Source organism: Musca domestica, unplaced genomic scaffold, assembly GCF_030504385.1.
Source record: "Musca domestica strain aabys unplaced genomic scaffold, Musca_domestica.polishedcontigs.V.1.1 31, whole genome shotgun sequence".
In the NCBI taxonomy this organism is placed as follows: Eukaryota; Metazoa; Arthropoda; class Insecta; order Diptera; family Muscidae; genus Musca; species Musca domestica.
Window position 1 is genome coordinate 2701646 of NW_026712309.1, and position 72089 is coordinate 2773734.

General features: G+C 35.4%; 2 protein-coding genes across 3 annotated transcripts; both read left to right on the forward strand.

The window, feature by feature from the left end:
- The first annotated feature begins 18077 nt into the window (after positions 1–18077).
- LOC101889884 (protein twist) lies at positions 18078–20817 on the forward strand. The gene is made up of 2 exons (XM_005187908.4): positions 18078–19641; positions 19980–20817. Exons 1-2 carry the CDS (start codon positions 18341–18343, stop codon positions 20218–20220), a joined length of 1542 nt encoding a protein of 513 aa, XP_005187965.2. The 5' UTR covers positions 18078–18340; the 3' UTR covers positions 20221–20817.
- Positions 20818–31590: 10773 nt separating this feature from the next.
- Positions 31591–57651, forward strand: LOC101890050 (odorant receptor 42a-like). Of its 2 annotated transcripts, none has more exons than XM_059125049.1 (5): positions 31591–31650; positions 50470–50707; positions 53510–54271; positions 56342–56699; positions 56790–57651. In XM_059125049.1, exons 2-5 carry the CDS (start codon positions 50658–50660, stop codon positions 56877–56879), a joined length of 1260 nt encoding a protein of 419 aa, XP_058981032.1. In that variant the 5' UTR covers positions 31591–31650; positions 50470–50657; the 3' UTR covers positions 56880–57651. The 2 variants fall into 2 exon arrangements, with proteins under 2 accessions (XP_058981032.1, XP_005187966.3); XM_005187909.3 differs by lacking the exon at positions 31591–31650 and adding an exon at positions 31684–31820.
- Positions 57652–72089: the final 14438 nt, after the last annotated feature.

Below are 72089 nucleotides of genomic sequence, written 5' to 3' on the forward strand. Positions count from 1 at the left end.
ATTTCTATATAATATTCTGTATTTTGATGATTTTTTTACAGAATTGTTTGAAATTTGGATTGGATATTTCTAATGACAGAAGTGACATACCCCCGAACTCTGGAATTTCGGCATTTACAGATACAATTTCTCTGTGATGGGAAGTAAAGGGTGTGTTTAAGTAAGAGCTTGCCGATTTGAAACTTAAACCAGTAAAGAAAGTCTTAAAGTCGGGCGGGGCCGATTTTATGATACCCTACACCACTTTGCTAATTTAGTTGAGCTCCACATAACAATTAAAAGTTTTTATGGGAGAATTCATCATACATAATTTAAAATTCAAAGGACTAAATACGCCGAAGCATTTGTATCTTTTAAATTCGGATAAAGATATATATGGGAGCTATATCCAAATCTGAACCGATCTCTATAAAATTTGGCTAAGATATTTCTGTGCTGTATTTCCCTGAATATCGTTGTTACGGAGTGCATATTACGGCTGAGGGTAACAAATACAACAAATCGGATGAACAATATATATGGGAGCTATTCCTATATCTGAACCGATCTTCACAAAATTTGGCATACTACCTTCTAGACTCAATTCGGTCGTATGTGCCAAATTCCATCCCATTTGGACAAATATTAGACGTTTGGTGCACAATAAAAGGTAAATCGGACGATGTTATATATGGGAGCTATATCTAAATTTTTACCGATTATCTCCAATTTCAATAGGGTTCGTCCTTGGGCCAAACAAATGTTGTTTGCAAAATTTCATCTCAATCGGATAATAAATGCGACCTGCATTTTGTTCACAAGAATACATGGAGAGACGGACGGACTGACATGCATAAATCAACTCTGAAAGTGATTCTATGCAGATCATCAAAAGGAACTATGGATCTATCTCCTTTCCTTTTGCCTGTTACAAACAAATGCACAAAGACATCATACCCTGACCACCTTGTGGTGTAGGGTATAATGAAACACATGCCAAATTATGAACTGGCCAAAACCAAAACTAATTTTTTATTGAAATTTGTATGGTACCAAACCTAAATCCTTACGCGATTTTTTTACTGAGTAGAGACGTCACTTTAAATTCTCGAAAAATGCTATTAACAGAAGCCTCATAAAATACATACTTCAGCACCCATTGTGAACCTACAAATCCGTGAAAAATGCAATACCTATAATTGAAATTCTGAATATCGGGGGTACAGGTATATGTGGACTAAACCTAAACTTGGATCTATGTGGACAATTCTTTCGGAGAATATTTCTTATATATAGAAAACACTGCCAATTTTCAGCAAATTCTGCGCAAAAAACGGCAAAAAAAACACCCTAAGTCTGACGGTACAGTCATATGGTGAATATAGAAAAATGTGTGCCAAAAATTCTACGGACCTAAAATGAATCTCAACAACATTTTATCAACCAACTTCATTTTATTCAGAAGCTAGAGTGATTGCCATAGACTGACACTCAGACAGACATTGCTAAATAGACACACAATATTATGCTGATAAAGAATATACTCGTATATATTTTGTGGGATATAAAATTATTATTTGGAGAAGTTACGAATACAACAACAACAATACTTGTTTTATTAAAATGTAAAAAAGGTCGAATAATGAAAAACATTAATTGAGACAAACTTTATATATAGTACATAAAAGCTAAGTATAACGTCGTTTACAATACCAACTAACAAAAACAAGTAAAAAAGTAGTAAGTTCGGCCGGGCTGAACTTTGAATACCCTCCATCATTTGTAACGAATTAGAAATTAAAAAAAAAAAAAAACAAAATCCATTAAAAATTCTGTTAAAATCTTTAAAACACCTAATATCGGCCGATAATGGGGGATATACGATATTGTGGACCAATATAGACGAATCTATGTCTAGGGGTAAAGTACTCACAAAGAACTCCTTGTGTAGAATTTCAGATAATTCTGTTGAAAAATGTTGCTAAAATCATCAAAATACCGAATATGTGGGGTACCGTTATATGGCGACCTATATAGATAATTATCTTCCAGGAGATAAAGTACTCACAAGGAACTCCTTGTGTGGATTTACAGTCAATACCATTGGAAATCATCAAAATAACGAACATCGGAGGGTGCCGTCATATCGGGGATATACGATATTGAGGACCTATGTAGACAATTCTCTCTCAGGGGGTAAAGTACTCACAAAGAACTCCTTGTGTAGAATTCCGTTGAAATATGTGGCTGAAATCATCAAAATACCAAATAATGGAGGTACAGTTATATGGGAGCTATATGATATCGTGAACCTATATAAATAATTATCTTTTAAGGGACTAAAGTGCTCACAAAGAATTCCTTGTGTAGAATTTCAGACAATTCTATTGAAAAATATGGCAGAAATCATCCAAATACCGAATATTGGGGGAACCGTTATATGGGGGATATACGATATCGTGGACATATATAGACAATTCTCTTTCAGGGGGTAAAGTACTCACAAAGGACTCCTTGTGTGGATTTTCAGACAATTCCATTGGAAAATGTGGCTAAAATTATTAAAATATCGAATATCGGTGGGTACCGTTATATGGGGGCTATACGAAGACGTGGGCCTATACAGATAATTCTCTTCCAAGGTATAAAGTACCCACAAGGAACTCCTTGTGTGGAATTTCAGACAATTCCATTGAAAAATGTAGCTAAAATCATCAAAAAAAAAAATAGTCCATCTTCGAACTTGACCTGCCTGCAGACAAAAGAGAGATTAGTGCAAAATTTTAGCTTACTATCTTAATTTGTTTTTACTGTAGCGTGATTACAACAGACGGACGGACAGGGCTAAATCGTCTTAGAATAATACGCTGATCAAGAATATATACACTTTGTTGAGTCTAAAATGATTATTTCGATGAGTTACAAATGGAATGACGAACTTAATATACCCTCCATACTATGTATGGTGGAGGGTATAAAAAAGAACCATGTCATAAAATTTCGCCTGTAATATTTTCATACATATTTCTCAATATGCTAACAAAATATTACATTGGATTAAAATGTCTTATGTTTTTCTCTTACACTTAATACTTTTATTTTGTATAATAGTCAAGCCCACACGTTGATTTTTCAAATTTTCTTGCAATAGATAATCCAGCGTGTACTGTACACACAGAACAAAGTGTAACAACTAAAATGGATTGTGTCTTAGATAAATAAGCATGTGCATTTAATGCTATTGTGTAACAGATGGCGCTGTGTCCACTGTGTAATGGTACCTCCCTATTTTCGGTATTTTGGTGATTTAAGCGGCATTATTTATTCTCCGGAATTGTTTCGAATTTGGTATGTATATATCTGTGCAGGTTCACGTATGACCGTGCTTCCTGATACTCCGTATTTTCATGATTATTGCGATTCCTTCGAAATAATAATATTATTATTATTATTATTATTATTATTATTATTATTATTATTATTATTATTATTATTATTATTATTATTATTATTATTATTATTATTATTATTATTATTATTATTATTATTATTATTATTATTATTATTATTATTATTATTATTATTATTATTATTATTATTATTATTATTATTATTATTATTATTATTATTATTATTATTATTATTATTTATTATTATTATTTTTATTAATATATGTATATATATATGTATGTATATACACTGGTGGCCAAAACTAAAGCAACTGAAATAAAAGGAGAATGAATGCCCTGTAACTTTTTCAAAAATTAAGAAAATGAGAAAGTTTTTCTTGTTTTAAATTAGGTACTTTATTCACTTTTTAAAAACCTAAAACATAAAACCAAAATTCATTTTTATATAAAAAATTATGTTTGGTAAAGTCAATTAACCCGATTTTAGCTTGGACAAAACAAAAGCAACTCTGTTGTACATTCATATAACCGCTGCAATTTCAGTGGTTTTTACTGTGATATTTATCGCTTTTTGCTTCCTTCGACAATTTCGCTTGTCATAAATCCTTTTTGAGATGTTTTTTACAAAAGTATGTGTTTTTCTTTTCGTTTTTTAAGTACTGCCAAAAAAAATTTAAAAATGGCTAGAAGCGAATACTGTACCTGAATAAAACAGCAAATTATCAGTGATTATCAAAACAACATATCACAGAAAATGATTTCCGAGAAATATTTCATAAATATTTATGTGATTTCATAATTATGTCTGTGCACTAAGTCGGTTTTTTGAAACTGGATCAGTAGTAACAGTCCATAACGGATGAAGGCCGTGAAGAACTTCAGCCCATACTGATCCACAAATTGTGAGAGAAATAAAAAACAACTATTTAAGAGTTCAACAGGATTGGTGAGAGAGCAATCATTGGATATAAGCTCGAGATCAGTGCGTAGACGAGTAGTGGCAGCTGGTCTGCGTGCCCGTAAGACATCAAAAAACCATTTATATCTGAAAAAATCAAAAAGGCTTTCGGAAACGATAATATTAAGTGGAATTAAGCTCAATGGAAAAAACATTATTTCTGGGATGAGTCTACGTTTAATATTAAAGGCTCAGACGTGAAAAATTTTACGGTGAGAAGACCAAAAAATGAAGGACTCTAGCCGCAGTGTTGCAAAGGTACAGTGAAGCATGGGGGAGGGTCAAAAATGGCGTGGCGCTATTTTTCTTTCTATGGACTTGGGTCTATCCATAAAATAATGGAAGTTGTGGATCCGTTTGTTTACAAAGATGTGTTGGACATCACGTTGTTCCCTTACGCTGAGTAAAATATTGGGCTGATTTGTGTGTTTCAGCATGACAATGATCCCAAACTTGTATCAAAACCTGTCAAATATTGGTTGCGGGAGTCAAAAATTCATGTTTTGTTATGGCCGGCACAATCACCTGACCTAAACTCCTTAGAAAGCCTTTGGAGTATCGTAGATAGGAAGATCAAGAGAGATTCGGAAATAAATAAGCACAACATTTTCTAAAGAATTCAGGGTGCCTGGGAAAGCACACCCAAGGACCAAATTGAGCGTGTTATAGATTCAATGCCTCGTAGGTGTGCAGCTGCTATCAAAAATAGTGGTTATGCTATCGACTACTAGCCAAAATTTAATTATTTTAAAATAAAAATCAAAAGTTGCTTTAGTTTTGACCAAGCAAAAATTGGGTCATTTTAGTTTTCCACATATTATTTTTCGTTCAAACTTATTTTTGTATTTTTATTTTTAGTTTCTTGAAAGTGAATTAAACCCCTCATTTAAAACTGGAAAAATAATTACGATTTGTTCATTTTTGTAAAAGTTACAGGACATTTATTGTCTTTGCGATTTAAGTTGCTTTAGTTTTGGCCACCAGTGTATATATAACATTAACATTGTAGCAGGAAACTGGTATCAACGATTTTATGCGATTTTGAATGATTTTGAATGCTGGATGGTACTTCTCGACGAAATCACAAATAAATGGAAAAACCTCTTCTCACATTTGCATTGATGTTCCTTCTTTGACATATATAAAATTTCAATTAAAAGAGGACGAAAATGTTAGACAACTGCCACGAAGTTTTGTATAACCTCGTGACTTCGGCGAAAAAATACTGAAATTAACCAAAAACATACCTAAACATATGGGGCATTTTTTCATTCTTGAATGTAGTTTCCTTGAAAATATTGTTTTCATATCAATGGGGCTAATTCGTAGGGAGGAATGACCAAATGATCTTGTATAAGAAGACTAAATAGTTTTCTTTAAGTAGAGTATGTAGTCTTCTATACGAAAATCAAGTAGTCTTCTATCATACGATAAAATCGTCTGCTATTAAAGGGCTAAATTGAGAAGTGAAGCCCATTTTTTTCCTTGACAAGTCCAAATGGTCTTATATGCAGAGACCAACTGGTATTCTTCTATCAGATAACTAACTGGCCTTCTATCGGAATACTAAAATAGGTTTCTATGGAAAGACAAAATAGTATATGGTATTCTTCTTAATTAGTTCTTAGAAGAAAAAATTCTATTAAAAGAAATTCGATAAATAACAATTTCTAGAATATGCCTTAAAATCAAATAAAATTTTGAGAAAGTAGGACATTTTCTTCTATAAAAAGATTAAGTTTTCTTTTATGAGAGATCCAATTGTTTAGTCTCCAGATCCAAGTGAGATTTCAAAAATGTATATAGTTACTTTCAGGCGATGCTATATCTGTCAAACATTTTTTATAGATATAGAAGATAGTAACTTTCATTAAGAAGAACAAACGGTATTCTAAGAAAAGCCGCAAATAGTATTATATGAACAAAGTTTAGGAGTAGGAATCTAAAAGACGGCACCGAATAAATTTGCTGAAGTTTGAATCTGTATCGAAAACAATAGCATTTATTCCTTAATTTTCGCAATCCATTTTATCGATGTTCCGTGAATTTATCATCTTTGGAGATAAAGAAGACGAAACTAGTGGTAAATTATTTTTTGCGAAAGAATTCGTCCCAATTCCAATCAGCTATAATAAAAAAACGCGAAAACCCTCTAGATATTTATTTTTTAGAATCTGTTAAATCGGAAGTTAAAAGGCTTTCAGAAAACTCTCAAAACAATGAAAAATTAGTTTAACAATTTGTATTGTCTAAGATAATTGATGATGTCGAAAATCGATCGTTAAGTTATAGCCCCTTGTATCGTCTTGAAGATTTTCCGTTCTTCTAGTAGGTGCGGATTTTTTTCTCACGAAATAATGTCAATTTAAATCCAATGTTCGTTTTAAGAATCTTACCATTTCTAAGTGCGTCTAAGAATTCAGATGCATTTTCCAACCAAATTAGCTCAAAGACAGAAGCCAGGTTCTCAAATTATATAATTTCGACCAGCGTATATTTCCAATATTTATAATATATATATATATATATATATATATATATATATATATATATATATATATATATATATATATATATATATATATATATCCATTCCATATAATGGTGTATCCTGCTTTTCAGCATTTCGTAGGAGATAGTACTAATTAACATCCGAATTGGTATTTATTTTGCATTGGATAAACCAAAGTCTATTGTTATAAGCATGATAAATAAGGGGGTAGAACATATTCGTAAAACTACTAAAAATTCCGGTCTGAATAACTCAATATTATATGCAACAATTTGTTTTCATTTATTTGATATTTTTCCTAATTTTTAAAATCAGTTAAATAGCGAGAAAAATTAAAGAAATTCCCTGACTTTCTTTCAAAAATACGACCCAATCTTGCCAAACCTTAAATTTCGTGGTCTTCCGGTGTGACGTTTCTCCCAATCATTGATTTTGAAACATTTTGTTTTAATTTTTAAAAAATTAATTAAATTAAAAGTGACAGGAGGCGGACACACTTAGTAACAAACTTTAAATACCCGGGCCAAACTTTAAATACCCTCCACCTTAGGGTAAAGGAAACATTAGAACCCATTATGACCCACATATACCAATTTTTAGACATATTTATGGGAAAATGTGACAAAAATCATCAAAATACCGAATATCGGGAATACGGCTATATGGGGCTATACAAAAACGTGGACGTATATATATATACACTGTTTTGCCAAAAGAGCTTGAACCCAATAAGACCAATAAATACCAATTTCTAGACAAATCCGCGAAGAAATGTGGATAAAACCATTAAAATGGCGAATATCGGGAGGTACCGTTATATGGGGACTATACCAAAACGTGGACCTATACATACAATGTTTCGCCACACGAACTGGGACCCACTATGACCTACAACTACCAATTTTAGATAAATCAGTGAAAAAATGTGGCATAAACCATCAAAATTCCGAATATCGGGAGGTACCGCTATATGGGGGCTATACCAAATCGTGGGACCTTACATGTAATGTTTCGCCACCGGAGCTGGAACCCATTTTGACCAACAAATACCAATTTTTAGACAAATCTGTGAAAAAATGTGGCAAAAATAATCAAAATACCGAATATCGGGAAGTACCTCTATATATGGGGGCTATACCAAAACGTATACCTATACATGGAATATTTTCCCACACGAACTGGGACCCGTTATGACCTAAAAAAATTGTTCTAAGCTTTCCAAATACAGTGTACTTAGTTCCCAGCAAAAAGCATCTCCGCAAAAACTCCTTGCAATTGTTTTTAAATTTCCCAAAACATAGTTTCAAAACAATCCTACAACACATATTCGTATTGGCAATCTATCGTCGGAATATGCTTCTTTGTTACACATCGAAATTCCCTGCCAACCAGAAAAAATCCCTAAGAATCTACACATCGTTGATGTTTTCTCCACAATCTTTGTGGGTAGATTCCCAGCCATGCAAGGGAAAACTCTAATCAAACCCACTGAAAACGGTAAACACCACTGAAAATGGTAAACATCGCCGTGGCAGGACACAGGTAGACAGGCAGACATTGAAAACAACGTCTGTCCAATGGGAAACCCGCAATTGCCTCGCCCGTTTTATAAACAACATGGCAAAAATAGAGTTTTTATATGTCGCAAATGCCATGATTACAACTACAACAAGGCAGAGCGGCGATGACGAATTTCAAACACATATACACATACAATTACAATGGAGTACTCTCTCACACATACACACGCTCGCAGACTTCTCTAGGTAATTCCATCGGAAGTTGTGAGAGAATAACCATTAGCGGTATATCCGCGAAGCGTTCACATCGCCATTTATGATTGTTTGGTTTGGGATTTTCAATGTTTTCTCTGAGTGATTGTCGTAATTACATCCGGAAATTTGTGACTTTTCAGCCACATAGATATATATGTGTACTTGGTGTTGTTGTTGTTTTGTGTCCATAAAACAATAACAACAACAGAAGCAACAGCATCATCCTCATGGGATTCTGTCGGCATTAGTGGTGAGCGAAGGTGTGGAATGTTAAGTAATGCATAATGCCAATAAACGAATATTAATCGAATCGGAAGGATAATGTAATTTTAATGTGTATTTTGTTGTTCTTACATTGCTCGCACTCTCACATGGACATACTTATGCTTCGTGAGCGTATGCCACTGCATACAATGTAGATTAATGAGAGAATCTATTGATCAAAAGATCAACGAAGATTATAATTAACCAAGAGGGTGTTAGGAAAATACAAAGATTATAAAGTCATCTCAGAAATTCTAGGAGTAGTACTTCAGTGATTAAAAAGTCATCTCAAAAATGTCGGGAGTAGTTTAGTATCCATACGAAATTTTTATATGTTCTTAAAATATCGATTTGTTTTCTTAATTCAATTTTGTCCTTTGGTATAATCCAATTGGGATTTTTATAATTTCGACGTAAAGACGCTTAATTATAGATTCCTCTGCCAAATATTGCAATACATTTTTAAGAGATTCTCTTGAAAATTGGTTATTAGCTATATGGCCGTGTTTATTAACAGATCATCATGAATGGTTATAACCTACAATAAAAAAGTCTAATGGGGTCAATGGCGATCGGGTAAAAATTTGCAATCTTATCGAGAAAACAACTATTTTGATTGTTTTCTAAAATATTGTCTAACTGGATGAAATGTCGATCTATCTTGCAATTGCTGAAAATACACCTTAATTTAAAATCCAAACCTGCATTCCAAGACTAAATATAATCATCAACAATTGAAATATATTCATCAATAATTAATGTAGGTAATTAAAATCTATGAATTTATTTCATGGCTCTCTACAACTCTCCTGCTTATGCTGTAAAGTCGGAGAATGTTATATGTATACGGAAATTTAATCTGAAATATTTTCAACAGAGTCATATTGTTTCTGGTACTCAGTATCATTGACATTGGGAGCATATTACGGCTATCTTAAAATCAAATTGGTTTATATCTGTATCGAATCCAATTATTCCGAATCACTGATAGATCGATTTCTCTCTTATGTGTAAGAATCCATATTATTTGGGCGGATAATACGAATTTAGTGCAAGATAAGTCATATCTAAACAAGTAAAAAAGCTGTAAGTTCGGCCGGGCCGATATTTGAATACCCTCCACCATTTGGAACGAATTTGGCAATTCTCAAAAACCATAAAATCCGTTAAAAATTCTATTAAAATATTAAAAATGCCAAATGTAGCTGTTATATTAGAGTAAATACGTTTACATGGACCTGCATAGGTAAATTTTTAAAAAAATCGGTGAATAATGTAGCTAAAATCATCAAAATACCGAATATCGGGAGGTACCGTTATATGGGAGCTATAACAAAACGTGGACCGGCACAGACAACTTTCTCCCATTACGAACTTCAAATACCAAATTTGAAACAATTCCGTCAAATCAATATCATCAAAATCATCAAAATACCGAATACCGGGAGGTACAATAATATGGGGGCTATACGAAGACGTGGACCTGCACAGACAGCTTTCTCGCATAGGCTGTAGTATCCATTACGACTTCAAATAACAAATTTGAAACAATTCCGGTGAACACTGTCGCTAAAATCATCAAAGTGCCGAATATCGGGAGGTACCGTTATATGGAGGCTATACCAAAACGTGGACTACATAGCCCAAAAGTCCTGCAGACATAATATACATTTGAGTAAAATTTTGTCAACCTACTTCATTTCGTTCGGAAGCTAGAGTGATTTTTACAGACGGACGGACATCTCCAAATCGACATAGAATTTTATGCTGATCAAGAATACCGATATTCGGTATTTTGATGATTTTAGTGACATTATTTACCTAATTATTTCAAATTTTGTATTTGAAGTTCGTAATGGATATTACAGCCTATACCAGAAAATTATCTGTGCAGGTTCACGTTTTAAAGCCCTAATGGTATCTCCCTATAATCGGTATTTTTATGATTTTATCTACATTATAAACAGATTTGTTTCAAGTTTCAATTTGAATATTGCAATACCTTATGACAAAAGTCGCCTATGCAGGTCCACGTCATCGTAGAGACCCTCATATACGGCTACATTCGGTATTTTTTAAATTTTAACACAATTTTTGACGGATTTTATTTTTTTGAAAATTGCCAAATTTTTATTCAAAGTTCGGCCCGGCCGAACTTACAGCTGTTTTACTTGTTTTTATACCCTCCACCAAAAAAGGTATGGAGGGTATATTAACTTTGTCATTCCGTTTGTAACTCATCGAAATAATCATTTTAGACCCAACAAAGTATATATATTCTTGATCAGCGTAAAATTCTAAGGCGATTTAGCCCTGTCCGTCCGTCTGTCCGTCTGTTGTAATCACGCTACAGTCTAAACGAATTAAGATAGGAAGCTAAAATTTTGCACAGATCTCTCTTTTGTCTGCAGGCAGGTCAAGTTCGAAGATGGGCTATATCGGTCCACGATATCGTATAGCCCCCATATAACGGTACCCCCCGATATTCGATATTTTGATGATTTTACCCACATTTTTGAACGGAATTGTCTGAAAATCCACACAAGGAGTTCCTTGTGGGTACTTTATACCTCAGCAGAGAATTATCTATATAGGTCCACAATATCGTATAGCCCCCATATAACGGTACCCCCCGATATTCGGTATTTTGATGGTTTTACCCACATTTTTGAACGGAATTGTCTGAAAATCCACACAAGGAGTTCCTTGTGGGTACTTTATACCTCAGCAGAGAATTATCTATATAGGTCCACAATATCGTATAGCCCCCATATAACGGTGCCCCCCGATATTCGATATTTTGATGATTTTACCCACACTTTTCAACGGAATTGTCTGAAAATTCACACAAGGAGTTCCTTGTGGGTACTTTATACCTCGTCAGAGAATTATCTATATAGGTCCACGATATCGTATAGCCCCCATGTAACGGTACCCCCCCGATATTCGGTATTTTGATGATTTTAGCCACATTTTTCAACGGAATTGTCTGAAAATCCACACAAGGAGTTCCTTGTGGATACTTTATACCTCGGCAGAGAATTGTTTATATAGGTCCAGAATATCGTATAGCCCCCATATAACGGTACCCCTCGATGTTCGGTATTTTGATGATTTTACCCACATTTTTGAACGGAATTGTCTGAAAATCCACACAAGGAGTTCCTTGTGGGTACTTTATACCTCGGCAGAGAATTATCTATATAGGTCCACAATATCGTATAGCCCCCATATAACGGTACCCCCCGATATTCGGTATTTTGATGATTTTACCCACATTTTTCAACGGAATTGTCTGAAAATCCACACAAGGAGTTCCTTGTGGGTACTTTATACCTCGGCAGAGAATTATCTATATAGGTCCACAATATCGTATAGCCACATATAACGGTACCCCCACGGTATTCGGTATTTTCATGATTTTAGCCACATTTTTCAAACGGAATTGAAAATCCACAAAAGGAGTTCCCTGTGGGTACTTTATACCTCGGCAGAGAATTATTTATATAGGTCCACAATATCGTATAGCCCCCATATAACGGTACCCCCCGCTATTTGGTATTTTGAAGATTTTACCCACATTTTTGAACGGAATTTTCTGAAAATCCACACAAGGAGTTCCTTGTGGGTACTTTATACCTCGGCAGAGAATTATCTATATAGGTCCACAGTATCGTATAGCCCCCATATAACGGTACCCCCCCCCCCCCGATATTCGGTATTTTGATGATTTTACCCACATTTGTCAACGGAATTGTCTGAAAATCCACACAAGGAGTTCCTTGTGGGTACTTTATACCTCGGCAGAGAATTATCTATATAGGTCCACAATATCGTATAGCCCCCATATAACGGTACCCCCACGGTATTCGGTATTTTCATGATTTTAGCCACATTTTTCAAACGGAATTGTCTGAAAATCCACAAAAGGAGTCCATTGTGGGCATTTTACCTCCTCAAAATGAAATGTCTATGTAGGTCCACGATATCGTATATCCCCCATATAACTGTAACCTCCGATATTCGGTATTTTGATGATGTTAGCCGCGCTTTTCGATGGAATTGTCTTAAAATCAACATAAGTAGTTCCTTGTGAGTACTTCACCCCCTGAGAGAGAATTGTCTATACAGGTCCACGATATCGTATATCCCCCATATAACGATACCTCCCGATATTCGGTATTATATGATTTGACCCACATTTTTCTTCGGAATTGTCTGAAAATCCACACAAGGAGTTCCTTGTGGGTACTTTATACCTCGGCAGAGAATAATCTATATAGATCCACGATATTGTATAGCCCCCCCGATATTCGGTATTTTGATGTTTTTAGCCATATGTTTCAACGGAATGGTCACAAGGGGTTCTTTGTACACAAGGGGTTCTTTATGAGCACTTTACCCACCGAAAGAGAATTCTCTATATAGGTTAACGATAACGTATAGCTCCCATATAACGGTACCCCGCGATATTCGGTATTTTGATGATTTTAGTCACATTTTCCAATCGTATTGTTTGAAAATCCACACACGAAGTTCCTTGTGAGTACTTTACACGCAGACACAGATTTGTCTTTATAGGTCCACAATATCGTATATCCCCCCATATATCGGCACCTTCCTATATTAGATATTTTAAAGATTTTAAAAGAATTTTTATTGGATTTTATTTTTTTGAAAATTTTCTAATTCGTTCCAAATGGTGGAGGGTATTCAAAGTTCGGCCCGGCCGAACTTACAGCTGTTTTACTTGTTTTTTTTTTTTTAATATCCTACAAAAAATCTCTGAAATTTATTTCAATCTTGTTATCAACCAAAACGCTTTGAAAAAATAAACTTTGGCCCATTCTTGTTCGAGAACCCAGCGTATGGATTAACCCAACATAAATTGTTTTATTATACTTTCCACCATAGTATGGAGAGTATACTAAGTTTGTCATTCCGTTTGTAACACCTCGAAATATACATTTTAGACGCTAATCGGATATCGGGTGTTCCGTTATATGGGAGCTAAACGAAGACGTGGACCTGCTCAGACAATTTTCTGTCATACGCTGTAGTATCCATTACGAACTTCAAATGCCAAATTTCAAACAATCCCGGTAAATAATGCCGCCAAAATCATCAAAATACCAAATTTTTAGGGAGCTATATGATAGGATTAGGATTAAAGTACTTACAAGGAACTAATTGTGTGGATTTCAGACATGTGGCTAAAATCATCAAAATCCCGAATATCGGTGGTTACCGTTATATGGGGGATATACGACATTGTAGACTTATATAGATAATTCTCTTTCAAGAGATAAAGTCCTTACAAGGAACTCCTTGTGTGGAATTTCAGACAATTCCATTGAAAAATGTGGCTGAGATCATCAAAATACCGAATATCGGGGGCTACCGTTATATGGGGGAAATACGTTATCGTGGACCGAATCGTCTTAGAATTTTAGGCTGATCAAGAATATATATACTTTGTTGGGTCTAAAATGATAATTTCGATGAGTTACAAACGGAATGACGAACTTAATATACCCTCCATACTGTGTATGGTGGAGGGTATAAAAACAGTAAGGAAAGGTCAACATCGGAAGGGGCCGACTTTATGATAGCCTACACCTACACTACAATTGTACCAATATGACGTACCATAAAATTGCAATAGGACGAAAATATATATGAGAGCAATATCTATATCTGAATCAATATTCAATAAAATTGGCAGACATACTTCTTGACTGAACTCTGCTGTGTGTGCTAAAATCTCAAGAGTGTAACTTTCAGATGTTCAGAGAAATCTTCTCATAAAGCTAATATTTTGGAGTGTACATTTTTCTAAAAAACCCGTTTTTGGTTTAAAAATTTACAACACCTATACCATTGTCGTGAAACCCAAGGTAAATTCAATTCAATCAATTTGATCAGGGGATATTGAACCCTTGAAATTTAAAATATATCTAAAGCATTATGTGCATAAGCCGCGTGCTATACATTGTTTTGGATATATTTTTTTTAATATTTTCAGAAAAAAATTGGGCATGATTCTACTACGTTTCCTGTAGGATCATATTGATTTATGGACCTTTCAGCGTTTTTTGCAACCGATGCTACGTCGTCGTTGCCAAATTGAGTTTCACAAAACGCATAATGTTTGAAATTGATAGATTCGCTGTATTGGAAAATCGTATTCGCATAATGCGATTTTAACGATTCGAGGTTTATATGGACTTTCAAAATGAGTGGCCGTTGGTTTATCGGGCCATGTTCAATGAATATTTCTTTACACAAATTTAAGAGGAGGCTATTGGCAACATTTTGTTTTAATATAACACTATGTGTTGCATGATCGTAACTACACTTCATGTTTTGGGCTCTGCTTTTGGGCACCTCGGAGCTGGGATTTGGGGTGCCGTCAATATTCGTGAAGTTATTGGTGAAATGCAGCTGCACACAATCAATAGTGCTTAAAAATCGAAGCGATCGTTTAGGATACTACCTTGCCAGTTAAGGAATCCATGCAAAAATTCGTATCAATTTTTGCTGTATTTACGCTCTCTGCCGTTGAAAAAGAAAAATTTAGTTTTAGTTTACCCCCCACCATACATTGTATTGAAGGTATGTTAAGTTCGTCATTCCGTTTGTAACTCATCGAAATAAAAATTTTCGTCCCAACAAAGTGTGTATATTTTTGATCGGCGATAAATTCTAAAACCACGTTAGAGTCAAACCTAATTAAGATAGAAAGCCTAAATTTTGCACAGAACAGTCTTTGGCCTGCAGACAAGTCAGGTTCGAAGATGGGCTACATCGATCCACGATATCGTATATCTCCCATATAACGGAACCTCCAGATGTTCTGTACTTTGATAATTGTTGCCAAAATTTTCAATGGAATTGTGTGAAAACCCATGCAAGGAGTTCCTCTGTGTGTTGAACCCTCTGGAAGAGGATTGTCTGTATAGGTCCACGTTGTCGTATCGTACCCATACACGGTACCCTCCGATATTCTGCATTTTGATGATTTTAGGGACATTATTTACCAGAATGGTTTCAAATTTCGTATTTGAAGTTCGTAATGGATACTACAGCCTATGACGAAAATTGCCTATGTAGGTCCTCGTCTTCATTTAGTCCACATATAACGGCATCTCCCTTTATTCGGCATTTTGATGTTATTACCAAAATATTTTACGGGAATTGTTTCAAATTTATTTAAATTTCGTAATGGGTACTATATTTTATGACATACAAATACTTTCGTAAATCCTTTGTATAACGGTTTTCCCTTGAACAATATTTTCGGATTTCTTTTTTAGAAATTTGTCAACTTCCTTCAAAATGGTGTATTAAAAGTTCGGCCAGGCCGAACTTACCTGTTTTTTTACTTGTTTTATTTGAAGCTCGTAATGGGTACTACAGCCTATTTTTATTCCCCATACAACGGTACCCTCGATATTCAGCGGAATTGTTTGAAAATCCACACAGGAAATTCTCCTGAGTATTTTACCCTCTTGAGGAGAATTGTCTGCGATGACAGTTTTTACCGGAATCGTTTCAAATTTTGTTACTACAGCATATGACGTCTTCGTATAGCCCCCATATAACTGGTTTCCTTTGATCGGTATTTTTCAACGGAATTTTTTGAATTGCCTTCAAAATGATGGAGGGTAATGAAAGTTCGTTCCGTCCAAACTCATCTGATTTTTACTTGTTTATTTTAAATCAGCATAAATGTTAATGGTAGAAGCGTTTTCAAGTATTATTTATTTCGTCAGTAAATTACGTTCAGCATTAAAATTATTCGCGGTAGAATCGAAATTTGGTTATTTTTTAACAAAAAAGTAATGGCCCATTTGACATGCTAAATATTATCCGATGACTACCCAAAATGGTAGACTTTTGCCCTGCGCTAAACTCTAGCCCCATGTAAAGATAGGCTTCTATTCTGACTCTAACACCATGTATAATCGAGGAACGAGCCATCATTTCGACCTGTAGCGTAATTTCCAACTAGCATGGACTCAGATAGATCGAGATAGGAAGATCTTGGGTGTATGGCCAATATTTCGAGTTGTTACAAATGTTCTTGTCCCGATCAAAAATAATTTAGAAAAACAATATTTGAAAATTCAGACTCCTTTTTACATTTGGTTACATATCCGACATCTGATTATATATGTAAACGAAATTCGCAGGAAACGCTTTCAACTATTAATGGAAATTTCGGTATTTTTCACATAACCATCGAAAATGTCAAACATTGGCACTAAACTTGCACCCATGACGTGTTAGTTGATCCGCATAGACGGATACGGATCCAGACCAACTCAGCTGCTCCATATATGTTGATCAGTAAACTATATGTTGAGTCTAGAATCTATATTTTTGGACGTTAAATTGTTCCATCCAACACTCTTTCCATAGAGTGGAAAGATGTGTCCATTTGGTTTCAAATATTCGATTTATTTTATTGGAGTTTGTTCGATTTTCTCAGCTTCGGTACTTTGTCATACATTTTAAGCAAACATCCATCAGAAAACTTCGAAAACTTCAACTTGTGGACCCTTCATTTTTAGCTGCTTTAAACGCTCGATAAATTTTGCTTAAATGTTTTCCTTGACTGAATTTTATTCACACAACATCAAACATTTTCCAAAACATTGAAATTTCCTCCAAAGGTTTGACAAAAAATCCGTGGGAAAATAAGTTTAAGGAAAATCCACAAAATTCCAATCCAAAAGGATAATTTAATTGCCAGTCAGACGGCGGACAGACATACACTTTTTAATTGCAATTAAAAATCATCTGCAAACAATGAAGATCGGCTGAAGACTAACAGAAATTGGCTACCTGTAGCGAAGACGAAACAACAACACCACTGGCACGCCATTATGATTCGCCACCATGGCTATTTGTGTGAGTTTTTGTTTGTGTGCGTGCTTGATGTAAACAAAAGAGAGCCATTCACACATATTGAAGAGAACCATAATGGTATTGGTGTGGCTATGATGTCATTGGGAGAGGGTGTAGCATAAACGTAAACGCACACATATGTATGTGTGTGTTCCTCTCTCTTTCTTTGGCTATGGAAAACACTGCCCTTGGTTTGTGTGACAGAGACAGCCTCTGTGATCTGTTGTAGACGAATGACAGCATTTGTTTGCTTCCTACTTTGCGTAGTACGGCAAGGATTTTAACATCAGTTGAGTTTGAGTCTTTCATACGATCGGATAACATTTTATGAGCGTTCCTATTGAAATACGTCCAAAAAGAAGAAGAATTTAAAACATATTGAAACAATTAATTAATTGGATTGCAAAACATAAATACAATTTTTGGTTGTGACGAGTGAGAGACATTGAATTCGAAAAGAACACGTGTTGGAAATATAAACAAACCGTTGTATTGATAACTTGCGTGTGTGCGAATTTTGCAAAAAACCATGTCCGTGCGACCCGTTTCCCCAAAAGTTCTATTGGACATAAGCTATAAACCATTGCCAAATATAATGGATCTACAACACAATGTCATCAAATTGATATCCGTGGACCAGCAGGCCTATATGCATAATCAGAATTTGTCACAAAATATGGATCCCCAACAGATGTATGGCCAACAGCCCACAGCGGGCCAATTGCCACACATGATACTAAATGGTGGCGGCGGGGGCCGTCAGCATCATGCCAATGAATTTATGTGCTATGGTGGTCCAACTGGTGCGCCAGATCATGAAGATAATGATTACAATATTCCAAGCAGTGAAATTTTGAGTACCACCAGCAGCCACAGTGCCAGTTCCACCCCGAATAGCCATAATTTAGGTTCCCCAGAAATGAACAACAATCACAGCTATGGCCATCCGGACTCTGCCCCACATCAACAACAATATCAGTTAAATGAAAATGGTAAACGCAGCCGGGAGTTTGATTGTGGCCCCAACGACATTTTGCAGGATAACAAAAAGTTACACATTAGCCCCTTGGGTCATCCCGCCCAGCAGCAGCAGCAACATAATATCACCGGTCATTATGTTCAACATAATGAACAGAAATTTTTTGTTGAATACCTACCGACCACAGTTAATGAAGTGAATTCAACGTTGAACGGAAATGGTAATCCCTCATCAGGGGCGAATGGCGCCCAAATGGAGACACAAAATTGCAGTGGATCGCCACATTTTGAGTTTACCGACGAAGAAATGGCCGAGAATAGCCAAGATAATTTTAAGCATATTTTCCGGCAACAACAACAAATGCATCAACAGGATCAGCTGCAACAGCAGCAGACACAAAGAGTGAATGGCATGTTACTACAAACAAACGGCGCCAGCAATATTCCTCCAAATGCCATACATTCCAGTGGCGGGCATCAGGTCACAGGTGGTTATGAACAATTCGAGCAGGCGGGTTCCTTAAATGGCAGTACCTATTCCAGTTCAGATCGGGATGAAATGGCCTCGTCCAGCAGCTATATGTTTCCCAATGAAGATGAACTCAGTGCCGGCGGTGGTTGTGATACCAATGATGGCTCCAAGGAGTTTCGCAAGCCCAGACGTCGCACCAAACGTAAGGCCAGTAAATCGGAAGACACCGAAGATTTCCATACGCAGCGCATAATGGCCAATGTGCGGGAACGCCAGAGAACCCAGAGCTTAAACGATGCCTTCAAATCCCTGCAACAGATCATACCCACATTACCCAGTGATAAGCTCAGCAAAATCCAGACACTTAAATTGGCAACAAGGTAAGCACATAGTTTCTCTTGCACTCTTCGTCTCTCTTACTCTCTCTGTGATTATGTGGCAATTGGATTTGCTCCAATCCGAAGAGAAAGAAAATTCCATGGGAATTTCTTTTGGCCAGGGCATTTCCGCTTTGGCCAGTCAATAAAAACCCGCAAAAATTACGCAGCTTAGCTACCTGGGCTTTGGCATTTTTGTGGGTTTTATAAAACACCAGAGAATTTTCCGGCTTCAAATTTGAAATTTTACCATGCCATTGATTAGCAGATTTCTTTGCTACCTGACATGCAAGCGAAGCTTAATACTAATTTCCATTTCCTTTCTTCTTTCCCATTTACAGATACATTGACTTCCTGTGTCGCGTGCTGTCCACAAGTGAAATTGGCTTGCTCAAGGCCTTGGATAATAATGCCGGTAATGGTGGCTATGCCATGGGTGCTGCATCCATACTCAATGATGCCGAGGCAGATCTTAAAAATCTACGACGGGCAGCAGTGGCTCCCATGATACCGCCAGAGAAATTGAGCTATCTCTTTGGGGTTTGGCGAATGGAGGGCGATGCCCAGAATAGTAAATCATAATTTCCATAATGCAGCAGCAATAACACAAATTTGATCCTTCCAAGCCTTCCAGCGCGTTAAGCAACTATTGTGTGGTGCACAGTGCAACACTTGTTATCATTTCCATTTAGTATTAATAAAAAAACACTCTCTATCTTCCCTCTGATCCCTTTCTAAGTAACAAAAACAAAAAATCGTTCTACCATGATGTACATAGACATCTCCCCGCTCCCCCTTCTCATGAAAACTCATTAGGCTTAAGATTATGTTTAAGCAAAAATTACCATGTAATTCCTAGTATTTATAGTTAATAAGCAAATTTTTATTTTTTATATATATCTATTTATGTTTATAGTAAAAACAACAACAACAAAAAAGAAAGAAAGAAATATAGGCTGCTCTATGTGTTATTACCACTTAAGCAAGTTGAGGTTGTTACAGGGTTTACAATGGCCAAAGTTTTACCATGTGAAACGTATAGGTACATATTTTCTAGACCCCTATATTGTTAGTTTAAACTTTTTTATGAACTCAAAAGGAAGATGAAAAAAATCCAACAAATAAACACAAAAGAAACTGAATTGTTAAAATCCTACAAAAAAAAAAAAAAAAAGAAAACTTTGCCTTTTATTTCTCAAACGCCATTTTGAAAAGAAGAAAAAAAAACGGAACAACAATAAAAAACAAATATAGGTTTCTACCAAACAAAAACATCAAGTCATAAAAAATTAAAAAAAAAAAACATCTCATAAAAAAGAAGCAGCTACATAAAGATCATCATTATAATGATCTCTGTAATGATGATCACCCAAAAGAAACGAAAACGAAAAAAACAACACACACAGAGGAAACAAAGAAATCTTTGGCTGGGATCCGCCCGTAATACAAATTCACATGAAATAATAAATATTTCTACAACTGAACATATTCACACAGAAGCGTACATACACACAAGCACACGCACACATAGTTCGCTTCGAACAAACATTCATTCCTCCATTTTAAAATGGTTGTTGCTAAAATCAACAGCAACAGCAACAACAACTTTGAAACTTATTTCCCATTAAATTAGCCGCAAAAGGAAGGCATTCTTACATTCCTCTGTGATGGTGGAAGACATTTGGCCAGAAGAAGACAAAGAAGAAAAAAAATACAAAATTGAAAAAAAAACAACAACAAAAAGACAAGAGAGGGTTGATTTCATGCAACAACAACAAAAACTCACATGGGGGATCTCTGATGAATTTAAAAGGCGGCAAAGTTGGGACATCGCCCGAACTGGGGGTTCTTTAGCAAATGTGGAAAGGCCTTTAAATTTTCGATATATATATAATTGGGAAAGTATTTCACCGATATTTGTACCCTCCACCATAATACGAAGGGCATATTAAATTTGTCAATCTACTTGTAATCTGTCGAACTATTCAACAAAGTAAATATTCTTGATAAGCCGTAATATCTATGATTTCTCACAGATAAGTCAAGGTCGAAGATGGGCTATATCGTTTTACATTATCTTACAGTCGTGTAGTTCCCGCTTAATAGTGCCCTAAATATTCAGAGTTTTGGAGATTTTAGACAGACTTTGGAATGAAACTGTCTGGAATATGGTATTTGGGGCACCTAATCTATACCAATCAGTCAGAAAATTATCTATACAGGTCCGCGTTTTCAATTGACTACCAACACAATGAGAGAAAATTGTCTGAACCGGGTTTTGAACCGAATCGCTATTTCTGTAAATCAGCCGAACCGTGAACCAAACCATTGTATAAATTAACTGTTGAACAGGACAAAAACTGTATTTCAATATAAAAAAACCGAAATCTGGTTCAAAGGTTGTGTGAACCACAGGACTGAACCAACCCAAATCGATTAGTGATTTGCAGCCCTGATTTGCATACGTACCTCATCCTAGGTCTCCTTGGACCAAATCCATTTCAGGACATTCTAGAGGTCTCCGTCTATCGAAGGGAGTTTCTGATTTCGTCCAAACTTGGTACATCGTAATATTATTATCCAACTTGTATAAAGTTTGAAGATGAGCAATATCGGTCAAGTCCTTCTGTTACCTCCAACACAAAAGATAAACATTTCCAAGGAAAATACTTTACCTCACAAGAGAAAAAAATTACAGATTTTCTTTCCAACTGTCCAAGACCTAATATTTTTAAGAGTGCAGCCGGGTGCGAATTTGGACCATATCGGAAGACTCCTTCTGGTACTTCACTCAAAGAAGGTTTTGTCATGGTTATTCAAAACTTTCTTTGAGTGAAGTACCAGAATGAGTCTTCCGATATTGTCCATTTTCGCACCCGCAATGGAAAACCAGTAAGGAAAAAAGTCGGACGGGGCCGATTATATGATACTCTACACCACTATGAATATTTAGTAGAGCTCCCGTAAAAAAAGATTGTATTGGGAATTTATGTGAAATAGGTCATACCAACTACGAACTTTATTTGAATGTTTATCATGGCTTCAGAGCAGTTACAATTTGCTTTCATAGCGAACTAATATTCGGAATCGGGTATTTTTTCCTCTCGCAACAAAAACATTGCTATAGATATGACTTCGAGAGAGATTTTATTAAAAACTGTATATATCGGAGAACAGTTCCACTAAATGAAAAAAAAATGTGAAAATGTGAAGAAATCTATCCAATTTGGGCTGAAATTACATATATGGTGAACAACAACAGTGAAATCAGATGAAGATAAATATGGAAACTATATACAAATCTGAACCGATCTCGATACAATTTTGAAGAGGCATTTCTGAGCTGGTGCACAATAAAATTGAAATCTGACGAGGATAAATATGGGAGCTATATCTTAATTTCGACCGATTATCACCAATTTCAATAAGATTCGTCTTTGGGCCAAACAAATGATGCCTGGAAAATTTCATCTTAACCGCACAAAAAATGCTACCTGCATTTTGTGGATGATGAACATCCATAAACCGACTCAGAATGTGATTCTATGAAGATCCTCAGAAATAGCTATGGGTCTATCTCGTTTCCTTCTCCGTTTTACAAACAAATGCATAAATACATAATAACCTGGCCACAATGTGGTGTAGGGTTTAAAGAGCATGTGCCTCTTTTCACACTTAGCACATTTCAATATTTCTACCAACTCTAGATGCAGTGTAGTGATAGGATATATCCATCCACTCCTATTGGTACCTCCCTCACAAACATTTTACACAACTAAAACTTTCATGATATGCGAAATAAGCATCCGTTTTTTAAAGCTTCACCTATCCCAATAATTCTATCAACATAATGGGAAAATGGAAGATATAAGCAGACTTTTTCAAAACCTCACTAATAAGAGGTAAATAATCACAACGCAAGTCTGAATATATTTAAATAAACGGACATTGGCTGAGGGTATACATTTGTCTATTGGTTCTAAACAGACTATATTAAATATCGATCTTTCTATCCGGCCGAGCGGATTAGCGGGTGGAATGGACCATAATTTTTCGAATATATATTATACTGAAAGCTATATTATAATACATAAACTGAAAGCTATAAAAATTACATAAAAGTGGCACCTGATCTTTATATTGGAACTGATTTTATATACTCGGAGGTGAAGCAAAACATACACATGAATCAAAATTTTCAAATTTTGTATCGAATTACCATAAGCACGATAGGAGCGTAAATATACAGGCTGAGATGAAAAAACTGCAACCGACTTCAGACTGCTGTCATTTCTAAGTCACTCGTCCGACAGCTGTTAAAATTATTTCAGTGACAGCTCATTATATTGTTTACACGCGCACAATAGCTTTTTGGAGCGAATTTTCCAGAGTTAAAAGTTATTCGGGATAGAATTCAAGCGTGATTTCTTTATATTTGGCTGGATTTTAGCATCAACATTTTAATGTGAATTAATCTTTTGTGTCTCGTATCATCGCTCGTTACCGTGATACTGGTAGCGTAGCCCGACTCAAGGAAGTGGACGGAAGGAAACAGCAACATCAGCAGAAATGGTTCGAAAAGTAAAGAAGCGACTTGATCGAAACCCGCGTCGCAGTGGCCGAAAAATGGCTCGTGAGCTGAACATATCGCAATATTCCATTCGGCAAATATTGGAAAATGATCTCGGGGTAAAACCATTGAAATTCCAAAAAGTGCAAGAACTTACACTGCAACAAAAAGGAAATAGACGCTTGGCCGAAGGTGGCGAACTGCTGAATTTGGTTTTCTCCGATGAGAAAGCATTCGTTGTCCAGCCATTTGTAAACAAACAAAATGATTGTGTTTACTTACCAAAGAGGTCAGCAGAAAATGTTGGTTGGCCACAAGAACTCAAGCGCCGGCCATGGTAATTGTGTGGGCCGCCATAACAGCCGATGGCCACTCTCCGCTCGTATTAATCGACCGTGGCATCAGAATAATTGCCGAATATTATTGCGAAAATATTCTGGAGGGTGTATTAAAGCCTTGGGCACGCAAACATTTTGGCCGCAGACATTGGACATTCCAACACGACTCAGCATCATCGCACTCAGCACGCGCCACCCAAGAATGTTTACAAAATGAGGTTCTTTGCTTCATTTCCATCGCAAAATGGTCACCAAAATCTCCGGATACCAATCCGTTGGACTATTGCATTTGGAGTATTTTAGAAACAAGGTTGGCACTAAAAAATACCAAAGTGTCGATCACTCCAAGTAAGCACTTCGCCGGGAATGGGCCAAAATACATCAGAGCAACATTCGGGCAGCGTGTGACGGTTTCATTAGCCGTTTGAAAGCCATGATTCGTGCCAAAGGTGACCAATTCGAACAAATCTAAACCTATTCTAAAAATTGATGCTATTTCTGACATTTTTTGCTTTTATTCAATAAATTTTAAAAAAAATTTAAAAATTATGGCATTGGACTTTGTTGCAGTTCATTTTATATCTCACCCTTTATGGCAACTGTCACGAAATTTTGGATTGTCTTTTGGCTGTGGTCATGTACGAACGGAGCAATGTAATAATGACAACTATAGCCGTTAAACAGGAATATATCATATTATTTGTAACCGCTTTAGAACCAAACCATATTTTTAGAATGATCCAATTATGTCTCCCAATATCTTGATGGGTTCCTCCATTTCCATCTAAAGAGGATCAGATATACAGAAAATTTACTTAAATTATAGTGTTGGGGGTATCCCCGCTCTTTTGTCACCTGACATCCCGAAATAGTGAACTAATGCCTGGTGCTGGATTCTGGTTGTATGAAAACATGAAATGAAAAATATTTTCTTTATAAAATTTTTCATTTAACATTTCATTCCTTTTTAATAGTTTTCATTTCACATTTTCATAGAACGAGAATTGAGGCCCTGAACTTCCCCATATTTGATATTTTGATAGTTGTCTGTACACTTTTGATAAATTCGAACAAACAACAATTTCCTTTGCTATATTAGAGACTTCTTGCTTCTGAGGGTTTATTTTCCTAATGATGGAGGGCATTAAAAGTTCGGCCCACTCTAAAGATATTTTCTTCTTTTGTTAGTATCGAGACCACAAATCCACAAAACTAAGCCATATATCTATCTGCAGATCTTCAGTTACCCATATTTGAAAATATATTTTTACAAATAACCAGTCTTATCTCATCCCTAATTGCCATCAGTGACCCGATTGGAATTTACATCTCACGCCTCAGATATAAATTTAACCTAAGTTGTTTTATTAACAATGCTTCCTTTTTGATTATATCCAAAAACTTGATCGTGCAAAAGGCCCTTTCTAGGCCCCTTTATGAATACGCATTATGTATTTCCTCCAACAGCATTTATTCGAGAAAATTATTTCCGCGCGACAATTTCATGGCGTAACATCATTTATTCCAACTGTTGTGATCTGTTCCCCTTTGCACTTGCACTAACCCACAGACATACATACATGTACATAAATGCAGGCCGCGATGTGGGAACACAAAGCATCCGATGTTGTCGTCTTCATTGTGGCCATAGAATGTGACTTCTGACTTATGGACTGAAATCAATTTCTGTTTGCCTACTAACTTAGAGAAGATATTTTTGTGTGTTTTTTTTTTTTGCACTCTGTATGTAGAGACAGACCCTGCAGTAGATGAAAGGAAACAAAGTCCTTTCACGGACAAGTATTGACATATATTTAAAAAAGTGTGTATGGATTGGTATTTACAGGCGAGCATGTTTACAAGGAATATAAACATGGATTTTCATAGAAATTGTTTAATTCCTACGCATTTTCTGGCATGGCCGGCTATATGGTACCCTACACCACTATACATGTTTAGCAGAGCTCACGTAATAAAAAAGCTTATGTTTGGAATTTATTTGAAGTAGATCTGACCAACTGTTAATCATAAACAAATTTAACCTTATTTGAATGCGAATCATGACTTTAAAGTGGACACAATTTTGGAACTATATCCAACTCACAATAGATTTTTAACAAATTTGACAAATTTGTACCCCTAGTAGCAAATATCATTGTCAAATAGAGAATGATATGACTTCGGATTATATATAAAAATATTTATTGGAGCAATATATATACCGGACGGAGATCCACTAAGTGGAAAAATTCGGTTGAATCTGAAGAAATTTATTCAATTTGGGCTGATATAACATATATGGCAAACAATAACCCTAAAATCGGATGAAGATGTATATCGAAGCTATATAACAATCTGAAGCGATCGATAAAATTTGGCATATACAAGCTGAGATGAAAAAACTGAAACCAATTTCAGACTGCTGTCATTTCTAAGCCACTCATCCGATAGCTGTTAAAATTACTCCAGTGACAGCTCATTATTTTGTTTACAAGCGTACAAAAGCATTTTGTTGAGAATTTTCCAGAAAAAAAGTTATTCGTGATGATTCAAGCGTGATAGTGTGATTTCTTTATATTTGGCTGGGAAACCACAAGTGTCTATCGTTTAAATGTGAATCAATCTTTTGTGTCTCGTACCATCGTTCGTTACCGTGATGCTGGTAGCGTAGCCCGACGTCAAGGAAGTGGACGGAACATCAGCAGAAATGGTTCGAAAAGTAAAGAAGCGACTTGATCGAAACCCGCGTCTCAGTGGCTGAAAAATGGCTCGTGAGCTGAACATATCGCAATATTCCATTCGGCAGAAATTAAAAAAAGAGCTCGTGTTAAAGTCATTGAAATTCCAAAAAGTGCAAGAACTTACACCGCAACAGAAAGAAAATAGATTCAAAAGAACTAAAAAGTTGCCTCGCTTGGCCGAAAGTGGTGAACTGTTGAATTTGGTTTTCTCCGATGAGAAAACATTCGTTGCCCAGCAGTTTGTAAACAAACAAAATGATCGTGTTTCCTTGCCAAAGAGGTCAGCTGAAAATGTGCACCTTCGGTTGGCCACCAGAACTCAAGCGTCGGCCATGGTGATGGTGTGGGCTGCCTAAACTTGTCTAAACTTATTCTAAAATTTGATGCTATTTCCGACATTGTTTGCTTTCATCCAATAACATTTAAAAAAATGTAAAAATTATGGTGTTTGACTTTGTTGCAGATTTTTTATCTCACCCTGTATATAGATAATTACGAGCTGTATCTGATGTCCGGTATGAAATATAATTATTGTGGATTGCATATTACTCATGTGAGGGGCTTAAAACCCTAATTCGGTCGGAAGTGCCACAATTCACTCGATTTGTGCCGATATTAGCCATTTGGGGTATAATTAACCTGAAAGCGGATAAAGGTATACATGGGAACTATATCATAATCTGATCTGATCTTGATACAATTTCGCTTTAATAAAAAAATATTTTAATTTATCGTTGGAGAAAATGGCAATGATTATCAACGAGTAAAGCATGGAAGACAGTGGTATCGGAAAGAATATGCTTTTTTAAATTTAAAATTCTATCGATTTTAAATATTTCGTTTCTATCTTACCTTCTCTTAGAATCGTCTTAGTTTTTACCCTGATTATTAGAATCTATTTAATATTTGGATACTGTCATAGTTCAAAGTAGCCATGTTCGACTGTATATAAATTAATATAGATCTTTGAATATATTTCAAATATTTATTTATCCCTCACACACACTAATAAATACATACATATATTTTATGTATGTACATGCGGATATATATGCACATACAAATAGTTGTTGTTGTAGTTCGCCTTTTGGTGGAACATAACATCCGGTGATTTATGACGATTTGTTTCATGAAAGCGAAAACGAAAATCTTTGGAATCCAACGAAGAAATTACAGAAAATCATTGAAACGTAATAATTGTCTGAAAGGCGTCAGTCTATTCAATTTGATTAAATTTTATTTTGCGTGTGTTTTTTATTTCATAAAATTGTGAATGGAATGAAATGTGACATTAATTGAATTAAAAAGTGGCAGCAAAATTAAAACATTTCTTGGGAACTAAGTACATACTTGTTTTTATAGAAATAAATAAAGTAATTTGGTATACAGTAACTTAGTTGCATAAAATGCATTAAAAATCAGTAAAGAAAGGCCAAAGTCAGGCGGGCCGACTTTATGATACCCCACACCCCTTATGGAAAATTTGTGAGAATTAAGTCGAAAAGAACTAATATATGGAAGAAAAATATCCTCCTCTGAATCAATTTCTACTAAATTTGCGGAGGCATTTGTTTTCGAACCGATATTCATCAAAACCCATCCTATTTCAGCTGATATTACAATTTTTAGCCATAAACCAGTAAAAAAAAGTCTTAAAGTCGGGCGGGGCCAACCCCTACACCACTTTGCTAATTTAGTAGAGCTCCACATAACAATTAAAAGTTTTTATGGGAGAACTCAATCACTATGATTATAATTATAATTATAATTTAAATTTCATAGGACTAAATATGCTGAAGCATTTGTATATTTTAAAGTCGGGCTTGTTGTGTCCATTTGGTGCATAATTAATTTGAGATTGGAAAAAGATATATATGGTAGCTAAATCCAAATCTCGATAAAATTTGGCAAAAATATTTCTGCATATTACGGTTGTGGGTAACAAATATAACAAATCGGATGAACAGTATATATGGGATCTATATCTACATCTGAACCGATCTTCAAAATTTGACATACTAGCTTCTACACTCAATTCTGTTGTAAGTGCCAAATTCCATTCCATTTGGGCAAATATTGGACGTTTGGTGCACAATAAAGGTAAATCGGACGAAGTTATATATTGGATCGATAAAATTTAGCAAAGGTATTTCTGAGCTGTATCTAATATATTTCCCCAAATATTGCAGTTACAGATTGCATATTACGGATGCCGAGGACCAAAATAACAAATCGGATGAAAAATATATATGGGAGCAATAGCTATATCTGAACCGATTTCGATCAAATTTGGCATACTTGGCATATTAAATTTTCCATACTATTCGGGCTGATATTACACTTTTGGTGCACAATAAAAGGCAAATCGGACGAAGATATATATGGAAGCTATATCTAAATTGTGACCGATCGAATAGGGATCGTCCTTGGGCCAAACAAATGATTTGTGCAAAAATTCATCTGGATCTTGTAATAAATGCAAACTGTACTTTGTTTACAAAAATACATGGACAGACGGATAGACAGACAGACGGACGGACATGCATAAATCGACTTAAAATGTGATTCTATGCAGATCATCAAAAGGAACTATGGGTCTATCTTGTTTCCTTTTCCCTGTTACAAACAAATGCATAAAGACATAATATCCTGACCACCTTATGGTGTAAGGTATAAAAATGTGAAATCGGATAAAAAATATATGGGAGCTATATCCAAATCTAAACCGATCTCTAAGCACATATATTTCTATGCCTTTTCTGATTACTTGCACCAAATATCGTTGTTTTATAGTTCATATTACGACTGTGGGGAGCAAAAATAGCAAATCGGATGAACAAGATGAACATGTTGGACACACTTCCTTCCAGACTGAATTTGGTAGTATATGCCAAAATTTATTGCATTCGGAATTATATTTACCGTTTAGTGTACAAAAAAACTTAAAATCGGATAAAGATATATATGGGAGCTATACCCAAACTTGGTAAAGATTTCTGAGCTGTATTTGATATATTTCCCCAAATATCGTTACTGCGGAATACAGATGTGGAGGACGAACTGCAGACATCGGATGAACAATAGATATGGGAGCACTAGTCATATCTTAACCGATTTCCACCAAAATTGACATACGTCTTTCTAGGCCCAATTTGGTTACATGTGCCAAATTCCATCCAATATTACACATTTGGTGCCCAATAAAAAGCTAATCGAACGGAGATATGTATGGAAGCTTTACCTAATTGTTGACCGATATTTACCCAATTAAAAGAGTTTGTCCTTGGGCTAAACAAATGATTTGGTTACAAAATGCATGGACAGACAGACGGACGGACATGCATAAATCTACTCAGAATGTGATTCTATGCAGATTATCAAAAAATAAACTATGGCCACTACTGACTACAGTGTGGTGTAGGGTATAAAAACAAGCAGGCTAATATTGTGCCTTCAAAACTTGAGCTTTTTTGGAATGCTGGTGGCAGAAATTTAAAAAAATATAGAGGGAGGGCATTTGCTTTCGTGTTCTTAGGCCATACAATATTATAACAGGCATAGCTTAGGTATAAAAGCTGCGTCTTTCAAAATGAAACATATTTTAAATTATGGGGAACATTGTGTTAGTCTAAAATTTGCATTACATTATTATTACATATATTACATTATTGTCCAAGTAAGGTCCGATGCCAAGGCGGCCTTTATTGGAGAACTAAGTCTTATGCCAACCTTCAATAATAATATATTAAATGTCAAAAATACATATTTGGATAAAATCTCTTTGGGACATGTCTGTCGATGCAGTCATGTCGTGGATATCCTCTGCCTATCTAAATGGCACGCAGTGAATTGCCGATGCGGAACTGAATATACAAATGCTGATATATGAAAAAATCTCATTTTTTTATTTTACTGTTTGGATTAACAACTTTGGTTCGAAATGTGACTAGGACTTTTAACTGCATAAAATCGGAAAGTATAGATCTATGATAATTATGCTAAAACCTGCAGCTATTTTTTGAGAGACAACTTGAAACAGAAAAAATTAATTTACCGTTTATGCTTTGAATTTAAAAACTGCAGCCATGTCCACAAGTGTACGTTGCAAATATTAATTTCATTTCAATACCTGAATTTAGTGACTTATTCCATATTACCCTTAAATTAAATATTGTGCATTCATTTATTCAATCCTTTAAATAAATAAAATATTTATACATTGCACATTCATAACGCAGAAATATTAAAATAACTTTTATGAGAATAATTGCAGTTGTCAATTAACTATAAAAGCTCGGTGTTACTTGTGTGATAATAACAGTTTGACAAAGTGAGTGCTAAAAGTGTATTAGACAGCGGGAAAGTAAGAAGTTTACAAAGTTTTAACTATTGTAACAATTTGCTTAATATTGTGCAATCAAGGATTTAATCCATCAAGGCGGCCAAAAGTTTTTTTGTTTTAATTGGGAACAAAAAATATTGGCAAAACCGCGTGTGTACATTTGTAATATCGGTTTAGAAACATAAAAAAGTGTATGTGCACATACTCGTAATTGTTTGTATGTTTCGTAGCTATAAGAAGAAAGCTGAATGTACCAACCAAATTCAGCAAAAGTACAACAAAAAGGAGTGTAAAAGAATAAATATCCTCCACAAAAAAAAAAATAAAATTAAAATTCAATATTCTATTCAAACTATTGGAATTCATGCGCCTCCATTGACAATGTTCTGCAGTAGAACCACTTATTAGCTCTAAATACCTAATTTTAAATAATTGTTTTGTCCTATTATTTTAAATCGTTCGGACATCGCTAAATCGACAGATGTATACCCTCAGTCAATGTATTTGAGTTAACATTTGTGAAGAAGGTTCCGAAAGGGTTGGTCAATATTGTCAATTTTGTATCTGAGCTTTATGTGAGACATGTGATATGTGATAATTTTTGGAAAATGTTCAAATGTGAGCCATGCACCAGATACAATGGATCGAGGTATTCCACTTTATCTAATACCTAAAAAATATATTGGAAAGTGCAAAATTTAAACAAAATCCAAAACTTATTTACAATTCAATATGAACTATTGTTAGTCAAGTGCTTAACCGGAAGCAGTGGACCGAAATATCTATAGAATCTATGGTTGACAGAAATATTGAAATACTCTCTGCTTGAGAGGAATATTTAGAAAAGTTTGAAAAGTATCGTTGACTTTTTCGTATGTTATGAGCTGAGATATGGTTATTCAATTTTTTTTTTTGGGAAAAGTTTCAAAAGGAATTAGCCGATATATTCCATCTTCACATCAGATGTTGTAATAGTGGAAATATTGGAATATTTGAAGCTTAGAATGAATCGGTTGATTACTTCGCATTTTATGAGAGTTTGGCCTATACCGAATTTTGACCCGTTGTGAAGGAGTTACCAGAAGAAGTTGTCCTAGCTATTCCATCTTCACATCACACACATATTCCATCTTCCATTTTGACCCGTTGTGCCGGAGGTACCAGAGGGAGGAGACCGATATATCCCATCCTCACAAAAGATCTTGTGTTGTTAAAAAAATATTGAGATATGTTAAATCCGAAGATAACTGAAAAGTTATTTCACACTTTATAAGAGTTACAATTTTTCCAAATTTTGACCCCTTGTGGGGGAGGTACTTGTTGAAGTGGATCGATATTGTTCATTTTCGCACCTGACCTTACATGGTACCGATGTACCAAATCGGATACTCCCTTAAAGAGTTATCGTGCACACCAGTCAGACAAACATGCAGACGAGCACCCCTAGAAGGACTCCAAATTTCTTGAAATGGATTTGGTCCAAAGAGATCTAGGGTCTAAACCCGTTATTTCGATGAGTCGCGTTATGGCCGGATCAAATAACATTTACCCTCTGTAGCCATATAGCTAAGGGTATAATTAGTCAAATCGTTAGGTGTCGTTACTTATGAACTTCTTGAAAGGGAAAGTTTTCTGGCTTATATTCTTCTAATATTTTAGCATTTAATTGTTTATACTTACCCTTGCCCTAACTTCTGGGAGGATCAAATATTTCAATATATTTGTAAAAATGAATCAACACGTTATGAATCCTTAATGATACATTATAGCCTATTCAGTTAAGAATTTGTGGCAGGATCTTCAAAAAAGGGATGTATTCTTCTATTATACGAGGGTTATATCAAATAATGATCCAATGTTGGAACTTTTCTACAGTGAAAAGCAGAATAGTAAAATTAAAGTTAATTTAATTGGAAACTATTGGCCTATTTTTATACCCGCCATCATTCTATGGAGAGTATATTAACTTTGTCATTCTGTTTGTAACTCCTCGAAATACTCATGTCAGTCCCAACAATGTAAGTCGAGTTAGCGATGTCCGTATGTAATCACGAACGAATTGAGATAAAAGGCTAAAATTTTGCACACATGTTTATTTTGCCAGCAGGCAGGTTAAGTTCGTAAATGTAGGTCCACGTCTTCGTATTGGCCCCCTATTACGGTACCTCCCAATATTCAGTATTTTGATGATTTTAGCGTCATTATTCACTGGAGGAGTTTCAAATTACGTATTAAAAGTTCGTAATGGGAACTGCAGTCTGTGACACAAACTTTTTAATGCAGGTTCAGGTGTTCGTATTGGCCCCATATATTCTTCGTATTTCCGAAAATTTCCGAATTAGTTCCAAATGGTGGAGGGTATTCAAAGTTCGGCCCGGCTGAACTTACTGCTTTTTAACTTGTTTTAATGTTGACCTTTTATGCAGTATATATAGGAAGAAGTGGTTCGCTGTTGGTCATCTTCGTAATGGGAACTGCAGTCTGTGACACAAAATTTTTTATGCAGGTTCAGGTCTTCGTATAGGCCCCATATATTCTTCGTATAGGCCCCATATATTCTTCGTATAGGCCCCATATTTTTAGTTTTTAACAGAATTTTTAACGGTTCGGCCCGGCTGAACTTACTGCTTTTTAACTAGTTTTAATGTTGACCTTTTACGTGGTATATATAGGAAGAAGTGGTTCGCTATTGGTCATCTTCAGAACAATCGAAACGATATTTGACAAAAACATTAAACTATACTATGTTGAGTCGAAATAAGATACTTTAATCGAAAATGATCTCATTATGGACTCATCGAATAGTCACTCTTGGCCAAATAAGATGATACATACCCTCTGCAGCCATACGACTAAGGGTATAAAACAAAATTTATAAAATTCGCAAAGCTCTTCTTTATAATTGGCGGTCCTTAACATTTTGTCAGCTATAATCTGCAACGTAACAATGCGGTCTACCAATACTCTAACTAAAGATGAATCACATAAATTTTCCTCATTTACATTGCTTACGCCTCTCATCCACTTCCTTGCTACTGCACTTTATTCTATTAAAATAAATATTGAAAATGAATTCCTATTTCTTTGCGTGTTTAAGGCGTAAATGATTGACTGGGCAACCACCTACCTCCACCCGAGCAATGGAATTTAGATGTTAGTCAGAATTCCACGGTACCTTCAAAAAAACTCAGCTCCAATTTCTTTGTTGTTTTAGTTTTTCGTTTGTTGGAATTTTAATGATGACGGCCGAATAAATCCAATGTGGTCACGGATTTTGGATGCCCTCAAATGCAGGCGGCAACATCCCTTCAAATATAGCTATGCGAGCATTTTCTAGCTGGGTGGGAGAATTGCCATCGTTTATTATTTTGTCACTGCCAGGCAAACTGACTGTCAATGCATTTCGTTCGACATTCATTTCGTTGTTGTTTGACACGCCTCATGATGGATTTCCAGGGATATTTATGTACTTCATTTTGGTTTCATATTTCCAATAGGGCACAAAGGAGAGCTCCGCACTTGAATACCGTTTGTAATGCAGGGGAAGAGAGTGTGTGTGTGTGTGTGAGTGCGAGGGAGTGTTACGCTTCATTCAAGTGCCTTTGAAGTAGACGAAGTAGGGCTCACTGAAAGACGAGTTCTTAAATTTAGTTTTAAACTGCCAAACTAAAAATAGATTATTAATTGCTGTTCACATTTTTCCACCGAAAAAACCCCTTGAGATTTTTAACACCCTTTCGTCCTTCTCCTTTTTCATTTGAATGCCGATGCCAAAATCAAAGTGGGGTAAAGCGTTCATGTCTTATTTCATGTCTACATTGATGTTGTTTTTGTAGGAGAAAATAAAATAAAAAATCCTGCTTTGCAAACCTATAAAAATATTCAAATAGTTTTAATGCTATTAAAAATTTAAGCCTAATGCGAATGTCCTTGTCTGTCCCTGTTTATGAATACCATAGATTTGGTTTGTATTGTTGTTTCGGCAATGACCTTTCCATGCTACATACCACTCTGCAACACAGCAAGGCATGTCCTTTAGAGGAGCACTACCAGAACCTACCTACATGCAAACACTTATTGTTCATTGAATTGAAAACAAAGCGCCTTTCCATGACTGCTAGACTGCCAGACAATCGGACCTCACGCAGAAAATGGTGTGTTTTCCCTTGTCTGCCGTTTTTTTTGCGCACATATGTTGACCACCAGTTGCCAAGAAGAAAATTCCTATAGCGCAAAATGGGAAATTTAACAAAAACCAAATCTTTTAGCGCCTCGCATAGCACGAGCGTTTCAGAACGTGCTATACTTAAGTTGCATCTAAGGTTTTCACAGCTTGTTTCTAATTGACTTTTGCACAGGCGCTACATGTTATTCAAAGGAATCCAACAAGGACTTTTAGAATTAGTTGCTAATGCCATACAGACATGTCACGTACATGAAATAAACGCGAATAAGAAAGGACGAAGGATATGTTTAATTGTCTGTCCTGGATTTCGGTTGATGGCTTACAATATATAATTTCTTTTGGAAAATACATTAAATCCTATAGGAAGCATTCAGGCTTCAAATGTTTAGATTGTAAGATTAATTCTACAGATTTTTTAAAGAAAATTATCTTCAGCTTTGAATTTTCCAAAACTTTGTACGTCTCTACATTCCTATCGACAGTGAAATAATGTGATTTATAGGTTTACTTCTCCACCCCAGAAAGAGTAATATATTAAAAAAGTTCCGTATCCGATATTTGGGGAGAAGTAAATTAAGTGCAATAATGGAACATATTTGGAGTTCTGACTTTTCAAAACAACATTTGAAAATTTAGATTCATGTGTATATTTTAGTCTATATAAACACGAAATTAACATCAATGTTCCACTTTTATATACGATTTCGTACGAAATTGACTTTCAACAATAAAAGTAATTTGGTTTCAATGGAAATTTTAGAATGCTAAAATTTGGCATATTTCATGCCCTTCATATTTTGGACTGATCGATTCAGCTCGCCGAAATAAAACGTATTGGCATGACCAAACTTATAATACCTCGCAGCATATAGTGTTGTAGAGTATAAAAAATAAAAAAACTAACTTTTAATATGAACAAGTAAAAAAGCAGCTAAGTTCGACCGGGCCGAAATTTTAATACCCTCCACCATTTGAAAGGAACTTTAAAAAATTTCAATAAAAAAAAAAACGAAGACTTCCACTTAATTTAAAACCGCTACATGGGGACTATACGAAGACGTGGACCTGCATGCGAAAATTATTGTCATAAGCTGTAGCACCCAATAAGGACTTCAAATACAAAAATTGAAATAATTCCGATAAATAATGTCGCTAAAATCATGAAAATAGGGAATATCGGGAGGTACCATTATATAGCGGCTATACGAAGACATGGACCTGCATACGCAATTTTTTCCATAGGCTGTAGTACCCATTGGTATCTTCCAGTGTGAAATTTGAAACGACGCCGGTGAATAATGTTGTAGTACCCATTAGGATCTTCCAGTACGAAATTTAAAACGATTCCGGTGAATAATGTTGCTGAAATCATGAAAATACCGAATATCGGGAGTTACCGCTATACGGAAACTTGGACTACAAACATTTTTGTCATAGGCTGTAGTACCCCTTACGAACTTCAAATACGAAATTCAAAATATCGGGATGTACCGTTGTATGGTGGCTATATGAAAACGTGGGCCGACATGACCCATTTAACCTCCCTTCAAAATTTTAACATTCTATCTAAATTCGTGCCAAAGATAGTGTGACTACAACAGAGAGACGTTTATATACCGAAACCAGTAAAGAAAGGACCGACTTCATGATTCCTGTACCACGTGGCTTATATGGTAGAGCTACATATAACAAATAAAGTTTTTTATGGGGAATTTATGAGAATTAAAAAATACCAACTATTATCGTTACAGTAGTTATAATTGAAAGCCGAATATATTAGTTCTATTCTATATTTGTTCATTTTGACGAAGGCATTTGTGTCTTAATCGATATTCATCAAAATCAATCCTATTTGAGTTGATATTACACTTATTAGGCACATAAAATGTGAAATCGGATGAAAATATATGTGGGAGTTATATCTAAATTTTGACCGATTATCTTCAGTTTCAATAGGGTTCTTTCTTGGGTCAAACAAATTATTTGTGTAAAATTTCATCAGGATTGGGTTATAAATGCGACCTGTACTTTGTAGATCATCAAAACGAACTAGGGGTCTATCTCGTTTCACAACAAACAAATGCACAAAGACATAGTAACCTGACCACAGTGTGGTGTAGGGTATAACAACTTTTTTGATGCTTGGAAAATTCAGATATTTTGTTGGCAAGATAGTTCTTGCCCAAACGCTAACTACAAGTGTATGAAACATTTTCGGCGGAAACTATTGAATTAGTATGTTATTATTTTGGAAGGGGATTCTATCTTGAAGAATTCTGTGAACTGCGATTCATAGATAATGGCCTTTTACACTCTAGATGCCCATACTGCCACATATGCCTCATGAGAATATTTTCTATAGAATATTTTTACAGTGGCGAACTTCTAGTACAACAAATGCCTATAAAGAACTTCCGAATAAAATGTCTGAATATTGAATCTGAATATTGAAATTGTCTCATAAGTTCTGCAGCTTGAATTTTTTAAATACAGTCTTGACAAATTTCTGAACATATAACGCCCTCTTTGGATAACTTATTGATACCCACTTAGAACATGTACCCAATGCAGGTGCATTATTATTTAATATTTATATAATTTTAAGGCTTTCCATGTGTAGAATCCCTTCTATATGGAAAATATACATTCTAGTTCTGGTAGTATATACGCAATCGCTTTGTATATTTATAATTTTCCTCCCATATTTATTCTTGTAAAACGAAATATTTACATCTAACTTCAATGTGGGAATTACATTTTCACTTTATGAGTTGATCCGTATGAGTAACAAATAAATGCAATTCAATCAAATAGTCTTTTTTAAAACCAAAATGCCTACAATTACATATCTTATCATTTGCATATGTGTCATCACACAAATACACATGTACAATCATATATACATGAGTATGAATTTCAAAATTTATGTATAAATGTTCCATTGCCCATACATATATGCGTTAAATGGCACATTACATTATGTTTTTATTTTGTTTGTAATTGTTATTGCCAATGTTTATGGCTGCCTAGTCAAGCAAATCATTCATTTTTCTTTTTTGTGTTCCCCTTCGTGTTTTTTTCTTTGCGTTTAAGTTTTTCGTCTTCATCTTTATTACCGCCTGCACTACTAACCACCAACATCTTACGAATCGGTTGTGTCATAAATTTTTGCATGCCAACCATCTATCCAGCCAGTCATCAACTCAACAACAATGTACCCACTCGATAGTGACGAAGAGTGCTATCTGGAGCGAACAAAATGTGCAACATTAAATTTTGTCGCGAATATGAAAGGCGCAGTGCGTGGAGTAGAAAGTGGCCAGATTATTAGACAAGAGAAATAGGGCGAGATCATCGAGATATATTTTTATAGAGACATTTAGTTTGTATAAATTTTGCAACATTTTGTCCAATTTTAGTACCTAAAGTATATTTTTATATTGCAAAATCAATTGTTTGGTATTTGGTATTTGGCCTTGCATATGGCCACTATCCTCTGGCAGAGAAGTTTCTATATAGGTCCATGTTCCGTTTTTAACTCCTGGAAATTCTCATGAGATGACAAATTATATATATTCTGGGTCAGCGCAAAATTCTAAGTCGATTAAGTGATGTCCATCTCTCTGTCTGTCTATTGTAATCACGCTATCTTTCGAACTAATTGAGATAGAGGACTAAACTTTTGCACTCATGTGTATTTTACCAATAGATCTTAAATGGGCCATATCGGTCTAAGTTTTCGTATACCATTAGCGAATTTATTGACCAGAATAGTTTCAAATTTCGTATTTGAAGTTCGTAATGAGTACTTCAGCCTATGACAAAAAAATGCATATGTAAGCCCACGTTTTCGCATAGTCCCCATATAATGATACCGCCCTTTATTGGGTATTTTGATAATATTAGCGACTTTATTAACCGGAAATGTTTCAATTTTCGTATTTGAATTTCGTCCACGTCTTCATATGGCCATACGTCTTCGTATGGCCCCCACATAACGGGTTTCTTTAAAAGGTATTTCTTGAAGGAATTTTTTGAAATTTTAAAAGTTTCATTCAAGTGGTGGAGGGTATTAAAAGTTCGACCCGGCCGAACTTAGCTGCTTTTTCTACTTGTTATAATAACGGTACCTCCCGATTTTCGGTATTTTTAAGGCTTCTACCACAATTTAATATGATCTTCGCTATTTGTTTGTAACATTGAGAAGGAAGCGAGTTAGACCCATAGTTCATTTTGAAGATCAGCATAGAATAATATTCTGATGCGATTTATGCGTGTCCGTCCGTCTGTCCATATATTTTTGTGAATAATTTGCAGGTCGCATTTATTAACCCATTTAAAAGTAAAATTTGCACAAAACATTTGTTTGGCCCAAGGACGAACATTATTGAAATAGGAGATAATCGGTCAAAAATAAGATATATCTTCGCACGATTTGCCTTCAATTGTGCAACAAATGTGTAATATTATCCCGAATAGGATGGAATTGGCACATGTAACCATATCTATCCTAGAAACAAGTGTGTCAAATTTGATGGAAATCGGTTCAGATATAGCTATAGCTCTCGTAAACAGGGTGAGATGAAAATCGTGCAACAAAGTCAAACGCCATAGTTTTTACATTTTCTTTTTTTAATTTTATTGAATGAAAGCAAAAAATGACGGAAATATCATCAAATTTTAGAGTGAGTTTAGATTTGCTCAAATTGGTCACCTTTGGCACGAATGTTGCTCTGCGGTATTTTGGCCCATTCCCGGCGAAGCGCTTGCTTGAGGTGATCAACACTTTGTTATTTTTTAGTGCCAATCTTGCTTTCCAAAATACTCCAGACACAGTAATAAAACGGATTGGTATACGGTGGTCATTGTGCTCTGGAAATGAAGCGAGGAACCTCATTTTGTAACCATTCTTTGGTGGCGCGTGCTGATTGCGATTGTGCTGAGTCCTGTTGGAATGTACAAGGTCTGCGGCCAAAATGTTTACGTGCCCAAGGCTTTAATATACCCTCCAGAATATTTTCGCGATAATATTCGGCATTTATTCGATTACTACGAGCGGAGAGCGACCATCGGCTGTTATGGCGCCCACACCATCACCATGGCCGGCGCTTGAGTTCTGGTGGCCAACCGAAGATGCACATTTTCAGCTGACCTCTTTGGAAAGTAAACACGATGATTTTGTTTGTTTACAAACTGCTGGACAACGAATGTTTTCTCATCGGAGAAAACCAAATTCGGCAGTTCACCACTTTCGGCTAAGCGAAGCAACTCTTTAGGTCTTTTGAGTCTATTTTCTTTCAGTAGCTGTCTAAGTTCATACTCTTTTTGGAATTTCAATGGCTTTACCCCGAGCTAATTTTTTAATATTTGCCGATTGGAATTTTGCGATATGTTCAGCTCATGAGCCATTTTTCGGCCACTGTGATGCGGGTTTCGTTTAAGTCGCTTCTTTACTTTTCGAACCATTTCTGCTGATATTGCTGTTTTCTTCCGTCCACTTCCTTAACGTCGGGCTACGCTACCAGTATTACGGTTACGAGGGATGGTACGAGGCACAAAAGATTTATTCACATTTAAATGCTGGATAGCCACTTCTAGTTTTCCAGTCACTTCTAGTTTTCCAGCCAAATATAGAAATCACACTATCACGCTTGAACTATCACTGAAATAATTTTAACAACTGTCGGACTAGTGGCTTGAAAATAACAGCAGTCTGAAGTTGGTTGCAGTTTTTTCATCTTACCCTGTATCTTCAACCGATTTCGGGTTAATTGTGCACCAAATGGCCAATATAAGTCCAAATGACTTGTATTTCGGTACATCCCACCGAATTCAGTCTAGCAGCAAGTTCGTCAAATCGTACGTCAAAATCGGTTCAGACATAGCTATAGCTCCCATATATATGTTTCATCCGATTTGGGATTCTAAGTCCCTCACAATCGTAATATGCACTCCACAAGATTGATCTTTGGTGCCAGATAACTTATGGAGTTCAAAAAAATCACTGTCAAATTTTATCGAGATATAGCTCACATATATATCATTATTCGAGATCAGGTTTATTGTGCACAAAGTGGCTACTATCAGCCCAAATGGACTGAATTTTCGCAATTCTGATTGAATTAATCCTAGAAACAAGTGCTTCAAATTTAGTGAAAATCGGTTCAGATACTGCTATATATAGATATAGCACATATATGTTTTATCCGATTTTGGTTAAAGTTCCCCACATGCGTAATATGCACTCCACAAAAATTATATTTCTCGAGATACCTCTTCCAAATTTTGTCGAGAACGGCTCAGACTTTTATATAGCTTCGATATACGGATTTAAATTGAAAAGATTTTTTAATACTCAACCGAATTTTTCCATTTGGTGAGACTTGGTCCGGTATATCTTTTGCTCCAATAAATATTTTTTTTTTAATATAATCCTTATCGAAGTCATATCATGCACTATGGAGCAATGTTATTTGGTACGAGAGATACAAAAGCCTTGTTGAAAATCGATTCAGAGTTCGGTATCGTTCCGAAATTGCCATGATACGCATTCAAATGAGGTTCATAGTTGGTATGATCTACTTTCCATAAATTCCCAATATATAAACCTTTTTTACGGGAGCTCTTCTAAATACGCATAGTGGTTTAGGCTATCATATAGTCTGCCCCGCCCGACTTTTGAACTTTCCTTACGGATTTTTCTCTTGTACAATTAGTAAATTAGATTCATACTATTTTTGTTTAAACTTGAATATTTGGTTCTTCCACACACTAACTGCGGCCAATTTTCGTACGAAGTTCTACCTTCTGTTGTTCGTATCTCACTCCCATATATAAACATACACGATTTGAGCTTCAAAAAACTGCAAAATAAAATTTTGTTGTATTATTTATGCCTTCTTTATACCCTACACCACATAGTGGTAAGGGTATTATGTCTTTGTGCATTTGTTTGTAACATGGAGAAGGAAACGAGATAGACCCATAGTTACTTTTGAGAACCTTCATAGAATCACTTTCTGAGTCGATTTATGCATGTCAGTCCGTCTGTCCGTCCGTCCGTCCGTCTGTCCATGTATTCTTGTGAACAAAATGCAGGTCGCATTTATTATCCGATTGAGATGAAATTTTCCAAACAATATTTCTTTGGCCCAGGGACGAACCCTATTGAAATTGGTGAGAATCGGATCAAATTTAGATATAGCTCCCATATATATCTTCATCCGATTTCGGGTTAAATGTGCACCAAATATCCACTATCAGTCCAAATTACCTGAATTTTGGCACACCCAACCGAGTTCGGCCTAGAAGCAAGTATATCAAAATCGGTTCAGATATAGCTATAGCTCCCATATATATCTTTCATCCGATTTGATCTTTAAGTCCCTCACATTCCTACTATGCACTCCACAACCGTGATATTTGGTACCAGGTATTAGATGGAGCACAGAAATAGCTGTTTTAAATTTTATCGAAATCGGTTCAGATTTGGATATAGCTCCCATATATATCTTCATCCGATTTCGGGTTAATTGACACCCAAATGGCCAATATCAGCCCAAATGGCCAGCATTTTGGCACATGTGACCGGGATTAGCCCTAAAGCAAATATAACAAATTTGGAGAAAATCGGTTCAGAAACAGCTATAGCTCCCATATATATCTTCATCCGATTTCGGGTTAAATGTACACCAAATGTCCACTATCAGTCCAAATTACCTGAATTTTGGCACACCCAACCGAGTTCGGCCTAGAAGCATGTATATCAAATTTGGAGAAAATCGGTTCAGATATAGCTATAGCTCCCATATATATCTTTCATCCGATTTGGTGTTTAAGCCTCTCACATTCGTAATATGCACTCCACAAGAACCGTGATATTTGGTACCAGGTATTAGATGGAGCACAGGAATAGCTGTTTTAAATTTTATCGAAATCGGTTCAGATTTGGATATAGCTCTCATATATATCATCCGATTTCGGGTTAAATGTGCACTAAATGGTCAATATCAGCCCAAATCACCAGTCTAGAAGCTAATACGTAAAATTTGGAGAAACCCGGTTCAGAGATAGCTATAGTTCGTAAAATGCACGATAGAATTAGATAGATTTTGATTTTGTACCAAATATCTCATAGAGCTCTGAAATGCCCTGTATAAACCTTTTTACGAGAGCTCTACTAAATATGCATAGTGGTGTAGGGTATCATATAGTCGGCCCCGCCCGACTTTTGAGCTTTCCTTACTGGTTTTATGATATAGAATTCAGTACGTTTTAGTACTTATAACGGAGATCAATTAATTCGAATTTACTGATATGTAGTCTTATGCAACAGTGATATTCATTAACATAACAATTTTTTTCAGCAATTCTCAGTTTGTAGGGCTTTTATTCTCACCTACTTTCTACTCTATAGAGTACAAAAGCAAAATTACAAAATGTGAATCAACCATATCCGAAATGAATTTTGTGTTTTAATTCCTCTCAAATGACGTATCTCTTTAAACCGCCAACATGGTCACCTCATCCATAATTCTCCATGAAGTTCTTACATGTCAGCTGGCTTTATGGCCCCAGCGAAAAAATGATGTAAATTCACTGAAGCATTTTCTTCAGATGTGTGTTTTGTTGCCATTGCAAGTGGCCGTAATTAAAATCCTTTGATTTGCTTTCAATGTTGTCGTCATGCAACATTGCTTCATAGCTTGCTTGCTCGGCAACTGAGACAAGGAACGAACGTCTGATGTGGGGAACGAATGTCTGAAGATTCATAACAACGGTCATGTAGATGCGGGATAAAAGAACATTTTTTTTACAACTTTATGTAAATATTGATTCGAAATCATAAAATGATTTGTATTCCCGCCAAATGTGTTAAAGGTTTATATTACAGAAGCTGCGCAAAAAATAGAAAAAATTAACAAGAGTTCCTTGAATATTATTACAAGGTTTTAGGTTTAATTTATTGAGAATACCATTACAAAATGGAACCGAAATGATATACGTGATAGAGCACACAGATGATATGTGGAGTTGGATTGTACTACCCTAACGCAAGCACGTTTTTTTGGTATATGATGTCCCATACCAATAGGTTTCTGACCAAAGAATAGAGACAAGAATTGTTTTTCCTTTCTACACCCAACCCAATCCCTCTTTAACATTCAACATGTCTGACTCCAGATCTCATTTGAAATTCCACATCCTCCCCTCTTCCCTCTTGAAATGGATTTCATCTTTCCAACCTTTGACTAATTAACCTTACCACACAACACCCTGAGTCTGACCAACAAATTGCATTCACCCTTTCGACAAACAAACGCACTCACACAAACACATTCAGGAAAATCGAAAACCAAGAACAACAATCAAACCATTTATATTTTCTCCAAACAACAACAAAACTACACCTCCACCTTCGTCAAAGGCAGAATAAAAACAAAAAATAGAAAATGAAAATTTTTCTTTGTTTATTTGTTTTAGTTGTAGAAAAGTCTTTGGAAAAACGCATTAAGGCGAAGTTGTAATTGCATGGAGAACACCATTTTTTATTATTCCTTCCAATGATGTCTGTCCTCCGTATATTCATGTGTATGTAGGTATTGCTTTGAACACATTAGTTCTCATGTACATGTGTATGTGAATGCAATGGGGCGCATAGATCAATCAACAATCAAAGTTCATAACCATCAACATCATCTGCCAACAACTGACACTTTAGCATATTGTTGTTGTTCCTACGTCTGCACTTTAATCTCAAAATGAAAAATGCTTTGTGTGAACTGGAATTTGTGGAGCGCAATACATTTTCAGAAAATAACAACTTTTGTTGATTTCTCTGACCAGAAAATTAGTTTATTATCCTTCCAGAGGACAAAATATGGAATGGAGCAAACACTCTATGCTCACTTGAAAGGCATAGTAGTTTTATTGCAAAACAGAGAAACTGGATCAGAAGACCTTAAATATACTGAATAAGTCCTTCTAAAAATAAACAAGTACCCGATGAAAAGGCATCAATCGTTTATAACGAGAGGTATATAATCGGTCCACAAATATTGTATAAGATATGAATCACCATCGTCTTCTACTCGTATATAATGTCGATGGTATCATACGATGTTTTATATACTCACATAGGGCTACAATGAAATAAACGTTTTTAAATCCGTTTCAGGACAGTTGGAGTCAACTTAGTCATGTCTATCTGTCTGTCGCACTTGGTACATGTAATATTCTAACAAAACTTAGATTGAATTCGGTGAACATCATTGGTACACTACTTCCGGTAACTCCCCCATAAAAGCTTTTGCAAAAATATAATCTCCAATTGAACGATATATCCAACCGATATAATTCAAACTAAACACATCGCAGTATTTAGTTAAGACTCTAACCCGGTGCGTAAATGGACAATAACTGTTCAATAATAATAACGCTCTTAAGTTTTGAAACCAATGCCCGATTTTCTTAAAATTTTGTTTATCCTATTTTTATACGCTTTAGAGAGAGATAGAGAGGGTATATATCATTTGATACGGCCAAAACGTGCTGCATCGAAATAGAGGTTTTAGACCCTATGTCCTTGGACCAAATCCGTTTAAGAACATTTGGAGTCGATCTAGCGATGTCCGTCTGCCTGGCTAGTGCGTACGATTACTTTCGAAGGGAGTATCCGATATTTTACTGCATAAAAAGGGAAAGGATAATCCAATTTTTCTGCAACTTTTCAAATCCTAAAATTCGCATCAGTACTAGGTCAGGTGGGAAAATGGATAATGCCGGCCAAATCCCCCACAACGGATCCGGGCCACTCCCCTACAAAGGTTCAACATTTTGTCTTCAAATTTCGTTTGTCTTCAAATTACACACATCACAATATTTTCATTAACTAAAGGTCTGGTGTGAAGATGGAATATATCGGTCCACTCCTTCTGGTAACTCCCACACAAATGGACAAAACTTGGAATGTCCGTGAAGCTCATAAAACGTGAAATTAACATCCGATTTCATTTAGACTTGACACATCTCCATTTTTCTATCAACACAAAATCTGTTATAAAGATGGTAGAGATAGGAACATTCCTTCTGGTACCTCCCCCCACAAAGGATCAAAGTTTTGAATAAACATGAAGCAAATAAAACGCGAAATTAACATCCGATTCCATTCAGATTTGGGATATTTCTATCAATACTAGATCTGTTATAAAGAAGATAGAGATAGGACCATTCCTTCTGGTACTTCTCCCACAAAGGGTCAAAATTTTGAATAAACATGAGGCAAATAAAACGAGAAATTAATATCCGATTCCATTTAGGCTCGGTACATCTCAATATTTCTATCAACACAAGATCTGTTATGAAGATGACAGAGATCGGCTCATTCCTTCTGGTGCACACCGCCCCACGAAGGGTTCAAGATTTTGAAAAACAAGACGCTCAAAGAAAGCGAAATAAGCATCCAACTCTCTTCAAATTTCACACACACAAACATTTTTGCTAAGATGATATATATCTGCGAACTCACAATTTTCAATATTTTATCTGTCATAACTTGCGGAACAAGGAACAACGATTTTTTACAATTTTCTCTTAACCAGAAATCTTAGATGAATGTGGAATTTATGATTTCGCTTAAAATTGGATGTAAATGTTCGATTTTCTTGTAAATATTCCCATATCAAAATTTTTATCTGTATTAGATGTAGTATAAGAATAAGTAGTCTATATCTGGTACCTCACGCACATTTTAACATTTTCTAAAAATTATCACATACTTCATCTAAAGTGAAGCAAGTAACCAATACAGTCCAAACCTGGCACGTCGCAATATTTATATCATATTTATTTAGTTCCGATACGAAATAGACAATATTAGCCTATTGATTCAGTAACTTACTTCATAGAGGGTCAACAATTTGAAATCGTAATAGAAGTCGAAAAATATTTAAATAATCGAACATTGGCTGAGGGTATACACCTGTCGGCAAACCCGACTGATACTTTTTAATTTGTTTTTTACAGATTATTATATAATAGTTAATTCATTACAAAAAGTGGTCGAAACTTTCTGAGCTACAACAAAGAGCGGATACATATATTCCATTTCCAATGTCAGTTAACTTGCAAACATGATATGGTCATAGTAATCGGGGTCGATCCCTTCAAATGCCCAAAGAAATTCACAAACGACATGTGATTTTTTTCTTGGAATTCTGCGCTGTTCAACAATTTCATTGTTTCAAAATATTCTACCTTAATCTCATTTTTGTAAAAACGACATTTATTTTTTAGTGTGGAAATTTGCATTGGGTTTAATGGAATATGGCAGAAAAGACCATGGTCTAAATTCCCTCGGTTCTTGTCTGTAAATATGCTCAACCGACGTTGTTTTAAAACAATTTGTATGAAATTTTTTTTTACAGTGGAGGATTGTCATATAATTTACTGAAACAACAGAATCGTTTTTGTAATCTAACAAATACATGCAATTTGTAAACCCTCCACCTTGGAAAGGAGGGTATATTAACTTTGTCCTTCCTTTGTAACATCCCTAAATATTCGTCGTAGACCCCATATATATATATATATATATATATATATATATATATATATATATATATATATATATATATATATATATATATATATATATACATATTCATAATCAGCATAAAATTCTAAGACGATTTAACGATGTCCGTCTGTCTATCTGTCCGTCTTTGTCATGTCATTATTTGACATAGATCGTCAAAATTTAGCAGAATAATTTGTATTATGTCTAGGATGGTTGGTATTGATAATGAGATATATTGGCCCCCATATAATGGTACATCCCGATATTCGGTATTTTGATGATTTTTGCCACACTTTTTCACGGATTTGTCTGAAAATTTGTATTCGTATGTCATAATGGGTCCTAGTTCGTGCGGCGAAACATTGTATGTATATGTCCACGCTTTGGTATAGCCCCCATATAACGGTACCTCCCGATATTCGGTATTTTTATGATTTTTGCAATATTTTTTATGGATTTGTTTAAAAATTGGTATTTATTGGTCACAATGAGTTCTAGCTCCGGTGGCGAAACTTTGCATGTATAGGTCCACATTTTGGTATAGCCCCCATATAATGGTACCTCCCGATATTCGGTATTTTGATGGTTTTTGTCAGATTTTATCACAGATTTGTCTAAAAATTGGAATTTGTTTGTAATAATGAATTCAAGCTCCGATGGCGAAATATTGTATGTATAGGTCCACGCTTTGGTATAGCTTCTGTATAGCGGTTTCTCCCGATATTCGGTATTTTGATGATTTTTACCACATTTTTCACGGATTTGTCTGAAAATTGGTATTTGTAGTTCATAAAGGATCATAGTTCGTGCGCCGAAATCTTGTATGTATAGGTTCACGTTTTGTATAGCCTTATATAGCTGTACCTCCCGATATTCGGTATTTTAATGATTATTGCCATATTTTCCCACGAATATGTCTAAAAATTGGTATTTGTGGGTCATAATTGGTTCTAGTGTTTCCATTACCCTAAGGTGGAAGGTATTAAAAATTCGGCCCGGCCGAACATAATGTTTTTTTTTACTTGTTTTATATAGACCAAAATTTATATTTATGGGTTCACGCTTTCATATAATCCGCATATGACGTTAACTTACAATGTTCGATATCTTGTTGATGTTGGTATTTGAAGTTCGTACCAATCCATCTCGCAGATAATTGGGTATATATGTACATCTACGTCTTTGTATGTCTCAGCATAACAACACCTCAAGACATTTCATATTTCAGTTATATATTTCAATGAAATTGTTTGGTATTCGAAAAGTATATATACTTGATCAGCAATGGAAATCTCTCTAGCTTCCGTATAAAATTAAGAATGTCGATTTAAGTATTTTTAATCAATGGTTAAACCTATGAAGTTTTGAATATACCCTTGTGCATCTCTTTCAAATCTATATTTTATACACTGAAATTAAGAGAAATAATAAAATAAGGCAACGATTTGTTAAATCGGATTTGATTTTTTTTAATTCTGTTAGGGAATGCATGTGCTCTCTAAAATAACCCTTAACTTAAGTTGTCCTCTTTCGCTCTTCTTATTTGTTCTTAGATATAACTAAGCCCAACTAAAACGAGGTCATAACAAAAAATCATTGTTCTATTTACTTATATATAACACAAATGCATACATTTACATATATATTTATACATCATAAACAATTATATATTTTTTATTGGTTAATGGGTTGGATGATCAGCGTACGTCAGTCGGTCTTGCGTTGTCTTATAGAAAAAAAAAAAATAATGGAGTGTATTTTTTTGGGAAAATAAAAACAAAAGACCCATAAAAAATGAACTAAGAAAAATTGTTTTTAAAACAAAAACAACACAGCATAGCCAGAAAAATAACATCAACTACTGGTAACTGAGAATTCGAGTTAAGATAAACAAAAACAAAAAAAAAACGAACGCATCCAACATCAAATCGGAGCAAAGATAATAAAGAAGACAACGAAAATGCCGACCAAAAACTTTTAGTAGTTTAACGAAAAAACAAAAAAAATGAAAAAAAAAAAACACACAGAAAACAACATAACGACAATGACGATTTTTATGTTTGTTTATTTATTTTAGAGACAAGAAAACACCCCAAACCAGCTACACGAGGAGCAAGTGGAGGACGAGCTATATCAAGGCAGCGTGTGGGCAACCATACGACGACAATTGAACCCCAATATCATCTGTAAAAATATAAAAAAGACGTGTTGCGCAGAAGAAGTGTTTGACTAAAATTGTTGGAGGTATCTTTGTGGGATTGAAATATGACCATTAAAGAACGCCTTCGGCAAATATACACTTACTTTTTAAACATGTAAGTCCATCTTGCATAAAAATGTTTAAACCCATTAAACCCATGGATATATAAAAAAAATATTTCAAAAAGGTTTTTTACAAAATGGGGTTCTATGGAGAGGGGACCTTTCGCAAGTTTTATATGGATAGATTCCACCCTACATAGAGAAAATGAAGTAGTATGATAAAGTTTTGCTCAGGACTCAATATAGGTCTAGGTTTTTGTATATTCGGAATTTGGATGCATTTTGTTACACTTTTTACCAGAAATTTTACAAATTTGAATTCGATGTTCCTAATAGAATTTGAATTTCCTATAACAGAAAATCGCTCAAACAGGACCACGTCTTCATGTAGCCCCCCTCCATATATTCGGTATATTGATGATTTTACCGACATTATCCACAGGAATTATTTTAAATCTCATATTTTTAAAGTTCCTAATGTGTACTTCAGTCTGTGACAGAAAAATGTCTGCGCAGTTCCAGGTCTTTGTATGGCCCCTACATAACGGTATCTCTTTATATTCGGTATTTTTATGATTCTAGCGACATCATTCATCGGAGTTCTAGTTTCATATTTCAATATCGTAATGGCTTGTGTAAAAATGGTATTTACAGGTCCACGTCTTCGTATAGGATCCAATATAACGATAACTTCCTATATTCCGCATTTTTGTTTTTTTTTTTTTTTTTTTTGATAATTTGAAAATTGCTTTCAATTGGTGGAAGGTATTCATAGTTCGACCCGATTGAACTTAATGCTTTTTCACTTTTTATATAGAAAACATATTGAAGTCCTTTTATAGATCTTCTGTGGATAAATGTTATTTTCCAGATCTTTTGTAGATAAATGGAGGAACTTGTGCTGGCGTTCTGTGTTCTTCCTTGTTCTTTGCCGGTGTTCATAGGTGGGAAGTTCTTCTGTGGGCTTTCTTTGGAGAATATACCTTTTAGAGGCCTTTTATGCGGAATCCCATAACTTAATCAGTTCTTTCAGGGAAAAATGACGTTGGAATCTCTTTATAGAGCTTCTGTGGATAAATAACTTTTAACAGGTGTTCTGTAGACAGATAGAAGAACTCATGTCGGCGTTCAATGGAGAGTAGTATTTTGCCGGTGTTTTGTGGAGAGAAGTCCTTTGTAGGCCTTCAATGGAGAATTTACTTTTGACAAACCCTCTATGGGGAGAGAAATCTTCTACCGGTCTCCTGAGGATAGATAACTTTTTCATAGTTATCTCTGGTCTTCAATAGGTATTTTTCGTTTTTTTTTAAGAGAATTCTTTTTATGCCCAAAACTACACTGTTGTCAGGGTATTATGTCTTTGTGCACTTGTTTGTAAAATAGAGAAGGTACCGAAATAGGCCCATAGTAATTTTTGATGATCTTCATAGAATTAGATTCTAAGTTATAGTTCCCACATAAATCTTCATCTAATTTCACGTTTATTAGGCCTAAAAAGCTCAAATAAAATAGATTTTAATGAATATTGGTTCAATCCGTTAAATTTATTAGAAATCGATTAAGAGGGGGATATACTTCCACAAATTATTTCTCTAAAGCTTTATCTGCTTTAAAAGTCATAATACGCATTGAAAAACGATCATAAATTCCCATTAAAAGGTTTTTTTATTAGTAGTAGCACTACTAAAGTCGGTCCTCCCTTACCTTAATGGTTTAAAGGTCTTCTATGGATAAAAGATGTTAGAATGTCTTCCAGAAGAAGAAAACCTTTCATGGATCTTCTTGGTATAGAAGAAATTTTCCAAGTATTGAGAATTACAATAGAATTCTTACGGTCCCATCTGTCAAAAGAAATCATTTAAAGAACTTCTCTGGAAAGGGTATATTTTATAGGTCTTTTATATTGATAGGACTATTTACAGGTGGTTATTTGCTAGAAATTTTTTATAGATTTTATAAAAATAAAATTATTTGTATGAAGAGGCATCTTCCACAGGTCTTCTAAATTTTATGGGGGACACCTTTACAGGTCTTCTGTGGAGAAAATACCTATCATAGGCCTTCTAAGAGCAAAATACTCTTAAGTGATCTTCTTTGGAAAGATGATGTTTTAAATGTCTTCTCTGAGAAGAAGCAGAATTTTTGAAAAAATTCTTCTATTAAGAGACTTTTTAACATTTTCCTTGCAGAAAAAAGACATTGTATATTTTCTGCGAGAAGTATTTAGTGGAGGAGGAGAAGATTTTTTTAAGATTTTCTATGGAGAGAAGTCTTTTTCAACTCCTACGAAGAAGACCTTTGTTAAAGTTTTTTTTTTTTTTATTCTGGTCTGCTATTTAAGGGGGAACCCTTTTAAAGCTCTTCTATGGGGAGAAGTTCTTTTACAGGAAAGAGATAATACTACCTAGGGTTTGTTATGTAGAGAAGGCATTCTAACGGTCTCACACGGAGAGAAGATTTTTTACCAGTTTTTGATGGGGAGAAGTCCTTATAAAAGTCGTTTATAAAGAGAAGACTTTTTAAAAGTTTCCGTTAGATAGAAGACCTTTCAAAATTGTTATATTAAGAGAAGAGATCTATTGAGAAAACACCTTTCCATGTCATATATCCGAAAAGTCCTTTCACTGGTCACTTTTGGAAGGAAGATATTTTACAATAATGTCCATGGAGGGAATACTTTTTACTGTTTTCCAGTATGAGATTTATAAATCTTTTATAAATAAAGAATTTTCACACATCCTCTGTAAAGAGAAGACCGTTAACATGCCTTCATCGACAAAACACTTCTTCAATTCCAGTTTGAATACAAGATTTCCGATCATCTACAAAGTTTTTTATTTCTCGATTTTTTGCAGACGTATTTTCCATTTGGCCCACATGGATATAGATGCCCCACTACCAAAGACCAGAGATGCCACTGTATACATATTTCGTGGCTTGAACATTATCGGCTACGTGCCAACGGAGACCAATAAATTAGCTTTTTACATGTGGTCAGGTTTTGTCAACTTCTTTGTCACGGTCTACCTACCTGTTGGTTTCCTGATGAGTTTCCTGCTACGTCTGAATACCTTTAGTCCCAGCGACTTCTTCACCTCGTTGCAGATATGGATCAATTGCATTGGTTGCAGCCTGAAAATGTTCGTTTTCTTTTTCTTGCATCGACGTCTTATCGAATCGAGGAAATTTATGGATCGACTCGATGTACGTATCGACAATGATGAGGATCGTTTGGTGATTCGTAAGATTGTGGCATTCTCAAATCGCTCACTGACGCTCTACTCATCACTGTATCTGTCATATGCGAGTAGTACATTCTTGGTTGCTGTTATCAACTCGAAACCGCCATATCAGGTGTTCAATCCATTTTTCCTCTGGAAAGAAAATGTTTGGAAATTCACGATGCAAGCCGGTTTTGAATATATGATGATAGCGTTTCACTGCTTCCAGCAGGCATTGTTGGATTCATATCCGGTTATATTTATAACCATAATACGAACACATTTACACATTTTGACACGTCGCATCTCGCGTCTGGGCAGTATTTCCACAATGACAAGCGATGAGCGGTATGAGGCGTTGGTGCAATGTGTATTGGATCACAAGAATATAATGGGGTAAGAAGTGATTTTAGAGAAGAAATGATAATTAAAATAGAATTTTTCAAAGGAAGAATCCTTTTCAGCCCGGCTGCATAGGTTTTTCCAAAGAAAGAATTCTATTCAGCCCGGCTGCATAGAATATTCCAAAGGAAGAATTCTATTCAGCCCGGCTGCATAGAATATTCCAAAGGAAGAATTCTATTCAGCCCGGCTGCATAGGATTTTCCAAAGGAAGAATTCTATTCAGAATGGCTGAATATGATTTACCCAGGGAAAAATCTAATAAGACCGGCTGAATATGATTTTCCAAAGGAAGAATTCTATTCAGCCCGGCTGCATAGGATTTTCCAAAGGAAGAATTCTATTCAGCCCGGCTGAATATGATTTTCCAAAGGAAGAATTCTGCATAGAATTTTCCAAAGGAAGAATTCTATTCAGCCCGGCTGCATAGGATTTTCCAAAGGAAGAATTCTATTCAGCCCGGCTGCATAGGATTTTCCAAAGGAAGAATTCTATTCAGAATGGCTGAATATGATTTACCCAGGGAAAAATCTAATAAGACCGGCTGAATATGATTTTCCAAAGGAAGAATTCTATTCAGCCGGGCTGCATAGTATTTTCCAAAGGAAGAATTCTATTCAGCCCGGCTGAATATGATTTTCCAAAGGAAGAATTCTGCATAGAATTTTCCAAAGGAAGAATTCTATTCAGCCCTGCTGCATAGGATTTTCCAAAGGAAGAATTCTATTCAGAATGGCTGAATATGATTTACCCAGGGAAAAATCTAATAAGACCGGCTGAATATGATTTTCCAAAGGAAGAATTCTATTCAGCCCGGCTGAATATGATTTTCCAAAGGAAGAATTCTGCATAGAATTTTCCAAAGGAAGAATTCTATTCAGCCCGGCTGCATAGAATTTTCCAAAGGAAGAATTCTATTCAGCCCGGCTGCATAGAATTTTCCAAAGGAAGAATTCTATTCAGCCCGGCTGCATAGAATTTTCCAAAGGAAGAATTCTATTCAGCCCGGCTGCATAGAATTTTCCAAAGGAAGAATTCTTTTCAGCCCGGCTGCATAGAATTTTCCAAAGGAAGAATTCTATTCAGCCCGGCTGCATAGAATTTTCCAAAGGAAGAATTCTATTCAGCCCGGCTGCATAGAATTTTCCAAAGGAAGAATTCTATTCAGCCCGGCTGCATAGAATTTTCCAAAGGAACCCGGTTGCATAGAATTTTCCAAAGGAAGAATTCTATTCAACCCGGCTGCATAGAATTTTCCAAAGGAAGAATTCTATTCAGCCCTGCTGCATAGAATTTTCCAAAGGAAGAATTCTATTCAGCCCGGCTGCATAGAATTTCCAAAGGAAGAATTCTATTCAGCCCGGCTGCATAGAATTTTCCAAAGTAAGAATTCTATTCAGCCCGGCTGCATAGAATTTTCCAAAGGAAGAATTCTATTCAGCCCGGCTGAATATGATTTTTCAATGGAAGAATTCTATTCAGCCCGACTGCATAGAATTTTCCAAAGGAAGAATTCTATTCAGCCCGGCTGCATAGAATTTTTGCAAAGGAAGATTTCTATTAAGCCCGGTTGCATAGAATTTTTGCAAAGGAAGAATTCTATTCAGCCCGGCTGAATATGATTTTTCAATGGAAGAATTCTATTCAGCCCGGCTGCATAGAATTTTTCAAAGGAAGAATTCTATTCAGCCCGGCTGCATAGAATTTTTGCAAAGGAAGATTTCTATTAAGCCCGGTTGCATAGAATTTTTGCAAAGGAAGAATTCTATTCAGCCCGGCTGCATAGAATTTTTGCAATGGAAGAATTCTATTCAGCCCGGCTGCATAGAATATTCCAAAGGAAGAGTTCTTTTCAGCCCGGCTGCATAGAATATTCCAAATGAAGAATTCTATTCAGCCAGGCTGCATAGAATATTCCAAAGGAAGAATTCAGTTCAGCCTGGCTGTATAGGATTTTTCAATGGAAGAATTCCATTCAGCCGGGCTACATAGGATTTTCCAAAGGAAAAATTTTATTCAGCCCGGCTAACTAGAGTTTCCTACCAATGTTTTCCTCTTTTCCAGATTATACAGCATTTTCTGTCCCGTCATATCCGGCACAATGTTTGTCCAGTTTCTTATCATTGGCCTGATTTTGGGTATTACCACCCTGCATATATTTCTCTTTGCCGATCGTTTGGCCATAATTGCATCCCTCTTCTATGTGGCATCCATCTTGGCTGAGACATTTCCCTGCAGTTTTCTAGCCAATTGTCTAATGGACGACAGTGATCGTATTTCATTGGCCATCTTTCATTCGGCATGGCATGAAGAGGAACCGCGTTACAAGCAAATGATTTGCTTTTTCCTGCAACACACCCAGAAGACATTGATTTTGACAGCCATGAAAATCTTTCCAATTACTTTGAATTCGAACATAAATGTAAGCCAACAGAAAACGTCAGGAAATATGAGAACCAAAAAAACAAAAATCTTATCCCAGAATACGACTAAATTTTTGTTTCGTTTACAGGTTGTTAAATTTGCCTTTTCCGTCTACACAATGATGAAGCAAATGGGCCTGGGCCAAAATCTCCAAAATGTTGTCGGCAAAGATTTGTAAATGGTGATGGCCGCAGACAAGTCGACGAGAAATGCAACAGCTTGTCATAAAAACATTTATGATTATGGATGGATTAATGGATTATAAAATATTTAAATTTAAATTTAAAATTTTAGAAGATTTGTAGTCCACTTGTTCGCACCCAGCACAAACACACACACACACACACATTGATGCACATGACGTTTTCTCACATGAGAGTGGGGATATATATTTTTTGCTTAAATTCCCCTCCAAATACAGACAGACACATCGACACATAGACTCGTAAAAGTCTCAAAAACACATAACAAATTAATTAAAACATTCCCCTCGCCCCCTTCCTTTCTGTCATGAATTCTCCTCTTCTGGAAACTCTTCGTAATAAAACTAAAAAGAAAAACTTGTTGATTTTTGGAAATGGAAAATCGTTCATTTATTAACTCTTGCCTCTTAGTCAGTCACTGACTCAGTTCGTCGCCCAGTCATTCGGAAATGATAATGATTCTCATCATTTTCACACCACACAGCTATGAAGATTAATTTCTTCTTCTCTATTCCTTGGGAAGAAGGCAAGCCGTGAAGATCGCATAATTATGGCTATGCGTTGAGAGCACATCTGTTGCAGCAACAGGCTCCCACAAATCCATCGGGATTATTACTTGACAGTGACGACAAACATCAGCTACTCTAACATCAACAGCATCATCGCCACCACAAAAACACCACCAGTAGTGAACACTTGCTTGCACGCCGGGGAAAATCTTTGTGGCCCCAAAATAAAAAAAGAAAATTGTGTGCACAGTGGCTCTAGAAGCTACTCAAAAACGAAATAATTTATTAAGAATAAAAATGGAGCACAAGAAATTGTTGTTGGGTTTTAAAAACTGGGGGTAATATAGGTTTGTTCTGTTCTGAAATTTGTAACATTTAGAAATATTCGTCATAGATCTGTTATTTTCTATGCTAGGTCCATCCATTTTAAATTATTATCATTCTACAGGTTGTTCCAGTCGGAGATAGTGTCTTTCAAAGATGATCGCAAAATAGTTGGTGGCTAAAATGCATCAAAATCAAATTTTTCATGATTTTTCAGTTGCTTCACAAATCACATTAGGCTTGAGTACCTTTGAATTTTGTTATTGGAAAAAAAAGTACAGGGTTGCCCATATTTGACGGACCCATCTGACTACGCCATAACTTTTGACAGAGATGTCACATCGCTTAAAGACATACCGCGTTTGAAGCGTCAGTCCAAGCAGCCCACCACGCGAGCCCTCTGAAATAGTTGAAATTTACATTCAACAGAAGAAGTCAATTGTGAAAAAAAATGTGAGAAGTGCGCCTTCTACGAACACCATTAAGCGTTTATACGAACAACTTTCGACTGCTAAGGCTCTTTCTAATCCGAAGAGGCCATATAAAAGTCAACCAAGGCGATCGGCCGAGAATATCGCTGCCGTACGAGCCAGTGTTGAGAGGTCCCCAAGAACATCCAAAAAACGCCGTTCTCAGCAGTTGGGCATGGCTCGGACCACTTTACAACGGATTATTCGCATTGATTTGCATTTGTTCCCGTACAAAATTCAAAAGACGCAAAGAAAGTTGCCTGCGGACAAGCCTCGTCGATTGGAATGGACCCAAAGGGCCCAAAGGTCCATCGAATATGGGCAACCCTGTATACCCTCAACCATTGTTCCATTATTTAAATATATTTTGACTTCTGTTATGATTATTCAAATTGTTGACCCTTTATGGAGAAGGTTTGGAAGGAATGGACCAATATTGTCCATGCCAGGTGCGACATGCCAGGTTTGGACCATATTGGTTACTTCCTTCACTCTATATGAGATATGTGATAATTTTTAGAAGATGTTAAAATGTGAGTGAGAAAACTGAAAAATGTAACCCTTTGTGGATGAGGTACCAGAAGGGGTTCGCAGATATACAAGGTGAGATGAAAAACTGCAACCAACTTCAGACTGTTGTCATTTCTAACCCACTCGTCCGACAGCTGTTAAAATTATTCCAGTGACAGCTCATTATATTATTTACAAGCATACAATTTTGGTGAGAATTTTCCAGAAAAAAAGTTATTCCTGATGGAATTCAAGCGTGATTTCTTTATATTTGGCTGGAAAACCACAAGTGACTATCGTTAGAGCAGTCCAGAATTAAAATGTGAATAAATATTTTGTGTCTCGTACTTAAAAGAAATTCGTCAATTGTATTGGGTAGACGGATAGAGCTAGAATTCTAAAGGGTCGCGGATGGGGTGTAGTATAGGCGAATCAAAGGTTTTTGGAATTTCGAACTATAAGTGTATATTAATACGATAAGTTAGGTCGAACCGAACCTTGAATGCTCTCCACCATTTGGAAGGCATTTGTAAATTTTCCAAAAAAAAAAGAACTCCGATAAAAATAATGCTAAAATTATAAAAATACCGAATATAGGGAGTTACCGTTATATTCGGGCTCAAAGTAAGACATGGACCTGCGAAGGAAATTTTTTGTCATGTACCGTATCGATATTCAAATATGATCATCAAAATACCCAATATGGGCAGATACCGTTATGTGGGTGCTAGACGATGACCTGCATAGGGAATTTTCTGTCACCGATGGTAGTACTCATAAGGAACTTCAAATACAAAATTTCAAATAATTCTGGTGAATAATGTCACTAAAATGATCAAAATACCGAATATAGAGATGTGCTTTTATATGAAGACTATACCAAAATTTAGACTTATATTGACAGTTCTATGCAAGTATGTTTCTTACATAATGGGAACAATCGCAGCCAATTTACAGTCAATTTGGGTTAAAAATGTGACTACAACTCCAAAAAAAAAAGCTTATACTTATAGCAAAACGTGGACCTATGTAGCCCATTTTCAAAACCAAAGGTACTGCAGACCTAATACACATCTGAAAAAAATTTCATCAAGTTACTTCAATTCGTTCGGAAGCTAAATTGATTTTCACAGACATCGCTAAGTCGACATAGAATTTTATGCGGATCAGAAATATATGCTTGGGAGTCTAAAATGTATATTTCGAGGTGTTAAGAACGGAATGACAAACTTAATGAAGTTTCGTCAAAATGTGGTGTAATTCAAACTTTTGTTATACGCAACATATTACATGTCACAAATTTGGTAACGGTAAATCTTGAAATGGAAACAAAGTTATGAAATGTGCCTTATATAACGAAGTGTTTTCGAAATGCGCACTAAAGTGTACCAATCGGACCCCTTTTTATACCCTACACCACAAGGTGGTCAGGGTATTATGTCTATGTGCATTTGTTTGTAACAGGCAAAAGGAATCTAGAGAGACCCATAGTTCCTTTTGATGATCTGCATAGAATCATTTTCTGAGTTGATTTAGGCATATCAGTCCGTCTGTCCGTCCGTCCGTCAAATGGGATGGAATTTGGCACATACGACCGAATTGAGTCTAGAAGGTAGTATGCCAAATTTGGTGAAGATCGGTTCAGATATAACTATAGCTCCCATATATATTGTTCATCCGATTTGTAGTATTTGTTACCCACAGCCGTAATATGCACTCCATAACAACGTTATTCAGGGAAATATATTAAATACAGCTCAGAAATATCTATGCCAAATTTTATCGAGATCGGTTCAGATTTGAATATAGCTCCCATATATATCTTTATCGGATTTCAAATTAATTTTGCACCAAATGGGCAATACAAATCCGAATTTAAAAGATACAAATGCTTCGACATATTAAGTCCTTTGAATTTTAAATTATAATTATAGGGTGTATGATTGAATTCTCCCATAAAAGCTTTTAATTGTTATGTGGAGCTCAACTAAATTGGTGTAGGGTATCATAAAATCGGCCCGCCCGACTTTAGGACTTTTTTACTGGTTTTCAATTGGGAACAATATGTTTTTGGGTGACAAAGGTGGAACGTAGAAATCAAGTACATACGGTTGAGTTAGAAATGTCGTACTAACTTTGGCACAGAGGATAGGAATCGAGTCAGACTATTAGGTTTTGGTATACGAGTGACTGTGGGTGCGTATGATGTATGCAATGCAGTGTCTTTGAATAGTGTAATAGTGTAAGAAATGTACTAAATTTTGCGTAGAATGTAGGAATATAATCGGAATTATGATTTTTGGTAAATGGTATCACTAATGGTGTGTAGGGTCTGGACAGTCCGTTGTTTTTGGAAATGCGTACTTTTTAGATTACGAAAAATTTGAAAAGTACCAAAGGATACTAAATTTAGTTAAAAGGTAGGAATATGACTGCAATTGTGAATTTGGGTAAAAGTGTGTAGAAATTAGGCAATGACGTGTTTTTGAAAATGTCTAATATCTAATAGAGTGCAGTGAAAGAGCTGCAATTATAAAATTCGGAATAATGATCATTGTGAGTATATGTGCCTAGATAAATGGCTGCAATGGGAAGCAACTAGAATTTTGAGAGAGGAAATATTTCACTCGGTCTTTTACACTGAAACCTCATGTATATATGGCTACGATTTTCTGCAATGATGTGTTTAACGCCTTGAGATCATAAAGTCCAAAATAATGCATTTTCCTGCTATATAATTTCACATCATGGCAGCCACCGACATAGTCAGAAATTCCTTTTGAACCATTTGGATGGCCCAAAAATTAAAAAAAATTATTTTCAAGCTAAATTTTCTTAAAATATTACATATATTTATTGCATTTCGGTCTTCCCCTAGGCAAGGCCGGTGAAGCCAAAACATGGAATATATAGTTGAGTTTCCAAAAAATCCCTTTATCTGAACAAAATACACCAAAGGTCAAAAATCCCATCCATATAGTATTGGTTTTACAAATACCAATAACAGTGTTTAAACGATGATCTGTATGGTCCACTTTCGATTCTTAAAAATGAATGACAAAATTAATATACTCATGTCCACGCATATACGTCTGTCCATGTATATTTGTGAACAAAATGCAGGTCGCATTTATTATCCGATGGAGATGAAATTTTCCAAACAATATTTGTTTGACCCAAGGACAAACTCTATTGAAATTGCTGAGAATCGGTTCAAATTTCAAATGCTTTCGGGTTAATTGTGCACCAATAATCAGTCCAAATATCAGTCCAAATAATCTGAATTTTGCACAACCGATCGAATCTCAGTCTAGAAACAAGTACGTCAAAAATCGGTTCAGGTACAACAAACAAATTAGCAATGCATCAACCATATCTCATCCTACATATTAAAATTCTAGTTTCACCCGTACGCTAAATATCATAGAACATAATTGGACGTTTCTGTTCCGTTATAGTTAACATTTTCAAAAATTACATACCAAATTTGAAGATGTGTAGTTACAGTGGTTTATGCTCTGATCTTTTAGTTTAGATCTTTAGTAAACTAAAGTTGTATTTTCTATGGAATTTTCTGTTTCATAGGAGATAAAATATCTGAAAACACTGTGTCTGTCTGTCCAAAATAAAAACGAAAACTCCTTCACATTGAAATGCGTTTTCATTCTAAATTTTGTTGATTGATGTTCGCATTTGAAAAATTCCTAAAATAGTGGTTTTCCATTTGTCTTGTTTGTCCCGGCCGCAGAAAAGGGTGCTGTGTGCATTATATTTTGATGGCATTATATTGCGTAGCTACGCATTTCCCGCTGGATGTGCATCCAGTTGACGGAGTAGCAGAGGTATTAACAAAATAGCTAAAGTGTAAACGACATGAGAATCTATCTAAATGGTCCCTTAATACAATGGAAGGAAAACTATATAAGAAATGAAAAAAATAAACATCAATATTGAAATGAACAAATTGAAATTTTCACACGATGTCTGTGGTCTTGTCTGGCCGTGTTTTACCCATCTTCTATGAGTATTGTTTCCCCTTTTGGCAGACTTCAACGTTGTCGTTTGTCATGCGATTTGCGGCATAGTGAAGGTGAAGATAGTGCGGTGGAGATATGAAATAGTGATTCATCTGAATTTCTCTTTAATTGGAAATTATGGTGGATATATGTATGGCGATGAACAAGCGAGACAAAGAAGTGCAGAATGCACTTTGCTCCCTAGAAGAAAAAAGAGAAACACTTGTCTATCGCAATAGTTTTTAATATAGAAATCTTGTCCTTGTGAAATGTGTGCATACTCTATTTTTAGTTTTATTGATGTGAATGTTTCAATTTTAAATAATAATGACATATTTACGATAATGCAATGTATGCAGTGGAGTGCATTTACAGGGAATCTATTTATTTATTTTTTTTTTTAGAAAAAATGTGGAATGCTATTAGAAACAGACGAACATAATGTATTGTCAATATTCGTGTATTAAAAATATTGAATAATAGCTTTACCAACAAAAAAAAATCATTCTCAAGTAATGACATCAGTAACTACATATAATCAGTGTTAGGACAAATGAAGTAAGAGTCCCAAGAGTCCACAAATAATTTCAACCTATTTATCATTACTAATATATACTACTACATACCCTCTGCATTACCAAATATTACGACAATTAAATATCCTTGGCATTACAAATGAGCAAAAAATATTGAGTCAATCTTACAACAATTACTCGTCGAATTAACTTACTTATATATTTCCAATTGTGCTTATATCTATTGTAGTTTCGAAGATACGAGCGATAAAAATCATCCAACTTAGATTTTCTCCACTAATATGTATCTAACATTTATAGCTTCATTAAGTAGCCGGCAGGGTATGTCCAACACCGGCTACGCGGTCAATAGTTTTTCTAAGCTTTATAACTTTGGTAAGTAAGAGGAATTCGATTTTCAATTTTCATTTTCAAGAGTGTAGACTATACAGGGTGAGATAAAAAATTGCAACAAAGTCAAACGCCATAATTTTTATTTTTTTTTTTTTAATTTTATTGAATGAAAGCAAAAATGTCGGAAATAGTATCAAATTTTAAAATAAGTTTGGTCACCTTTGGCACGAATTATGGCCTTCAAACGGCCATTGAAACCGTAATACGCTACCTGAATGTTGCTCTGCGGTATTTTGCCCCATTCCCGCGAAGCGTTTGCTTGAGTTGACCGACACTTTGGTATTTTTAGTGCCAACCTTGCTTTCCAAAATACTCCAGACACTATAGTCCAACGGATTGGTATCCGGAGATTTTGGTGCACATTGTGCGCAGGAAATGAAGCGAGGAACCTCATTTTGTCCTGTTGGAATGTCCAAGGTCTGCGGCCAAAATGTTTGCGTGTCCAAAGCTTTAGTACACCCAGAGTATTTTCGGTTTAAAATTCTACATTTATTCTGTTGCCACGGTCGATGAATACGAGCGGAGAGCGACCATCGACTGTTATGGCGGCCCACACCATCACCATGGCCGGCTGACCTCTTTGGCACTTTTGGAGCCACGGACACCGTTCGAATTCCATATGTATTTAAAGAAGAAAATCCTCCCAATGTACCCCAATCACGCGAAATTGAGGATTTTTGGGCAAAAGTACAGTTTGTCAAATAATTCTTTGCAAAATTAAAAAAATTATTTTTTTTTTCATATATAAAGTAAAAATATATTAATAAAACTAATTTTTTTACATTTTTTTCTTTTACTATATATTAGATTTAATAGTAAATATTGATATTAATGAAAAAAATTATACGTTTCTACATTAAATAAAAAAATAAAATACAAAAACAAAATAAAAGCAAATATTTCCTTGTCAATAAATTCTTTGCAAAACGAAAACTCATAGTAGAATTACAACAGAAACTTTAAATTTTTTTTACTATGAAGGTTAATATTTGGTATGGTGTCCATTAGCATCCATGACTGCCTTTAGCCGACGCGGCATTGACTGTATTAGTCCATTTATATCGTAATATTCAGGAATTTTCTGCCATTCTTCTTGTGTTGCTTTGACTAAAGCGTTTTTAATGGTAGGACCGCGTTTTGCAACATTTTTCTTCAATAATGCCCACAAATTTTCTATGGGATTTAAGTCTGGACTTTGGGGAGGAGCGTCAATAACTTTGCTGCAATTATAAAGCAACCAGGTCCTGCAAAGTAACGATTTGTGTTTGGGGTCGTTGTCCTGATACAACTTATACTTAAGTTTATTTGGCTTTTGAGGATCAACAAACACGAAACTTTTGGCACTCCTGGATAATTCATTTTTCAGAATGTCCAAATAATATTCTCTCGTCATAGTTTCGTTAAAAATACGCAGCTCCCCAACGCCCTTTGAAGAAATACAACCCCACACCATTACAGAGAGCTTGCCAAACTTAACTGTTGGTATTATATTTTTTTTGTTGAAGTGCAGAGTTTGGCTTTCGCCATACTTTACTGGGTCCGTCATGATAATATAACATGATTTTTGTCTCATTGCAAAAAATTACATCGTTCCAGTACTCCTTAGCATTTGTAACATTATTAATAGAAAATGTAAGCCGCTTCTCAATGCTAACAGCAGAAAGCAATGGCTTCTTTCTGGCTACATGAGACGAGTACTTGTGGATTTTTAAGACTTTTCTAACAGTCTCGTGGCTCACTTCCTTATGACACTCATTTTTTATGTCCAATGTCAACTGCCTCAGACTTGTTTGCGGATTTTCTTCTATTTTTTTTTTAAATTTTGGACTGATCGCGTCTGTTGAGTTTTGGTGGTCTTCCCTTAGAATTGTTAAGGTGCAGACGATTTTCTTTTTCTGCACGATTAATTATATTATATATGGTCCTCAATTTAATATTAAACATTTCCGCCAATTCTTTTGCCGTCTTTCCCTTATAATAGTTATAATAAACTAACTGAATTAAATTATCATCAACTCGTTTTCCAGGCATGGTTAAAATCGCAGTTTCTGTTGAAATGTGCACTTGTCCAAATAATAAATTGTATTAAAATATTAGTAGAGAGCAAATTAAAGAAGCAGACCAAATTTTTTTTCGAAAATGATGTACCGTTATTTAGTTTTGTTTTCCTTTTCGACCTATGTTTACATTTTGCAAAGATTTAATTGACAAGAGAATATTTGCTTTTGTTTTGTTTTTGTTATTTTTTTGGTTTGCTTTATATAGAAATTTACATGTTTTTTTATTAATGTCAATAGTAACTGTCACCTTTAATATAAAATAAAAGAAAAAGTGTAAGAAAGTTCGTTTTTGTTTATACTTTTTCAATTTAAATATCAAAATTACGACTTTTTTGCATTTTGCAAAGAATTATTTGACAAACTGTATATGCAAATAACTTCAGACCCGAAACTACCAAAAATTTGATTATGAAATTGAAAATGGAGATGATCGATAAAAATTTAGATATAGCACCCATATATATCTTCGCACGACTTTGCACATTTGACAAAATTGAACCCAGAAACAAGTGCGTTAAAGTGTATGTTCTTAAGGAGGATTAAATTTTAAGGGTGTTTAGAGATGAAATAATATGCTACAATTATTCACATGTGTGGAAAATGGCAGGGTCATGTCGGTCCTCGTTTCGTACAACACTCCTATAAAGTCATCTCCCGGTACTCGGCATTTTGACAATTAAAGTCAAGTTTTCTAACAAAATTATTCAGAATTAGAAGTGTCTGGCTCTTGCGGAAAATATTGCCTAAATAGGTCAAACTTTTCATATAGATGTAACAGTACCTTCAGATTCTAGCCACATTTTCTATTGGAAATACTTCAAATGTTGTATTTGATTCCAATTGCAGCAGTCAATTCTCTACATAGGTGTTTGTTTTTCTGGAGTCCCTTATAACTGTAACTCCAAATTTTCGGCATTCTTATGATTTAAGCCATATTTTTCAAAAAAAAAAAAAAAGATTTGAGGATTGATTGTCGACTTTCGAACGATAGAGAATTTTTTTCTGACAAGATAAAAAATATTTAAAAATCAATTTATTGTATTTTTTATTGGATTTTTTTATTGAAGAAATTTTCTTTGGAATCTTGAAATGAATTTTTACGCTTTGGGGAAGGACGCACGCTCTCCTGACAAGATAATACCTTCCCATAATGTGGGATGTATCTAAGCTCGTGCTCGTGATTCCTCTTGCAATGAACATCAGTCGCAACAATGGATATATAATGGTCAAGAATTTGTGCAACCAAACCAAAACCTATGATTTCAAAAGTCGAAAAATCGTCTTAAGCGATGTGTTCAATTTATCAGATGCTAAAACTATACATCTCACTGAAAATTCCACGACAATTGGAACGAAAAGCAAAAGGAACGAAAGATCACAAGTAGTACCAGAAAAGCTAAGGTAGATATGTCAAATTTTAAACTTAACGTTCCAGAAAACTCCGTCAGTCCATCACTTTCGCCGAGCAATACATTTGCAATATTAAGAGATTTGGCTTTTGTCTTGTACCACAAGCGAAAACTACCAAAAAACAACAACTTGGAAATGTTCGATGTTATAGATGTGAAAAATGGCATATCACATATCGCATTATTGCAATAGAGAGACTACTTGTGTAAAATTTGATGAGAAACACGCGAAAGGCGAAAACAAACTATTGGAGGCTAATCCACCGTTTTGCATAAACTGTGGTTATGGCCATCCACAAAATTTCAGGTTTTGTCCGAATATTAATAAAATGTTGAATTGAAGGAAACGGCTAGAGCAGTAGCATCGTAGAGAAAATCGATAGCAGCTAGAAATGTTCTTAGTGCTATATCCACTCTTTTGCAACACAATCATTCATATTCAGATGCATCCCGTGGGTTTGTTATACTATTTCGCTGATAAACCTGCAACTTAATTGGAGCTATCTGAAATATTGAATCCCAATTCTATTATTTTAAAACGTTCTCTTCATTAAAGGTCCTCTTTAAGTTCAGTCGGGTCGAACTAGTTCTTTTTTTATTTTTTCTTCTTTTTCAACCCCAAAGATTCAAATCGATAACGGTCACATGCCATTACAGATTGTCAGTACTTTTACACTCCAGTAAACAAATATTACGCATTCCATTTAGTATATCTGTAATTTTGATTTAACGATAAGATGCATTTCAAGCAATATTTATGTTTCGAAATATTTATGCAAAGTATTGGTCATTTGCAGAAGAGCCTTTCCGTTTCTTGTGGCAATTCGTAGAATGCAACATTTTCTTGGAATCGTCACAAAAGCGAAAAGACATAAACACTTTGGCTCCTTTATAGCTTCATGTTATAATAATTTTTGTTTATATCATTGCAATGATGTTACACCGAGAAAAAAAAACGGAACAATTATTCTAAAAAGAAGTTGCCAATAAACATAGTCAAGCTCACGACAAAAATAATACATCGGCTTTATCTCATCCAAATTGTACCAAGCAGAAAATCTATAAAAGTATCTAGAATTGAAGATTTTAGATTTACTGTCGAAGCCCAATAACCCAGTAATTGAAAAAAACCAAGACATGTACTTTTTTTATCAGGTGGTTTAGTGAAGCCTGTTAAAATTTCGGCGCCTGGTTAATATGGAGTTTCTAAATAAGGATCAGCTGCTTACGTCCCATCCTCATGTTCAGGAACAAATTTGAATGTATTTATTATGTTAATAATTCTGAGTCTAGGATGCATCCCTTTAGAATCAACACAGGACACAGGCGAAACCTGAAAATATCAAGGAATTGGGACTCTGGATTGCTGGTGAAATATCAAAATTTATCAAAATTGTCCGAAATTCCACCAAAGGAGTCCTTTGTGGGCATTTTACTCCCTCAAAAAGAATTGTCTATATAGGTTTACGATATCGTATATCCCCAATATAACTGTACCCCCTATATTCAGTATTTTGATGATGTTAGCCACACTTTTCAATGGAATTGTCTTAAAACCCACACAAGTAGCTCCTTGTGAGTACCTCACCCCCTGAGAGAGAATGGTGTACACAGGTCCACGATATCGTATATCCCCCATATAACGGTACCCCCCGATATTCGGTATTTTTATGATTTTACCCACATTTTTCATCGGAATTGTCTGAAAAAACACATAAGAATTCCTTGTGGGTACTTTATACCACGACGGAGAATTATCCATATGGGTCCACGATATCGTATAGCCCTCATATAACGGTACCCACGATATTCGGTATTTTAATGTTTTTAGCCATTTTTTCAACGGAATGGTCACAAGGGGTTCTTTGTGAGCACTTAACCCCTGACAGAGAATTCTCTATATAGGTTAACGATAACGTATAGCTCCCATATAACGGTACCCCCGATAATCGGTATTTTTATGATTTTACCCACATTTTTCATCGGAATTGTCTGAAATTCCACAGAAGGAGTTCCTTGTGGGTACTTTATACCTCAGCAGAGAATTATCTATATAGGTCCACGATATCGTATAGCCCTCATATAACGGTACCCCCGATATTCGGTATTTTGATGATTTTAGCCACATTTTCCAATCGTATTGTCTGAAAATCCATACACGGAGTTCTTTGTGAGCACTTTACCCCTAAAACGGAATTGTCTATAGAGGTTCACAATATCGTATATTCCCCATATAACGGTACTCCCCTATATTCGGTATTTTGATGATTTTAGCCACTTTTTCCAATGGAATTATCTGAAAATCCACACAAGGAATTCCTTGTGAGTACTTTACACGCAGGCATAGATTTGTCTAAATAGGTCCACAATAGCGTATATCCCCCCATATATCGGCAGCTTCCTATATTAGATATTTTAAAGATATTAAAAGAATTTTTAATGGATTTTATTTTTTTCAAAATTTTCGAATTCGTTCCAAATGATGGAGGGTATTTAAAGTTCGGCCCGGCCGAACTTACTGCTTTTTTACTTGTTAATATTGAAAGCAGACCATATATTTTCACTACCCATAGATCTGCACCGTCAGATTTTATGTGTTTTGGGTTTTTAGTAATTCTTTTTACCCTACACCACATAGTGGTAAGGGTATTATGTCTTTTTGCATTTTTTTGAACATGAAGAAGGAATCTAAATAGACCCACAGTTATTTTGAGGATCTTATAAGAATCATTTTCGGAGTCGATTTATCCATGTCTGTCCGTCCGTCACCCTGTCCTTGTATTTGTGTCAACAATATGCAATATTTTAATATCCGATTGAGATGAAATTTTCCAAACAATACTTGTTTGTCCCAAAGACGCACCCTATTGAATTGGTCAGAATTGTCATCGTCACATATCCGCCCAAATTAACTGAATTTTTGCGATTCAATCTAGAAACATGTACTTCAGCTGTCTCAAGAACTATAGCTCCCATGTACAGGGTGAGATAAAAAAGTAACAAGGTCAAACGCCATAGTTTTTACATTTTTTGTTTACATTTTTTTTTTCCAATAACATCCAGAATAGGTTTAGATTTGTTCGAATTGGTCATCTTTGGCACGAATTATGGCCTTCAAACGAGCAATGAAACCGTCACACGTAGCCCGAATGTGGCTCTGCGGTATTTTGGCCTATTCCCGGCGAAGCGCTTGCTTAAGGTGATCGTCACTTTGGTATTTTAAGTGCCAACCTTGCTTTCCAAAATCCTCCACACACAATAGTCCAACGGACTGGTATCCGGAGATTACATTGGTGGCTTTGTGCGCTGGAAATGTAGCAAGAACTATTCTAGGGTGGCGCGTGCTGTGTCCTGTTGGAATTTCCAAGGTGTGCGGCCAAAATGCTTGCATGTCCATGGCTTGACCCCGCTCTCTGTTTCAATATTTGCCGAATGGAATATTGCTATATGTTCAGTTCACGAGCCGTTTTTCGGCCACTGCCAGGCTTCTTTACTATTCGAACCATTTTTGCTGATAATGCTGTTTTCTTCCGTCCACTTCCTTGACTCTACCAGTATCACGGTAACGAGCGATGCTACGAGACACAAAAGATTTATTCACATTTAAATGCTGGAGTGCTCTAACGATAGCCATTAGTGGTTTTCCAGTCAAATATAAAGAAATCACACTATCACGCTTGAATTCCATCACGACTAACTTTTTTTCTGGAAAATTCTAACCAAAATGCTTTTGTAGGATTGTAAACAATATAATGAGCTGTCATTGGAATAATTTTAACAGCTGTCGGACGAGTGGCTTAGAAATTACAGTAGTCTGAAGTTGGTTGCAGTTTTTTCATCTCACCCTGTATATGTTTCATCTGGTTTGGTGTTTAAGTCCCTGACATCCGTAAAATGCACTCTACAACAATAATATAAGTGTTTGAAATTTTGTCAAGATTTTGTCGGATTTGGATATAGCTCCCATATATATATCTTATCTTTTGTACAGGACATCAGATACTGCTCGAAAATACCTCTGCCAGTTGTTATCTAGATTGGTTGAGATTTTTATATGTAGCTGCGATTTACATCTTCATTCGATTTTACGGTTATTGTCCACCATATGTGTAATATCAGCCAAAATTGAATAGATTTTTTCAAATTCAATTAAATTTTACCATTCGATGAAGCTCGGTCCGATATATATATAGTGCTGCAATAAATAGTTTTTAAAATAATCATAATGGTTTAGGGTATCATATAGTCGGCACCGCCAGACTTTTGACCTTTCCTTACTTGTTGAATTTTAAACCGAAGTGTATTTGCAATATTCCGAAACATGTAGGAAATAATCTTGCAGCGAACTGTCCATATATGTTGGTCCAAATTATGATATAGACCTCCATATATTCGGTATTTTGATGATTTCTGCTACACTTTTATCTTGGAATGGTTTCAAATTTGGAATGTGTACAGATTTTAATGGTAGAAAAATTCTGATACAGATACATATCTTCGTATGTTTTTCGTTTCATGGTACCTTCTGATATTCTGTATTTTACCGATTATAGTCACATTTTCAACGGAATAATCTCTTAATAAGTTATTGGGAGTTTACAAAAGACACCACCATCTCTGACAGATAATTGGTTGTACAAGTCCACGTTTTCGTATAGACTTCATGTAACTCTCCCCCCCTTTTAAAATTTTTAACTCCCTTTTTTAATGGAATTTTGCAAGTTCCTTGACCTCATCATTGTATATTTATTTTTATCGGAATTAACTACAATTTGGCATTTTGGATTTCACATTGGACGAGTGGGGGAAATTTCAAACTCAATATTGTTGAAAGGTTTTCTAAGTGTATATTTTTTATTAAACAATTCTGCGTATAAAACTGCAGCTATGGGCAGACAAAGACCAACTTCAAAATTTGGACAAAAATGAAAATATATATTTTTTTGTCCATGAACATT

Coding starts and splice junctions, on each gene's coding strand:
- LOC101890050 (XM_059125049.1), top strand. CDS start 50,658: ATGACCATTAAAGAACGCCTTCGGCAAATATACACTTACTTTTTAAAC. Junction 50,708..53,509: donor TACACTTACTTTTTAAACAT/GTAAGTCCATCT, acceptor GATTTTTTGCAG/ACGTATTTTCCATTTGGCCC. Junction 54,272..56,341: donor GATCACAAGAATATAATGGG/GTAAGAAGTGAT, acceptor CCTCTTTTCCAG/ATTATACAGCATTTTCTGTC.
- LOC101889884 (XM_005187908.4), top strand. CDS start 18,341: ATGTCCGTGCGACCCGTTTCCCCAAAAGTTCTATTGGACATAAGCTAT. Junction 19,642..19,979: donor ACACTTAAATTGGCAACAAG/GTAAGCACATAG, acceptor TCCCATTTACAG/ATACATTGACTTCCTGTGTC.